This window comes from Cnephaeus nilssonii, assembly GCF_951640355.1.
Source record: "Cnephaeus nilssonii genome assembly, chromosome: 7".
NCBI classification, from domain to species: Eukaryota; Metazoa; Chordata; class Mammalia; order Chiroptera; family Vespertilionidae; genus Cnephaeus; species Cnephaeus nilssonii.
In genome coordinates, this window is record NC_137078.1 from 43,777,944 (window position 1) to 43,850,032 (window position 72,089).

The 72,089-nt window shown below is 37.7% G+C and overlaps 1 protein-coding gene across 1 annotated transcript; it reads right to left on the reverse strand.

The window, feature by feature from the left end:
- Positions 1 to 11,329: 11,329 nt before the first annotated feature.
- LOC307102871 (large ribosomal subunit protein eL31-like) lies at positions 11,330 to 11,710 on the reverse strand (the record flags this gene model as incomplete). Its single annotated transcript, XM_079776560.1, has 1 exon — positions 11,330 to 11,710. The coding sequence occupies exon 1, from the start codon at positions 11,705 to 11,707 to the stop codon at positions 11,330 to 11,332; it is 378 nt and encodes a 125-aa protein (XP_079632686.1). The 5' UTR covers positions 11,708 to 11,710.
- Between the last annotated feature and the right edge of the window lie 60,379 nt (positions 11,711 to 72,089).

A 72,089-nucleotide genomic window follows, 5' to 3' on the forward strand; every position in this document is an offset into this window, starting at 1 on the left:
CACAATAGGATTGCTAGATCAAATACAGGACACCTGGTTATGTTTGGAATTTCAGATAAACAGGAGCAATATTTTTGTGAAAGTGTATTCCCCAAAATGCATATAATATATTAATAGTAAAAAATATTACACATTGTTCAGCTGAAATTCAAATGTAACCTGGTGTCCTGTTTGTGTATTTTGGGGGGGAAAAGGGGGCGTGCTAAATCTGGTGATCCTACCGCCACACTTTTTATTTCCCTACTCCAAGCCATAGCACTGCTATGTGTACACGACACATTTACTTTTTTGTTATTGCCCATCTTTCCCACTAAACATCAGCTTCATGGTGGCAGAGATGCTTGTCTGTGTTGTTTACTGATGTGTGAAAGCACCTAGACTGATGCCTGGCACAAAGCAGGCACTCAGTGAATATTAATTTTAAGGGATTAATGAATACACTTACACAACTTTACCTCTTAGCATTTCTCAAATCCTCTCTTTTTCTATTCTAATAACTCCTGCTTGAATCAAGGCCCCAGACTATCACTACTATGTTCTAACTGGTCTCCTTGCCTCCAGCACTGCTGATCTGAAATCCATTCACTAAAAATAACCATCCCAATTGATCTAAAACACAAATCTAAGGAAACCACTGCCCTGCAGGAACTTCTTAACAGGAAACCATCAACTAGAGGGGAAAAATCCAAGCACTTTGGCATAGTACTTGCGGCCTTCTTCATGGTACCCCCACCTACCCTTCCATCTCACCTACCATGGCTTTCCAATACGTCTTCATCCATAGCCCACCCTTCATACTTGCATGCTAATGTTGACCAGATTACTTCTGCCTATAACACACTCCCACTTCTATTCTTAGGGACTCATTTCAAGTATCATTCTTCTCCATAATTCTCCTCCAGCCCTTACATCATGAGCTGAACTAAACCTGTTTTTATCTGTGTTTCCATAGTGCCCTGTGCATAATTCTGTCATAGTATACTGTATATTGTATTAAAACCACCTATATGTTTATCCAAGTAGAAATTAAATACTCAGATACAATGACAGTGTGGTATTTATCTTTGATTCATGGCATATAGTATAATGTATTACACAAATAGCCTTCCATAGGTGTTTGTTGAACTAAATAAATTCAACAATGATATTCAAACTTAAGACACTCAAATATGTCAGATGGAGCCTGCTAATCTGGGGTTATTGAAAGATCTGTATATAATGCCAGGGGACCCTAATAAAGAAGAAGACACATAAGTGTTTTTTTGCAAAATCAAGGGAAACAGTTTGTGAACAGGCTAGGTCTAGAGACAGTAGAAGGTTCCATGTTGGTGCAATGATGAAATCCAGAATCATGGGAACCAAAGAGAAGACAGCAGAGTCTCTGAAGGAGCCAATCATGAGGATAGTGTCCAGTCGAGCAGCAATGGTAAATTGCTGAGATCAACAGTAGAAGATGGTATGAGGAAGAAAGGGGTGAGGCAAGTGCTAAAATCATCAAGCTCAGTGCCAGTGGATCCATGAAAGCAGTAGACATTCACATTTAGGACTTGGAAGGTCCAGATGTGCTGGGCTTCAAGTGAAGAGAGGCAGTGACAAGAGCTGGCTAGTGATATATAATCTGTCAATTGGATAAAAGAGACAGGCTCACCCTACCCTACCCAGGTTCAAGAAGAAGGATATGGGCAGACTAGACTGTTGTGGGATAAATGCATTAAGGGAACATAGTAATCATCTCACAAGAATACATTTTGATTTTTAAAAATAAGTCCATATAATACATTTTCTGCCCAAATTTCACTGCAAATATAGCTAAGATTTAGTAAAGGAAGAAATGAATGGATGAGGAAGAGAGCCCAGCCAGTGTAGCTCAATGATTAAGCATCAACCCATGAACCAGGAGGTTATGGTTCAATTCCTGGTCAGGGCACATGCCCAGGTTGTCACTCGATGGCATGCGGGAGGCAGTAATCGATGATTCTCTCTCATCATTGATGTTTCTAGCTCTCTCTCCCTCTCCCTTTCTTTCTCTGAAATAAATAAAAACATATTTTTTTAAATAGGTAGAGAAATCAACAAAGAAATAGCAATAGGAAAGGGTAGTAACCTATCTTTGTCAGAGCCTGGAGGAGCGCTCATCTGCAAGGTGGCCTGTTTCTTTGCTTGCAGTGGTTTGCTGAGTGAGGAAAAGAGGATTCCCTAATGACTGATGACAGTTCAGTCCTCTACTTGGTAATTCTAAAACCCACTTTGCATCTGAATTTGCAGAAAAGCTTTTAAAAATTGCATGGATTTCTATGCCCCCCCGCCCCCCTGCACCTACCTTTCCTATTGAATCTGAATTCTTGCATGAAAATCTCAGGGCTTTGTAGAAATCTCTGAGATCACTGTGTTACTAGGTGTTGCCTTTGGGAACTACCACTCTACTTTATGTCAGAGTTAGACAACTAACTGTAAGTTCTGATGACATGCTCATTCTAAATCCTGAACCCTCTTCCCCTGATGGGACTCCCTAAGAGCGAAAGAGAGAAAGAAGTTATCTTGCAGGCATTCCAGGAAACTGTAGTTTCTTGAAGAACTTTTTCAGTTCACAACTCTGCAAGAACTTGTTTAAGAAAAGAAAAAATGGAAATGTACCACTATAACACACAGTTTTCCTCTCTCTACTTTCTTCTTTTATTCCATTAGAATCAACCCATTAATAAGAACTTATTAAATAAATCCACACACACAGAAAAAAAATTCACACAGTATTCTACCCATCAGAATCTTTGTGGTTGTTTTTTTTTTCCCTTTAAAATAAGGCTCAGTGCATAATCTTCTCTACACAACTTTTTTCATCCTGTTAGACAGCCTTGAAAGTGAAAAACCTATTTCCATTCAAGGGGGAAAAAAGCTCCTGACTTAAAATAACTTCATGGAAAAATATAACCCAAAAGAGGTGTATCAAATGAAGGATGTTGAGCAGAAAAAGAAAACTATAGTGTCTCTAAGGAGTCTGAGAATAAGGTCTGAGCACTACAAGATGGAACCTTCCATCAGGTTGCTGTTCAACTTAATTATGTCTTAAGATGTGCACATGTGAAATTAATATTCAGGAACCTGGTGATTCAAAAAGCAGCAATCCGCCACCATTTGAATTCATAGTCTTATAATCCATCTTTTCCCATGAAACAGCTAGTACAATATGATATCAGTGCTCAGATTTCTGAAGAGAGAAAGCAGTGGCCCTATTTTTTTTTTAAAAAAAAGAATAATGCATATGTAACTTGAATGCAAAAGGGGGAAATTATGCTATTACTAAGGAGGGAAACTGCAAAGTTTCCATCTTTTTACTCCCAAACCCAGTAGAAATACCCACTTAGCTGTTTAGGTCTACTAGGAATATGATTGCACACAGACCAATGTCATACTCTTAAAACATTCTCTGAGCCTTGGGTTATGCTCATGTCTATTATAGCTTTGCTGGGTAAGAAGTGGAAACTGTAAATTAAGGATGAGGCTTAGACTAGTCTGATGGGAACTGAACTGATAATAACCCTTTTCTACCTGCCACTCCTTCCCATGGTTGCTAATAAACACTGTCCAGAGACATATGCACTAGGGAAATAAGACAAATGATTGTCCTCTCCAAGCCTCCACTCTGATACAAAGAAGCTCTGACTCCTGTTTTCCATGTCTCAGTCTCTGCTTTCCACAAATGCCTAATACAGGCCATGCCTCCCCAGCTTCCAACAAATTTTTGTTAGGCAGTCACCACATCCTTCTAGAACTTCCTGGCTGCTCTGTATTGGACACTTTTATGTGGGATCACTCAATTTCATCCTCCACATGCTGACTTGTCACTGTCAGAAGGAACTAGCTGGACATAGTAAGAAACACTTCAAGCTTTGGAGTCAGGTCTAGGCTCCATTACCCACGCATGGCCATGTGACCTTGGGTCGGTTACTTAACTACTCTGAACCCTTTCTGTTTGTCTACTTACCTAGGGAAATAGAGATGCATTTTAATAACAGGACTGTAAATATCAAATGAGAAAACAAATATGTAAAATACCTATTACTGGGACTAACATATAATACCTGTTCAGTAAATATTAGTTCCTGTCACTGCCATGGAATGCACTCCACCAAGAACAAAGTTAACACCATTGAGTTTGTGTTGTGCCGACGGACTCCATCAGGGCAGTTGACAGAATGGCAAGTCAAACTGCCCCTGTGAACATGGCAAAATCTGGCTGCTTTGCCCTCTTGATGTACAGAGCCCAGGCTCACTACCGTGCTCAAGCCACACTGGCTTTCCCTAAATTGGAACATTCTGGGCTCTTGTTTTCACCAGATTCTTGCTGATACCTTCTTCCTGGCTCTTCCTAGGACTTCTCTTTCTCCTTAGATCTCACTTGAAGTTATTTCCTCAGAGAAGTTTTTCTGACTATCTCTATCTAAAAAACAAAACAAAAAAAACTTTCTATGTATTTTATATTCCAGCATCTACTCTGTTTCTGAAGATACACCACAATCTATAATGACTTTACTTATTTGGTTGTGTTATCCTATATAATAAAAGGCTAATATGCAAATAGACTGAACTGCAGAACAACCAAACAACTGAACAACCGGTTGCTATGATGTGCGCTGACCACCAGGGGGCGTGTGTGGAACATGGTGGGTGTGGGTAGCAGGCATCAGAGTACGGAATATGGCAGAGTGAGCAGGGGTACCAGACCAAGGCAGGGAGCCGGTCACTATCATCGGGGCGAGCCTCTGGTGGTTACTAAAAATTCTTTGCTCCCGCGTGCTGTAGTCCTGCCCGGTGCTTGCACCTGCTGCGGGCACTGGCCCCGTTTGCACCCACTGTTGGTGCCTGGTGCCAGCCCCAATAACATGGTGCCGTCAGTGGGTGCAAGTGGCAGCTGCCGGCCCAATTGCCCCTCAAGGCTTCTCCACCTCCTCCTGCTCCTGAGGGACGATAGGGGCTGGCACCTGTCTCTCGCACCCAATGCTGGCGACAGCCCCACTCACATCTGCAGCCAACACCAGAGTCACTGCTCACGCCCAGCACTGGTGCTGATCACTAGGTGCCATCAGGGGGTGCGAGGGGCAGCTGCTGCCCCAATTGCCCCCATTGATGGTGCCGGCCCTGCTCGCACCCACTGCTGGTGTTGGCCCCAATTGCTCTGTGCAGTCAGTGGGTGTGAGTGACGGCAGTGGGAGTGGGGCTGCCGGCAAACAGGGGACTAGGGGCCCACAGCGGGAGGGGCCAGGCGGGGCACAGAGGATGGGCCGAAACTCACCCTTGTGCCCACTGCAGCATTGCAGCCCACAGTTCCTTTCAAGGTGCACGAATTCATGCACTGGGCCCCTAGTATAATATAATCTCCCTTAGGGTCTTTGTATTCTTTGTATCCCTCATGTCCAGGAAAGTGCTTGGTGCATAGCAGATGCACAATACAGTATTGATAAATGAATGAACAAATTATTGTCACTTCACTATTGCCTAAGTTGTGTTGTTTTGTTTTTTTTTAAAAAGCTCTTTTGGCTGCATTTTGATTTACTAGTAGATAAAGCACTGAGGGGTATTGAATCTTTTCATAGCTTTGAAAAAAAGACATTGTGAACAAGTAAAGGAAATGTTGGAGCTATGATGGCCTCTTAATAAATGCTAAATATATAATAATTATTTGTGGTGATATTTTTGTTAATTAAAGAACAGTAGCCTCAATGTTATGAGAGAGCACAGTCTTTTAATTTCCCTTTGCCTTGGTTACCTCAACTATAAAATGAGGAAGCTAATAAAATGTACATCATGTGTGCTATGAAAATTAAGTTAGTTTATAAATGTGAAGTGCTTGAACTGGTACCTGGAACACAGTCAGTGACAAAAATGGCATTGCTAGAGTCTATGGCAAAGACAATTTTAACTTAACTGATTAATTCATCTCACTGAGGCCACAGATATGAAAAAGGCAGAATCCATGCAGTGTTGGTCAACAGAGCCCTGCTGTCATACACAGGGTTAAAGAAAAATACATAGTTCTGGCTGGTGCACTCAATGGATAGAGCATTGGCCTGGGCATGGAAGGAAGGGTCAAGGCTTTGATTCCTGGCGAAGGGGCATACACTAGATTGAGGGTTCTCTCCCCAGCTCCCTCATGTCAGGGAGCATGTAGGAGGCAACCAATCAATGTGTCTCTCTCATATCGATGTTTCTCTCTGTCACTCTCTTTTCCCCTCTGTACCTTCCTTCCACTCTTTCCCTGAAAAGCAATGAGGAAAAAAATATCCTTAGGTGAGGTTTAACAAACAAAAAAAGTATATAATACCTATTCATTGAGCATTAGTATACATTAATACTGATATCACTTGACAAAATGAAAATGTTCCACTAAAATCCCTGGAGATTATATCCTCAAAAAATTTTGGAGGAAACAGTATTTTCACTAGCAACATATAACTATGAAAAATTTATTTTAAATCCATGCCAACCAAACTGATCAGAGATGACAAAATATTTAAGAATCTTCTGGTCAAATGCACACAAAGCTTTTTGGATAGAATCCATGCTAGTCAGATGTATAGTAATACATAAGTCAGCCAGTCCCTGGATTTATCTGTTATACTTTCTGCTGTGTATTATCATGACCCTTGAATAAAGATTCATTTCAGTACAATAGCTAGTAAGATTTTTTTGTATGATCCCAACACAAATACAGAGTTTTGAACTTACAATAAACTCAATGTGTCTGTTTATAAAGATAAAAAGTGTTTTTTTTAAATCCACATTAGTAGAAAACTAAAAATAGCAAATGGTCCCATATTTATATCTCAGTAGTCAGAATACAAATAAACATCCTTGGTGAAAACACATCAGTGCTTCCAATTAAGGCAATATAATTGCATGCTTTGAAGTGGAACAATGGAAAAACCTGACAATCCATTGTATTAATATGAGACACAGACTTTGGAGACATATAAAAAATAACATTTAATCTTTGTAAAGCATCTGCTTCTATATACATTTTGCATAACATTTATGTATTGTGCATAAACATACACATTATATAGATAAAGAGATAGCTGGGTAGATAAACATATGTTAAAGAGCTAGATGAAATCTGGTACAGGCCACTAATTCACTTTAGTAAGCCATTACATTGCTACCGCTGCAAGTTCTATTGTCTTCTACAGTTTCATTGTTTTCAAGAGGAGGTAGAGCTTTACACATTTAAACTCAGTCAATTAATTTACTGACCTGGCACAGATCTTTAACAACCTATCTGAAGGTTAAGGACAAAATCTCAAATAAACTAGAAAGTGGTATAGAAGCTGAGAGCACTGCTTTCTATCCTACGTGTATCTTCAAGTGTTTTATTTTATTTATAAGGCAGATTGCAATGTATAACCATTGAAGAAAAAATAATAGGTCAAATAATAATCTCTTTTTTAAGTAATAATCTTTTGTAAATAACTATTTGTAGCACCCAGTTGTTTTCCTTTTTAGGAGATTGCACAAGACAATCATTTAGTGATCAGTTCTCAAGCATCACTGTTCCCTTTCTTTGCTCTCCAAAACAACCAAAACAAGCTAAGTTTTATTTGTTAAATTATCCTATATAATAAAAGCTTAATATGCTGTCAACTGTTCGACCGGTTGCTATGATGCCCACTGACCACCAGGGGGCAGACACTCCTACCTGTAGATTAGCTTGCTGCTGGGGTCTGGTCAATCTGGACTGGGTGAGACGGCTGGACACAGCCTGGAGACATCACGTAATCACTCCCCAGCCCTGATCATGCACCGGTGGGGTCCCTCAGCCTGGCCTGCACCCTCTCGCAATCCAGGACCCCTCGGTGATGTCAGAGAGTTGGTTTCGGCCAGATCCCCACAGGCCAGGCCGAGGGACCCCAACAGTGCACGAATCTGTGTACAAGGTCTCTAGTTTGTTAAGAGTCTTGGTTTTTGGGCCACTCCCTTTCCCTACAACAGTATTTAATTGTATAAGATTTAAGTAAAATTACCACTTAGATTTCCTTATCAAGACAGATCCAGGTAATACTTTCAATAAAGGGTTACTATTAAAAACACTTTTAAAACTCAATAACAACAACAACAAATTCAATGTAAAAAAATGGACAGAGTATCTGAATAGACCTTTTTCCAAGGAATATATAAATGGCCAACAGACATATAGAAAGGTGTGCAACATCATGTAAATCAAAACCACAATAAGATATTGTCTCACACATGTTAGTATGGCTTCCATCAAAAGGACAATAAACAAATGTTGGAAAGAATGAGGAGAAAAGAGAACCCTTGTACACTATTGGTGAGAATATATATTGGTGCTACCACTATGAAAAACAGTATAGAGTTTCCTTTAAAAATTGAGACTAAAATTGTCATATGATCCAAATGTTCCCTTTCTGGGTTTTTATCTGAAAACATTAAAAATTAATTCATAGAAATATATGCCCTATGCAGCATTATTTACAATAGCCAAGAAATGGAAACAACCTAAGTGTCCATCAACAGATGAATGAAAGATGTGAGACTGTATATATATGTATGTGTATATATATATATATATATATATATATATATATATATATATACACACACATACACATATATATATACACACACACACATATATATATATACACACATATATATATATACACACATATATATAATGAATATTACTCAGCCATAAAAAAGATAAAATATTGCCATTGTGTCAACATGGATGGATCTTGAGGGTATTATGTGAAGTGAAATTAGTCAGATGGAAAGAGACAAAAATTGTATGATTTCACTCAAATGTGGAATATAAAACAAAAAAGTAACAAATTCATAGATATAGACAACAGAATGGTGGTCACCAGAGGGGAAAAAGGGTAATGAGTGGATGAATTGGGTAAAGGGAGTCAAATATATGACAATGGAAGGAAATTTTACTTTGAGTGGTGAATACTCAATAGAATATACAGATATAAATTTATAATGCTGTGCACATGAAATTTAATAATGTTATTAAACAATACTACTTCAATAAAATTAATTTTTTAATTAATTAACTTTTTTAAAAAAGAAAGATCTAGACATGGAGTTAAATAAAACTAGGATTTAGGTGAAAAAAATAATATTTTAATATCAATGTTTGTAACTTATAGTCTTTTAGAAACTCCTTTACAGATAAGATAGTGGTTATCTTAATATATAAAAAGCCAGGGCTGTCATGACCAAAACAATCAGACAGATGACTGAATACAGGCTGCATGGGGCAACAAGGAAGGCAGGGGAGTTAGTGAGGGACGACCAAACGACTGAACAGCAGGCTGCGTGGGGCAACCAGGCTGGCAAGTGGGTTAGTGATGGATGACCAAACGACTGAACAGCAGGCTGCGTGGGGCAACCAGGCTGGCAAGTGGGTTAGTGATGGATGAACAAACGACTGAACAGCAGGCTGTGTGGGGTGACCAGGCCGGCAGGGGGGGCAGTTGGGGGAGACCAGGCCAGAATGGGGGTCAGTTAGGGGCGATCAGGCCGGCAGGCAGAGGCGGTTAGGGGTGATCAGGCTGGCAGGGGGGGCAGTTAGGAGCCAGTGGTCCCAGATTGTGAGAGGGATGTCCCAGATTGGAGAGGGTGTAAGTTGGGCTGAATGGACCCCCCTCCTGTACATGAATTTTGTGCACTGGACCTCTAGTATAATATAAAAAGAAGCTTCATTAGAACATTTTAGTCTAGAATTGGAAATCAAGTAGAAGGAAAGCAGCTAGTTCAAGAGGAGACCAAGGAATTTGTCACAGTTGCCTTTAACCTAAAAATAAAAAGTCAAAGTGAGAGGCAAGTGTTTATTTGAGATTTTAAAAAAATTGCAATTTAGAGGCATAGACTCAGGCAGAAACTCAAAGGGGTTTTTATGAGAAAAAGAAGGGAAATTATCACATGAATAAGAGAAAAATATATTTTTTGGTGTGAACAAGCTAACTTATTCTTTAGTGATGCATGGCTGGTTATTGATTTTTTTAAAATGTCATTAATTACCAGTCCTTGTGATCAGGACATCTGCTTGCCTGTTAGCTTTACAAATAGTTGCTTATAAGACAATGTTGGTTTGTCACAGCTCAAAGGTTGTTTTTTTTTTTGTTTTTTTGTTTTTGCCCAGGTTCAAGGCGTGTAATGCAATTCCTTTGGAATGGCTGCCTTGACTCCATTTTAAAATGGTTCCATTTCTGCCAACTTTTTATACTTTGCGCACATCACAAATAGATAAGTTACAGTTAGGACAGTTTTATTTTAATTCCAATCTCTCAACCTCTGCCACAATCACAACAAATACTCTTCTAACATTTTTCTCTTTGTTTGTTTTTAACATGAAAAAAATTCTTAAGCTATTTTGTAGTACATAAAATTAATTATTTATAATATTTGAACCATCTTCCATTAGAATTGAAAGCCCTACAATACAAGCCTGCCACAGTATTCCAGGTTGGAGTAAGTTTTTGTAATGTAAAATGTTATGACATAAAATTGATTTATTCATAATCTGCACTGCTTTTGTTGTGAAATATTTAATGCTGTGGATGTAGATTCTTTAGTAAAATGCACTGCATTGAACCCAGAGATGTACTTTATGTAACAGTTACTAAGGATTTTACAAAGTACCTCTGAAACTCTTCCTGGTACTCATGATTAAAGTTTCAGCCTGACAGTCCAAACAATAAAAATCAAAATAGCCATCTCACATGCAAAAGGTGTGCTTCAGGGTGTGGCCACGCACATAGTTCCTGCCTTGCCAAGACCATTGTGGCAACTGAGCATTCCGGGTTTCATTGTTCCTACTGTCAATCTATAACATCAATCTATAACATCCATCAACAGAATTTTGAGCACAAGTTTTAAAAATTGAGACTAAGATGTAATTGATCAGTAATAAGTATTCACCATCCAAGAAACTGAGTCAAGATGTAGCATGGTTAAAGGCATTAATTTAATTTTTAAATAATTTTTAATAAATGAATAATTTAGGGTTGAGCTATACTGTTTCTGCTCTGACTGCCTCTCTTTTTATCATGCTTTGCTTTATCACACTTCACAGATGGTGCATTGTTTACAAATTGAAGGGGGAGACCCTCCACCAGCAAAAAGATTACGACTTACCTTACTGCCATGGTCTGGAATCAAACCAATAATATCTCCAAGGTACGCCTGTACCTAGAGTCCTATCATACTGTACTGAGTTTAGATCTCTCTCTCTCTCTCTCTCTCTCTCTCTCTCTCTCTCTCTCTCTCTCTCTTGCAGTTGTATAACTTTATTCAACCATCACCATTAGTTCTCATCCACATCAATGGTCTGTAGATTTTTGAAAGTGGTGAAAGGCACATAGGTGACCAATGTATACAGCTTGTTTAGTGAATCTTCATCCTCTTTACGTTTTCTGGACAAACGTACCCGGATATGATATGGGACATTCCTTATGCCTTTGGCCCAGACAGCTTTGTTGAGCCTGGTGTCAATGCGCACGTCTGGAGTCCCCATCTCCTTCATGGCAAATTTCCGGGTCTCCTTGAGTGCCCGAGGGGCACGCCTCTTGAAACCCACGCTGTGGGTGCGCTTGTGGATGTTGATGGTGAGCTTCCTGGTCACCACCTCGTTGATGGCGGAGCGGCCCTTCTTCTTCTCGCCACCCTTCTTTGCGGGAGCCATCGTGCCCGGCAAGTTGGAAAAGTAGATGTCTCTTTAACACAGATGGTTTGGCTACTACATATATCCTGGAGGGAAAGTAATCATTGTTTTCTTTAAAAAAATTGTTTTTAATTGGTTATTCTTCAATGTCACACGTAGCTGGAGATAAATATTTTAAAAAGAACATTTATTCCTTTTTAAGAACGATAAAGAAGTTAAAGTTTACTAAGATAAAAAATATGAGGGGGTATGCAAGTAAAGTAGGAGCAGCCATCAGTAGTCAAATGGCATCATCATGCCGGGAAAGTTCAACAATTACCATCTGCCTATGAATCCCCTGGACAACTTTTCAGGGGTTAAAACTTCGTGTTTCAGACTCTGTAACAGTAGGAAAATCATTCTGCTGGCTTATTCAGGAGTCTTTGTACAGTCTGAGAGACATTTGAAGTGTTGTGGCAGGATCAGAGTCAGAAGTTTGAAAGCTTTGGCATTTCTGGGCTAAGCCATCTCATAAACTAAGATGGAATTACAGCAAGCCACAAATAATAATGCATTAACTTTTAATTTGCCATTGTCTTAAAAGTCTGAAGGACTCTGAGAAGTTGAACAAAAGGCCACTAAGAATAAGCTGCTAGAAATACACTCCAAAGAAGAAAGTAAACAATGAACCTCAAATAGTTCAAGGCAAGGCACACTAACAGTGTATGGGACCAAAAATAAAAGTGTGAAGAGAAACTAAAAAGCTTTGAGACTGGCCTTTAGGATGGTGCATATGAGAGGGGGAAGAATTTCTAGTTAAAGCCTTTCAAGATCCAACACATTACACTTTTTTTGATGGCCAATAGTATCATTCTGACCTTGACTGCTGCTGCAGAAAATAGAGGGGCATTCAAATGTGGCCATGCATTTGCTCCACGTCAGTCAGACACTGAAGATAATGATGGCCCAAGAATAGAGGTCCTTTTGTAAAATTCTTTGTTCTCTGTGGGAGAAAAATCTGAGAAATAGTCTCTATTATAACCCGAAGAGCACTCTTTCTTACAGTCCATAATAGTGGAGAAAGGGAAGAGTGTTATTAAATGAGGGGAAAAGTTTACTGAGGGAAATAAATACATAGAGAAACTTCAGTTTATTGCATGCCATTATAGCCTAGGATTCCATAAGATACTTTAACTATGTGAAGTTATTTAAATCTAAAAACACTCAGAGGTAGTAATTATTATTTCTATTCTGCAGACATGAAAACAGAGATGGAGAAGAGTAAACCATTTGCCAAAGGCCATTTAGTGACTGAGGGATAGAAGCAAGATTTTCACCACAATCTGTTGAGTCCAAACCCCCAGTTTTTAACCATTATCTTTTTCTACCCATTATTAAACCTCAAGAGTTGTGGGATCATCTCTAGTAAGTCCTATCTTTCCATCCAGTGACTGTAGGCAAATGTTATCTAGAACATCCTTAGTCTCACTGCAAGCTTTAGAGAAATAGCTGACTTCTAGATGGTTCTTAAGAATTACCTATGAAGGTCATTCACTCTCAAGCTTCACCCAGCCCTTCTACCAATTAAGTTCTAAAGGACCGCAAGATGAACTCATTCTACTCAAATGACAAAGGTCCTGGTGAAGAGAATCAGACCACAGCAGCTCATCTAGCATCTGAAAGGCTTCACCCTCATTAAACCAAGAGCCGTGACAGAAAAGCTCCACATTCCTCTGAGAGGAATAACCCCCAATGCAAATCCATCTCCCTGAAAGGTCAAAACCTTTGCAGAGGTTATTTTAATACCAAACAGTTAACCAAAACAATTAAGGAAGACCCTCACCTACGATGATCAAGTAAAGTGGAATATTCAATTTCTCTTATTTGGGCATTATTTCAAGGGTTTGTAATGGAATAATTCTGTTCTCAAAATGGATTCATTCATCTGGTGGAGAGCCCTCATGTAAAATCATGTTAACAGATTTTTTTTTAATTTTTCTGCAAAATGAACAAAGACTGTTTTATACAAATACCTCCTTCGATAATAGTATAAAAAGTATAACTTTGTGTTAAGTCTCCGTTTGACCTCAGTAAGATTAACTATTCACAACAGAAAGCCATTTTAAATGCAGCATTTGGGAGGGATCATCCATCACAGAGACTAACACATTCTCCATGCTAGACTGAAGCTTAGAACTTAATGGCAAGTTATTGACAGCTTTCGTCTTCACAGCTGCCCCTGGAATCTGTTAACAAGTCTGTTCTTCTGACAGGCAGATACTAGAAGAAACTCACAGTAATCCAATGAACACATTAAAAGAAATTCAACACTCTAAAAAACTATGCCTTCATTCTGTTGAACTAAGTAAATATATCTTTTAGTGGTCATCAACCAAGTATATTTAACAAATCTAGCTGTATAGTTTTTTATTACCTTTAATAAACTATTTCTGGCAAACAAATAGTGAAAAGAACTCAATGTGTCAGAATTTCCAAATTCTTTTTCTTTTTTAAATTGCAATTCTCATATTGCAGTTCTACCATCATTTATGTCAGCAGCTGCCTATTAAAATTTACATAGTTTAATAACATACTATCTTGATTAATTCTCAAAACAATCTTCTATGATAGGTACTATTAATCCTTTTTCTTTTTTGCAGATAAGTAAACTGAAGCTTTGAGAAGTTAAGGAACATGCCTGGCTTATACTGTTAGGTATTGGTAGAATAACCAATTCTTCCCCCACTTCAATAAGGGGGAAGAATTGGTTATTCTACCAATTCTTCTATACTTTTCCATGATATAGAGAACCAGCCTTACAATTGAAGTGAGAATAAATATTTTTCTATGTTAATGTGAATTAACAACAGTATCCTTTTAAAATTATATGTACTGAAGTAAAAGTAAGTTGAAATCAAATTTTCGTACAGACATTTTTAGCATAAGTCCTACATAATTTATATATATATGTAATTCTGATAAAGTTCAAATATAAATATGTACATATTAAATAAATCATTGCTAAATAGATAAAAGTAGGCAGTCTCCATTGTAAAAAAAAAAAAAATCTGAAAGACTGAAATAAACTCTCTGTCAAATTTCTGGCCACACTGTCATCATCACTACACTCATCATCAGCATTTCACCAGTCTTTAAATTTCCACTCTAAGTCATGTTCTTGAGTTGAGGCATCAAAGACTTTCATTAAAACTACATGTTATTGGGTGAGGTTGGGGGTGAATCACAGTAAATCATTATAAACCACTAATATTCTGCAATACTGTTTAACTAATTGTAATCACCTAGCAGGTCCTTGAAGAACTAGATCACCCAGAACAAAAACAGGTAAGTTCAATACTAGAAGATGGAAAAGGGAAAGGTTAAAAGAGTTCATAAGTTCGTTATTTCTAAAATATACATCTGAATTTATTCTGCCTGGTTTGTCTCAGGATGATGGGATTGGGTATTGAATGTATTAATGCACACAGCATTGTAATCATACACATATTTCCATATCCTACAGCATATAGAACAGCTCGTCCTCAGCAGAGCCCCGCCTCCCCATGATGACCCTAGACTTTGCAGATTGTCGGGGCTGTTTCTCATGATGCCATCTATACATGGCTCTTCAGAGAACATTTTCTGTCACCTTTTCTTCTTTCAAGTTCTATTCTCTGTTACTTTTTTTCTGTCATGGGGTAAATGTAGTGGAAGTGGCAGCTAAGGGTACATTTTTCATTTATAAACAATAATTGCATATTTGTGAGTAAGCAATCACCTAAATATCAAAGGCAGGTCCCAGGCTGGTGCCAGACATAATAGCAGAGCTTATACTGAAACAGCTCCTGGAATCACAAACCACCTATCACAGGATCTCCTCTGAATACTCCTCTTTGTCTACCCTATACTTAAATAGAGTATGAAAAACTAGAGGATAGTTATTTGGGCTATGCATTATTTTAAAATGTGTTTTAATAACAATTCCATGTTTTGGGGGGATTAACTTTTCCAATAGTTCCATAGTTTTCTCTATGTTTGTCCAGATAGTCACATATCTCTGCATTCTAGTGTTAAAAAATAACAGGTTTAGCAATGATCCTGGGCTATTCCCTCTAACAACATTGCTGAGGCCATGAAATCATCCACAGTGTTCACCCAGGTCTGTTCAACCAATAACAAGTCAAATGTCTACAAATTTAAAATGTCTTAACATTAGCTTTTCACTTTAAAAATGTGTAGAGTTTTGGCCCTTAAGAATTACTTCTCTCAAATAGTTAATATCCTTATTATCTAGAGATCACATATTAAAACCTTGAAAAATACTGAAAACTCAAAAAATAAAGGGTAAGGACAGGTCACAAAATGAGGAAGCACAACTAGAATAAAAACTGTTCAAAATTGTTTAGGGTATTTTTAATAAAAGAAAAATCATGTAACACCCCCAAAAAACATATTTAACCTGCAACTTTTAAATTACACAAAATAAAATTATGGTTGAAGGTATAAATTGATCAAGGATTTTGGAAATTAGTTTAGCTATAATACGTGTCAAATGTATGAAAACAGCCTTTGAACCCAAAGAAATAAACCTATATATGAGGGACAAAACACGTAAAAATTGGCTTATCACCGAATTTGTCCTAATATTTGAAAACTATAATCTAATATCCAACAATAAGGGGAGAGCTATGTAAATAGAGTTACAGCTACTTCATTGTAATACAAGGTTAGAAATGAGATGAGAAAAGACTTGTGAAATGAGGGATAACTGTTGAAGTGGAGTGGTAGTTACATGAGTTTATTATGCTTTCTTTTATAAAAAGGAAATTCCTTAAACTATAACTTTATAAGGAAAAGAAAATGCATGTGTGTTGGGAGAAAAAATATAGAAGGATAGGAAGAAATACAACAAAAGGCTAGTAGTAAATAAGTTTTCTTTTACAGATAATTTTTAGAGCAGTTTTAGGTTACAATAAAATGGAAAGTAGAGTGCAGAGATTCCTCTATGTCCCCTGCCTCTACACATGTAGTCTCCCCCCATGGTCAACATCATTCACCAGAATGGTATATTTTTTACCAAAGATGAACTGACATCATAATCACCCAAAGTCCACTGTTTACTTAAGGGTTCCCTCTTGTTGATGCACATTTAATGGGTTTGGACAAATATACATTGACATATATCCATCATTACAATATCAGACAGAGTATTTTTACTACCCTAAAAATCTTCTATGCTCTGGCTATTCATGTCTCCTCCTCCTCCTTTACCCCTGGCAACCACTGAGCTTTTCGTTGTCCCCATGGTGTTGCTTTTTCCAGAATGTCATACAGTTGGAATCATATAGCATGAACAAGCTTTTTAAAAATTTTTTAGAATCTGCATTATAATCATTTGCAAATCAGCATTATCCTCTTCACAAAACCCATGGAAACCATGAGAATTCCTCCATGAAAGTAAAGAAGGTATTGATAAAATAAAGCCTTCGGGAAGATAAAGAAAGCTGATACATTAATAATAATAGTTCAGCAACAGAACTCTAGAAGAAAAAAACTAATTTTAAAGAAATATTATAAGTGAAAGAATGGTTTCTTTTCATAAACAAAATTCTTGGGAACATATCTGCCCTTGGCAATGAAGCTCTTTGGCAGACTCAGAACCAAGGCTGGATTGTGGACAAGGAAGAGATAGAGAACAAAGAAGAGGAAGAGCCAGATAGCTACTCAATAACTGAATATTTCAGGGGGAAAATAAGAATGCTTTATGCACAAAGTTGTTTTTTTTTTTTAAAGAAAGAATAGACAAATATGGTCTATAAGACGTTGCTGAGCTGATTTTATAATATTTCCGATCTGGGGAATCTGAAAGGACTCCTATTGTTTTCCAGCCTTTCAGTATACTTTGGAAAGGAACCATGACCTGAGGTATTGTTGTCTTTGGAGACCAAGAGCAATGCAGTTCTCTGCTATCATTCCTCTGATCCTCTCCAATTATAACCCATTGCAGGCAGTTATGTGTGGCCTTTGCAGCCTGGTGACTACTAAATAATTGGAGTTGAGATGTCAAATATTTCCCTAATGAGCTCAAGGTCCAAAGTAAATCCTGTACTGTAACCACAATAGTGAGGCATTTCAATGTGTCTGCTCATGATGGGTTAGAGCTGTTATGCCTCCAAAAACATGTATGTGATTCCTTAGGGGCGGGGGTGGGGGGCCAAAGAAAGAAAATCAGAATAAAAAAGAAAGGAATCTCTTTCTGTGATAATTAAGAGGACTATCATTTTTAAATTGTTACTTCTATCACTTAGGTTTAGAGACTCAGCCCTAGAATGATTGATTCTGAATGTTTCTAATCTAATTCTTTTCTAATCTAACTAAATTTAGAAAGCTGGAGAAAAAAAAAAAAAGGACTCTTTGGAAAACAAAAGATACCATAAGCCCTCTTCAGAAATGGCTAATATATTGGTGGAAGCTTTGCTCTTTTTGACAAAGGGGTACCTGGCACCTGTAAGCACAGATAAACACAGGTGTTACTTCTAAACACAGCCCAGCCTCATCCACCAATGCATGCTCCAGGTTGCTGCCTGTTCTGTCACGCTGAGGTGAAGGTGAACCAGAGAGAGCTGTCACTCCCAGCCTGGACGACTCTGACGGCAGTAAACTTCTTTTCTAAATGAGCAGTTAGACCTGAACAAAGATATTGATGGTGCTTGCTACCCTAACATTTAAAGGAACAATATGGTGATTAAGGTCTATCATTATCATAAATAAAGAAGCCAGAGTCTCACAGCTTTGGTTAAAGGTCATTTCTGAGACTCCACTAGAGCTGGTTGATATGGTCTTCAAATCATGAGACCATTATAGCAAGAATGTGGAAGTTTTAAATTAACAGATTGCATTAGAAAGTAATTTTATGTAGTTCCTCCTCCTCATTGAAACAATCATTATAAGCAACCCCTGGTATTATGAACATAGCTATTTGAACTATGTTTTATTACACACAAGCTTTCCAATCCTTTGAATCAGCATGCTGGCTTGGGAGCAGGCTTTGCCTCACTATTTGGAACGTGGACACGTTTGTGCTTGTCTCTTTTTATTGCTTTGGGGATTTTCCCAATGTAAATCCTCCTGGAACTCCGCTCTCCAGCTTCGTACAGATGTGCTGTAACTGACTCTTTGTTTATAATCCTGTATCCAGTATTTTTTTAAATGGGAGTAGACAGATTAGACACACTTCTAAGGGACCTATTGTGCATTGTGAGTACTGTGTGCTTAATTGCAAAAAGAAAAAAAAAAAAACAGCTGCTTAATTTATGGATATCAGCAATAGGGCCAGCAATTTCGACATGGAAAGTAGAACTCTCATCATTCATAAAGTTGGCAAGAGTTTCTTCTGAATTTCAGACTGAACAAGAATCTCTTTGTTTTTCTCCAATTACTTTTTCAAACAACTAAATTGAGTGCTCATGGAAGGTGCTTGTTTTTCTAAGTGAAGTCCTCTATTTCACCAGTGAACAGGTGCAACAGAGGGAGTGGCATTTAAAGCATTACAAATGCCTCCAAATTCCACGTGCATGCCTTAAACTTAATCTAGATGTTTCTAGGGATCGATAAAGTTGAGCCTCTGGGACCTTTGTCTATTCTTTGACATTATCTATAAAACCACCAATTACAACGGTAATTTTTCAGAATCAGCTAGGCCTGGAAAAAAACACATTACTTCTCTAATGTATTACATCACACAATTTTGACTCATTTCCTTCTGTACTTGGTCCAGAGCTATCAATATTGTAGGGACCTCTCAAGGACCTCCAACTAAAACAGAGATGGTGTGTTGAAGATGGCAAGGGCAAGGCCAAGGCCAAAGACTCTTTTCTTGGCCTTGCCTTTTTTTTCTCCTGATTCTTTTTCTGACCTTTCCTTGGGCCAAATGCACCATTTATCTTCCAAACAGTAAATATTTGGGGGAATGGTCTGGTGGCATGAGGCAGCTCAAAATGATCCATATCTTGATGTGTCAGCTACAGTTTTTCCAGACATTATGAGAACTCAATTTTACTTTCTTGTGACACTGTCTTTGGAGTCTCAAGACTTGGAATCTTGTTGAAATAAGACTATGTGGAACAATAAGTAATTACTGTCTCAAAAAATAAAAATCTCTTGGGTGGGATTCAGAAAGGACTTGCTTTAATTATGAAAATATTTTCAGAGGCAAATAGTCCTAAAGTGGAGTTTCAATGTATCATGATGTATCTTTAGCATGAAACAATGTCAGAAGAGTAAGTCATGAGAAGTACCTGTTCAACAATAAGTAAAAGGAATCAGAAAAGCAAACACACGCACATGGAAAATGTTGTTTTTAAAAATAAAAATGTCAGTTCATTAAACAGAGACATTCCATCCTAAATTATTCCTCCAGAGCTTCTAAAATTCCCAAATGCAACAGATTTAGGGTTACTAATAATTGAGTCTGGATTCATGCCCACAAATTGAAGATAACATGTTCCCATATCCCATTACTAATTCCTTTAACAAGTCTTCCTCTGAATATTTTTTCACTTTTTAAAGTTCACTTTTGGCTACTGAACTTGCATTTACCAGAGCAGTTTCATAGGAGGCACCTCAACTTATTTCTGCCCAAGTATTTGGGAGGCTGCTGTTTAATAAGATGTCTCAGTCTGGCCTGAATGACTCAGTAGTTGAGGATGGACCTATGAACTAGGAGGTCACAGTTTGATTCCTCGTCAGGGCACATGCCCAGGTGCAGGCTCTATCCCCAGTGTGTAGCGTACAGGAGGCAGCCAATCAATTAATTTTTTTCACCATTGATGTTTCTATCTCTCTCTCCCTCTCCCTTCCTCTCTGAAATCAATAAAAATATATTTTAAAAAAAAGATTTCCCAATTGATATGGTCACATGCTTTAGCATAAAGCCAGTTTTACTGGTACATAGCCACATTTGGATTTGTAATGTGAGGATAATATACTTCTGGATACATAAAGATGCATATAAATGAAAATTCAGCTACATATCCAGAACCTTATGGAGAAGTAGGCATTTTTTTCACTTAGTTTGATAAGCCAGAACCTACAGTGAAAACATGAATCAATGATAGTAACTTCAGTTTGAATGTATTATGTGTTTGTTTTCCTGAACTGCTCATAGACTAGGCTCCAACTTAGGATACCCTTACATAGGTAATTTTTAAAACAATTACCACTGGGCTAGTTCTTGTTCCAATTCTGTCACTAATTAGCTTTAGAAGCTAAAGCAAGATACAGCTTCTCAGCCGATTTATTCATTTCCTCATGCACAAGATAATAATAACTGACTTACATTCCTCACAGGGTTAATGTGAAGCTCAAATGCTACCATACAAGGGAAAAGCACTTTAATAAAAACACCATCTAAATACATAGAGCCATTATTTATACCCCCCCAAAAATCTGATTGTTGGACTGTCAATCCAATGTTCATGAGATTTAAACTGAAAACATATACTAGCATATTAGAAATGCAACCTTTTTATTTGATTTTAAAGAGAAGCCAATGGGAAGCCTCATCTGGTTATGATGTTTACTCATTCCATAAATACTTATTTAACTCCCATCATTCCTCAACTCTTTTGTTAGTTGCCAGTTACAAAGTGATATATAAACTTGCCTGCATGGAGCTTAGAGTCTGATGGAGGGGAGGGGGCTGAATATTAAGCAGATAATCATACTAATTACATAACTGAAATCATGACAAAGAGTTCTAAAGGAGAAGTACATTTTGAGAGTACACACTATATTTCAGGTTTTGATGAAATTTTCTAAGACTGAGCTGAGACAGGTAGGAGTTACCCAAATAAACACAAATGGCAAGACTGCAGGCAGAGAAAGCATATGGATGAGATCTTGACACAGAAAAAATAAGGGACAGAATGGAGCTGGAAGACAATAGAAATGTAGGGAGAGGTAAGGTTACACCAAAACCTAGAAATCAGGGATTTGGAATAGATGGGAAATTTTTTAACATGGACAGAAAGAAATCTAGAATTGTAAATAAAAACTCGTAATTTCCTTTTTTTGAGTACACAATTTAAAATGCATTATTGCAGCCTTTTAAGTCTTTTGTCCTGGATCAGTGATGGTCTCATTGTGTTCTCTGAAATCCTAGAGTTCTCCAGCACTGCCTTAGCAAGGGCTTGAGGTAGGCTAGGTGCAGGAAGGAGGGCAGGGAGGGCCCAGGCCAGCAGCATCACATGGCTCCATCCACAAACCACCCTGCCCCCTGCTACCACCCAACACTGTTGGTTTATATATTGGACTTCTATATAAGAATCATTAAAAGGATTCCAAAGTCAAGGAAGGCAGGATAGTAGTTAGTAGTGGAGGGTGAGAGGAGAGAGAGAGAGAGAGAGAGAGAGAGAGAGATCTTTCATGAACAATAAGGTTATTTATAGATGACCACCATCCACATTTTCTTCTTTCTCGCCTAGAGGAGTTGGTGTTTTGTTTTCCAAGAGCTTATCATCACTTTCTCTGCTGACTGCTTGCCCATGGATCATCATATTATATCAGATCATTTGTCTTAAAATGGGGTCTAACGCGCTAGTCCACAGAGCCCCAGGAAATCTGGGATGCCTCAGGAGGCAGGCTTCTGCGTAGAGTCTTTTATGGAAGCGAGAGCCTTCTTTTTTCACTGGGTGATACTAATTTGCCTTGACTGTGGTGATACTTCCTCGGGCTTTCCTTTCTGAGGTTTTAAAACCTTTTTATTGCAACTTCCAGGGCTTTGTTCTGGATGGTTGATGGTGTTCTGAGACCTGGGGAGAGAGGAACAGCAACCGTGGTACATATTGTAAAGAAAAGAAATATGGATGCTGAGCTTCATCTCCAGACTGAAAAAAACAGTGCCAGTGACCGCTGGCTGACTCACAGGAAGTAGGAGGGACACAGCCATGCCCTCCCCTACCCGCTCTTGCTCTGTCCCTCAGGTTAGCTGAATGAAGGCTGACACTGATACAAAATGGACACAGGCTTGGCAAACCTGCAAAAGGTAATAAAGAAAGTATAAGGCTTCAATCCCAGAGGTTTTGATCCCAGAATCTCCTCAGGGAGCCAGTATTGCTGATCCATTTATTATTTTCTGTCTTTCTCATCCGTGATGGAATTCTATAGCCTCTCTCTGCCCAGGTCAGCACACTGGCAATCCCAGGCCAAATCATACATCTGTGAAGCTGCCAAATTTTACCATACGTTTTGTGGCTCAAAGTCTTCCAAAATGACCAAGTCTAGTCTTACTAGTAATTTGTCAAAGGGAGAAAGGTATTATTATAGCACGGAGGAAGATGGTGGTGTCAGCACCTAACTTGGAGAAACTTTCTCATTCCCGGATCACCAGTTCAAACTAAAACAGTCCAAGACAAGTTGTAAAGTCCAACCTGTATGCTTTAGTTTTAAGATCTCAGTAAACAATATGACCTACTTCACTGATGTGGCAGAGAAAAGCATACTTACCCAATATTGCACATGCTGACCAAAAATTTCTAGACTCCCTTGAAGGTAGGTTAGGGCCACTGACCCTTGCGTCCAATAGGCTGGGAGCTGAAGAGGTACTCTGGTCTGACTCCCTTAGGAGTGGCTGTGAGTCCACACAATCTTTCATCTGCTTCCTGAGCAATCAGAAGCCAGCTGGCAAGCCGAGAGGCTACATAAATGAAGGCTGCTCTGAGCTCAATACTCTGCAGGGTCGGCTTGAAAAAGTCACTTTTTTTAGTCCCACTGGGATTTCACTTTTCTGCATCAACTAATACAAACCACAAGACTAATTTAAGGCAAGTCTTCTCTTATACCGCCTGTGCTTCCAGTTCTCCATGCACTCACCACCATTTCTCCCTGTTGTGATTCTCTTGTGTCTTAGGACTGATTTCAGGCCTCTTCATTCTCTCGAGCCTACTTTCTCAAGGATTACCACTGAGAGAGCTGGAAATACCAAACATTTCTTCTTGGTCTTTATCTTCTTTTACTGCCCTAGGATATTTGGCACTCCACATTGAAAACCACTTTGTCGTTCTTTAAATTTTCTTTTCCCTGTGTGTATTTTTTAAGGCTAACATCCAGGCTACTCTCCAGCCTTGTGAATCACATCCTCTGAGTGTGGGGCCCAGGCATCAGCATCTTTTTAAAATATGTTTTTATTGATTTCAGAGAGGAAAGGAGAGGGAGAGAGAGAGAAACATCAATGATGAGAGAGAATCGCTGACCTGCCGCCTCCTGCACATCCCATAATGGGGATCGAGCTTACAATCTGGACATGTGACCTGACCTCCTGGTTCATAGGTTGGTGCTCAACCACTGAGCCACATCAGCTGGGCTTCCCTGTATTTTTATGACTCTATTAAATGAATCCACCAAAAAATATTTGTTGAGCAACTACATACATTAAAACTATGTCCTTTACTCTGTTCCATTTATACTTCCACACTGAGAAATCATATAGCTTTATCCAAATATCCCCTAAGTTTTAGTTTCCTAAAATATGACATAGTGTTTATAAAGGAACCTATGATCAAGCATGAAATTTAGAAGTTGCTGAGTCTTATGTCATTGCATCATCTTAGTAGACAATGACCTAAGAATGTGGCAGAGAAAAGCATATTTATCCAATATTGCACATGCTGCCTGAAAATTTGATTGAGGCTAGCGAGATAATGACAGATGCTCCAAGAACTGGATATTAATGGTATAGAAGAGAAATTTTTTGTGGTATAAGAAACAGAAGAAACCAAGGGGCTCATAGATTGCTGTGTTGTCAGGGGATGGGATTATAAGGTAGAAGAGTCCTGGGTACTGACAAAGACCAGTTATAACCATGGGAGAGGGATGCTAAAAGGAAAAAAGTTTAAAAAATAACATTGAAGTTACTTATCAGGTGCCTTATTCACAAAGTTGTCCCTGGTGATGGCAGGAGTAGTGATAGAGAAGAGGACTGTGCGATGATGCCAAGTTCCTCAACAAGGAGATGTGGTGACTGGAACATAGTGGATGGTAATATCGAAAGCTCATCCAGATGTCATGAGGTCCAGGGCATTTTGTGTAAAGGTGCATAGTTTGAAAGAGGCAATGGGAGAGCTAGGAGAATGGCCTCTGTGGAAGAGTTCTGGACCCTCTTCACCTTTTTGTAATGGCTACTACCCTGGAGCCTTGCCATCCACTGCACTAAAGTGGAATAGAATTAAAAATTGGATAAATCCTTTCAAGTGGGTTAGTTGCTAAAGTAATTGAAACGCCTCATTTTGAGAGTTTCTCATATGGAAAGAGGATTTTAAAGTCACATTAGAGAGATTTCTAGTAAATTTATGAGCTATTAAAATTACTTATCTTAAATAAGTCTCTAGAGTCTCCTTCATTGCTTCTAACTTACACAGGTCACTAACCAAGACTAACAGAGACCACCCACAAAGAAAACTAAAAAATTCATTGGCTCCTTCTCATTCATTGTGTGGATAGTATCCAAAGATTTTTCAGCCCCCCAGATTTCATAGGATTGAGAATTTATGTAAACCACCAGCATTCTGAGGTTAGTGGTGCAAGGAATAAACAGAGAAAGCTGAACATATCATTCAAGCTGTGTAGCAATTTTTTGGGGAAAAAGAGTAGTTCTATCTCAGATTAATAGAATGGAAATTGTGCTTCTACAACTATGTTGCTTCTTGTTCCTGCCAAATCTCTTTTGCATTTGTATGATCAAAAGCTCATAATCCTATTGAATGCACACAAAATTGGATAATAAAGTTCTCTGAGTGTTATTGTTAGTATCTGCTCACCAATACAGAGAAAAAGCTGTATGCATATATATTACAATGTTATAAACTTCTGAATATTTTCATATTTTCTTTTCACTGTTCAAAATATATGTCCAAATTAAGAATTGAAAGGTCATTCCTGTCAGACAGAATAGGCATATCTATCACATAAAACACTAATGTGATTAGCTATTGCCTGATGGGAAAATAGAATAGTTACAATTTGCATTCTTTGCATCAGGAACTGAAGAAAAGTTTGGCTGCAAATGAATAGTTGTTCTGAAATGGCATTTTTTCCTCTTTCTTCTGCAACATTATGCTTGAGCTATGAAGAAACATATTATCATATACTACTGCCATAGGAGGAGAAGGTTGTGTGTGAGGATGAGAATGTGTTAGGGGGAGGGACAGAAGGCTGATGGTGATCAACAGAAATTGATATTACAATATTGATTCTTATCCTCAAAATGCCATAAGACAGACCACAAAGAAAATTCCACAAGATAGCAAAAGTTATGAACAGAAACTCTTTCATTGAATCCAAAAGCAGCATATTAGAAGAATCTCAAGGGCAAAGGTTTCCTTTGGAACATTAAGTTGGTACAATAGCTGGTGTATTTTTTATGAACCCTTAAAATAATATAACTCATAGAAATTCTATTTATAGGATGTAAGTGAGACAGAAATCCATTCCAAATTCAGCTTTATCTAAATTTCAAAATCATGCAATTAGAAGTGGGGGCAAACTTGCCTTTTAAAGGGGGAATATAGTACTTCAAAAATGAGGTCGTGAGTTTTGTTTCATTTTGCTTTGTTTTGTATATCTGGAGTTAGAATAGACCTTGAGAAGTCCTATAGATTTCAAATTGAGTACAGCAAGTGGAAAGGGGGAAAAGCAAGGTGGGATTTGCGGAACGGTGTTCTGTAATGTATCCCCTGTTCAACATTACTGAATTATTTATGTGCCAGTTGCTAGCCACATGTTTATCATATAGATTATGCATATAGCTTTTAGACAATGAAGAAAAACAGATATAATTTCTTTTTCATCTGACTCTGGAGATGAAAGAAGATTTGCAAACATTAAAGACATGTAACTGTGTCCTAAAAGAGCTTAGGTAATGTTAAACCAAAGAAACCTGCATGTCTGATGCTGGTACCAACATTATTCTGTGCTACTCTTTGGTGTCTCTATTCATTTAATTCTAACCAAAAGTCACTGTCATTTTACTTTATTATGAACACAGTATTCAGCACCCAGGTTAATGGTTTCCTCTAATTCCAACATAAAGAAAGGAAAGCTTTATATTTAACAAAATTTAGCCTATCAAAATATTTCATTTACAAAGAAAAAGGATAAAATTTTTCATTAAAATGATTTTAAAGCGCAAGATTTTTCACCGAAGACAGAGTAGAAAAGATAAACTAAGTAGACAATATGAGAAAGTGGAAAGGAATAGAGAGAGGCCTAGAATAATATAATACCCTAACGTATTAAATGTTTAATCTCTTACCAGGGCAGCCAATTCTTCTCTGTCGGACAGTGACATCCTAATGCAACTTCCCAATATCCTGATGACTTACAGTGACCCACAGAGATTCTTTGTTATGCACCGTTTTCGAGAAATCTGAGTCCATGGTGAAAAATCACTATATTAAGTTTTTCTTGTTGACAAGCTAGGGCTAGGTCATCAATTTCTTGTTTCCTTCCCTAGAGGATTATGATCTGTCCCTTTTCCCTTTCTTCAAAAATATAGCTTCTAACACATGTGCTAGCTTCTAGTACATATTAATTCATCAATAAAATGTGTCTTATGAAGGTAGACTGATAATATCTGTCATTTTTATTTTAGATAAGGTAAAAGAAAAGCCTCAACTATGAAATTAGTTTAACATTTATTCTAAAAGTTTCCAAATTTTCCACATAGGAAATTGTGGGGAGAAGGATGCTAAAGATTAACAAGATATAGACTTCAAACAATATTTAAAGAACTAGAGTTATAAAAACTCTCCATTACTATTCGGAAACCCCACTGATTTTAAGTGAGTTTCCAATAGAACTGGGGCTCTAGAGCGAATACACAAGGGCCCAGGAGAAAGTGATTATATAATTCTGCATTTGCTCTAATGCACATACGAACATTTGGCGAAGGATATGTATGCTTTTCTGACATCAGAGTGTGATATTCCATAGACCTACCATACGGCTCCATTATGTAGAAGGATCCACTAGAGAACTCCTGTTATGCAGCAAAGCTGAAATATCTGCCTCTTTTATGCAGGCAATATCCCATTTTAAAATGTTTTCCAATCTGGCTCAAAATAACCCCCTCTGTGAACCAAATGTGTTCGTTACCAAATATTCTTCATGGTTTTTCTCCAAGGACTGAGACAGCCTCCAGGTGTTAGTAATGACCTAGTCAGACAAAAGCCAGCATATTTATCGACTCTTACCCATTCCCCCCAAGTATGGGATAGGCTGCCTTCTTAGTCTACTTTGCTGCAACAGCCTTCATACATCTGCTGATTACATATTTGTAAATCTCTCCTTTTATCTCCCCAACAGATGCGTGCAGTGATGAGAAATGCCAAAGCACACATTAGAAGCAATGATGGTTATCTGCCTGGCAGAGGCTGATGGGCTTCCTCGGATCCCACCACGGAACCAACAGAATGCCAGGAAGTGATTGGCTAGGGAGCTCTTCCACATTGTCAGGAGCATTGGGAAAAGGCTGCAAGAGAATGATGAGACAAGACCTGGAGAATGGCAAATGTTTCACTCAAGCAATCTGTTACATTCCTCCTTGCAGAGGGGGACGCCTGGCCGGAGATGAGAGGAGAAGTAATAGGACTGGGAGGAAGCGAAGGAAATAGAAGCCGAGGAGAGCAGGACAGAAAGCAAAGATTTATAGCATGTATTGTAACCACTCTAATATTCTGGGCTTCTCTTGAACTTAATCCAACTTTCAGGTTACTGAAAATTTATTATTTGCCTCATATATTTGTGGAAAACAGACAGAAAATGTGTAAGAAAAATGGAAAGAGAAAAAAAACACAAGAGAGAGAGAGAGAGAAACACACACACAGAGAGAAGATGGGGAGTCTAAATTCTGTTTCTCCTCCTTGGTCTGACCAAGCAAAACATTTAAAATCAACATCAGGTATTGGCTGATCCTCATCACTTTGAAAGTGGCTATTCGAACCTTTTAGAGAAGGGCCTGGTCCTTGCACCAATTATTGGCTAAGGTATGGCATGTAAGAATAGCACTTCAGGGACAATGCCTTTTGATGACCATCCGGCTTCTAAATTGGCCAATTTTGTGTGTCAGGAGGCCAGAGGACATACAATCACATGAGAAAAACACTTTAATCCAGTCATTAGAAGGAAGGAGCAGAACAGAGAGGCTGAGGTGTTTATGGGTATAGCTGTAATTTCAGCCTAGGTTCATTCAGTCAAGAAGATTGTTTCCAGTCTTGTAGAAAACACTTCCAATAAGCTTGAATTACAACCTCAATATCTTTCTTTCTTTCTTTCTTTTCAGGTTAACATGTGAAATAAATAAATTTCCTCAATGTCATACGTAATTTTACTGCCTAAAAACCAATGAATATCTTCCCTTTCATAAACAAATAGTTTGTTTCATTTTAAACTATTTGAAAACTGGTAGTAATACAACTGGTTTTACATTTTCCCTTTTCATTTACTTTTCGGCAATGAATCACTGATCTTAAAAAGATGAGAAGTTCAGCTGCTATCTTCTACAGTGGTTTTCATTCATTAGAGTTCTTTCTATCATCCTCTAATGTCTTCCTGTTTTGTTACATCAGCTACATCTCTGGCCACAACCTCACATACTAAGTGTACCGGTTAATATTGTGGATTTTTTTCAATAGGTGAAGTTACACATATGTTGATACATACGCGATTTGATATGTATGCTATTTTGTTGTATTGACAACAAGCTTCAAAACTTCATATGTCAAATTTTCTGAAGGTGTTAACATCATAGATATTTTTACACTTAAAAAATGTTGAATTCTGTGCCAAAAAAAGAATATTTGTGGAAAGTTTTAATTCATTATTTTGAAGAAAAGTGCTGCTAATAACTTTGGGAAGCTTATGGTGAACATGCTCCATCTCAAGATACTTGTGAACACTAGGTTAAACACTTTAAAAGTGATTATTTTGATGTGAAAGACAAAGAACATCCAGGTCAACCGAAAAAGTTTGAAGACCAACAATTACAAGCATTATTGGATGAAGATGCGTGTCAAACTCAAAAACAACTTGCAGAAAGATTAAACGTTGCTCAGCAAACAATTTCCGATCGTTTACAAGCAATGGGAAAGATTTTAAAGGAAGGAAAATGGGTACCACATCAAGTGAACCAAAGACAAATAGAAAACCAAAAAGTCATCAGTAAAATGTTGCTTCAACGGCATGGAAGAAAGTCTTTTTTTTGCATCGAATTGTGACTGGCGATGAAAAGTGAATTTATTTTGAGAATCCCAAATGCACAAAATCATGGGTTGACCCAGGTCAACCATCAACATCGACTGCAAGGCCAAATCGCTTCGGAAAGAAGACAAGGCTCTGCGTTTGGTGGGATCAGGAAGGTGTGGTGTATTATGAGCTTCTAAAACCAGGTGAAACTGTTAATACTGATTGCTACCGACAACAAATAATCAATTTGAACCACGATGTGATTGTAAAAAGACCAGAATGAGCCAGAAGACACAGCAAAGTAATTTTGCTTCATGATGATGCACCATCACACACTTCAAAACCAGTTAAAGACACATTAAAAGATCTTGCCTGGGAAGTATTAACCCACCGGCCATATTCACCAGACCTTGCTCCTTCAGATTACCACTTGTTCCGATCGATGGCACACACACTTTCTGAGCAGCACTTCAAAACGTACAAAGAAGTGGAAAATTTGGTCTCTGAATGGTTTGCCTCAAAACAAGAAGAGTTCTATTGGGATGGTATCCACAAATTACCTGAAAGATGGGGAAAATGTGTTGCTAGTGATGGACATTACTTTGAATAAAGCACTTTTGATGTTTCTCTTGAAATTATCGTGTTTTCTCTGATTACAAAATCCGCATTATTAACTGATACACCTAGTAATTTCTATCTTGTAACTTTACATCATCTAAGTTATTATGATGTATTATTCATGCAAATGTAATTGCAGAGGAGGAGTTAAGCAGAATAACATGTTAAAGAGGCATGGTTGTTTTTTACTCTGTCCTCCCAGAAAACAGCATAAAGAGATCTGGGACAACTAGATGTCGTGATGAAAACATTAGAATGTCCAGATATCAAATTAAACAGAACTGTCCTACTGAACCTGCATCATATGTCATAGGCAATAAAAGCCCCAAACAGAAGGATACTATATGAAGTTGAGGTAATCACTTGTACTAAAATCTGCCTTTAATTTTTACTTTGTGAAAAATGAAATGAAAGCAGTACTTTTAGCACAATACTTTTGCATGGGAAATGTGTAAACCTCCTTTGTCACACTATATAATTAGTTATTTTCAGACCACTTAGTTTGTGAAAAGTCACATTAACAAAAATAATAACCTGGGAGCTCACTGAATAAATCTTAATGGCACTAACCACAATCTTAAAAATTAAGAAGTTTTACTTTGATCCTATGACTAAAAAAGCAAACAATGACACAGAAAATAACTTACCCTATAAAAATCAAGTATTGTAGAACACGACATTAAAAGATCGCTAAGAGGATTTATTTCTTAAACTACAGTGTTAGAATAATCACCTCAGAATTATTAGTTTAAATCCCTAGTGGGAACTTTAATATGTGATCCCAAATAAAATCATTTTGTACAGAATAAGTTTTTGACATTGAATTTTAACTTAAAATAATTTCATTGACCTGGTGTTTACATGGTAAAAAGTGAAATGGAGCCTTACCTAATTGGCTCTTGACCTAGAGCACCTTCTCTTCCAAACCAGAACTTTCTTTCCCCTTTTCAGACATCACATTGTGCTCGTTGTTTCTGGAGACCTAAAGAGGTTTGGAACTTATTCACAGGAAGGGGTTGTACATATGGAGGAAGTCTATAGTTGTGTATTAACTTCTCTACTTAAGCAAGAACTAGAAAATTTGCTGAATCGACAACAAATATTTAGCCACACAGGATTAGTCCATTGTCCTGAAAGTTCACTCCTATCTAGTCATGATTTAGACATTTATGGACAGTGGAAGGTGAAGAAAAATGCTCTCTCAACATGTAGGAGAACAGCAACTTAGAAAGCAGAAACCCAGACTTAGAACTGAGGCTGGGCAGAATTCAGAGGAGCTGGGATTCAGGCTGGAAATTTGGTTTCTTCCTTTATTTATTTATTTCATTTAAAATTTTTATTTATATTTATTTATATTTTAGGGCAGGAAGTCAATATTGTTGTTATTATCAACCTTGAAGCCAGACTGGCACAACATCTTTTTGTTTGGGAAAATGCAAATCTTGGGGAAGATCCGGATGGCCTGGACATTGTACTACTGCTTCTTACTCCTCATGTCCCTGTTTAGCCAGAGAGAGAACCTCCTTCTTACACTCTCCTGAGAGGCACATGAGTCCAAGAGGAAAGCCAACTAACACTGTGCCCTGTGCTTTCAACATTTCTGCTCCCCCTCCTTTGTTACATAAGCTCTCAGAAATGCATGTTCAACATTCTTATTCTTTTTTATAAAAATTTAAATCTTTATTGTTTAAAGTATTACATATATCTCCTTTTTCCCCCATTGACCTACTCCCAGCCGCTCCCACCCACCAGCACATGCCCTCACCCCCCTAGTTTTGGCATTCTGTTTGATGCTTCTCTGTCTCTGGATCTATTTTAATTCGTCATTTTATGTTGTTCATTATATTCCACAAATGAGTGAAATCATGTGATACTTATCTTTCTCAGACTGGCTTATTTCACTTAGCATAATGCTCTCCAGGTCCATCCATGATGTTGTGAATGGTAAGAGTTCTTTCTTTTTTTACAGCAGTGTAGTATTCCATTGTGTAGATGTACCACAGGTTTTTGTAATCCACTCATATGCTGATGGGCACTTAGGCTGCAATGTTCTTATTCTTAGCAATGGAATAAATGCTATCCTAATACACCATATCATTAAGGGAGCTTGACTTTGCAACTCAAGACAATTTCCAATAATGTTGAAACTTGCTGTGTAGCTCAGATTAGCTTCAAAGAAAGGCAGTTCAGAGAGATCACTGCTATTGTGATCCTTGTCAGTATATTAAAGCAGCAATGCAATATGCCCAGTTGAGCATCAACTTATGAACCAGGAGGTCACGGTTCAATTCCAGGTCAGGGCACATGCCCTGGTTGTGGCCCAATCCCCAGTGTGGGGCATACAAGAGGCAGCCACCTGGATTGAGAGAGGTTCGAAGGAGATATCCTTTCTTGAATGGCTTGAGATTTAAAGCATTGGTCATTGCCTTGCATGACAATAGAACTCTGCCAGCAAGTCTTCTGGTTGTCTAACAACTTTGCCTCCTAAATTCAAATCAATCTTCGAGCTGAATTAAAGTGGGTATTTATATCAAAATCTAAACTAGAGACCTGTCTGTTTAAACTTTAGAGATGATGACTGTTCCGGGCAACAAGATGATTCATCAGAATCTATCACAAGAAGAAAAAAATCGCTGGGCTGGGTTATCACAGTGTCTTTCCCTCCTGGGTTCCTGTCTCAGTAGGTCTACCCCTCTGCTTTCAGCTCTGTGCATAGCTGCTCCTGTAGCCCTTCTGAGCCTCCTGCTAGTGAATTTCTGCATTACTCTCATGGAAAGAATGAACATCCAAGAAGATTAAGATTCACTAACATGCTGATGGTAATATACAAAAGCTTCTCCTTTGTGATAGAAGTCCCTCCAAGTCCTGACCTATGCCAAAACCTCCAGGCTTATTTCCAGTTGTTTGTTCTTCCTCCTCTCAACTTAATGATGACAAACCGATTGCTAACCACTGAGTGGACTATGCTATTTAACTGCTTCACAACTTTGCTTATGCTGTTTCCTCTGGGGAACACTATCACTCCTTCATGCCCATCTCCTTCCTTTTGGTCAAGTCATTTCCACACTACTCACCCTGACTCTCCAATAATAATTAATGAGCTCATAAATGATGTGCTGCACATAATCCCATCACAGCCCCTGCCACATTACCTTGAGACTGCTTACTTGTTCCTCCTGTACTCAGACAACTCTCAGGAGCCCAGGGTTCACTCTGTTATCCCACTTTTTTTTTTTTTTTTTTTTTAACTCCAAATCATGAGCCCAGGATTAAGGTAGGGGGATAAGAATGAAAAGTAGGAAAAAGTTTTAAAACAAGTCCAGCTACATCTGCTTGTGGACATGGAGAAAAGTAAAGGTAAAAAGTAGCTTTAAAATATCTGTCCTGTCAGTGCACAGATAAGTGATTTAAAAGTCACTATTTCAAATCACACTGTCTAATGTGAAGTATAAAGACATCTATGAGAGCATTGATGGTGCCTGATATTTAACACCTATTTTAGTTAGAATGATTCTGCCATGGATATCAGTAGGGGAAAGAGCTCTTTCTTTCATAAAAGGTAGTTGGACATCCATTTGAACAGTGTGGACCACCAGTAACCTTTAAGAATATTCATTATGTGCCTTGTTAGACTTAGATACCATTCTATGCTGGGAGGCAAATTCTGTGCCTTCTCTATATCCTTTTTAGCCCCAGATTTTAGTTCTTTGATTTTCTATTTATGATCTAGGCCAGGGGAGTAGAGTTGATTTATTCATATTAAATCCATTGATATATTTCAAATAACGTAGAGAAGAGGGTTTTGAGTGACTCCTCACTCATCTAAAGGTCTGTGGTCTGGGAACTGCCTCAAGGCTCTCTCTTCAACCTCTCTTTGGGGTATTCCCAACCTATTCAATATTTTTCTTAAGCTCTCCACTTTTTGGATGATTTTCTTTTTAGCATTTATGGAATGAGTCTATCTGTTACCAAACATGTGTCCACTTCTCTAATCAATAGTGATCTCCAATAAATAAGCAAACAAAGCAGTGAGGGCAGAGCTTCATCAAGAATATCTTAATGCGCATTGAACTTCTGTGATCTCAGTATGTAAAGTACATAGACCCCAGGTGACACTACCCTCTGAACTGAATTAGCTGGCATTTTTCTGAGCCCATCTGTACTTACCAGGGGCTCCATTCAGCAACGTGATACACAGGAAAACCTATTCTTTATCTTGCAGTCGCCATTTCACATCTGCCATTCTAAACTCTATACACTCCCAACTACCAGCATGTATTTCTTTTTTATTCCTTAAGAAATAACAATTCTGCTAGGATTGTAGTAATTTCTCTGGAAAGGTTATTTCCTGCAATTTGAGACGAGAGTCCTCTTTTCCTTCTCTAGGGTCCATGTTGATTTTAGAGCCTGTGGTTATGCAAGGTGGAGTGAGTCTCTAGTGGAGGTGGTATTGTAGATACCAAATCGATCCAGAAAGGAATGCTATGGGGTCACCTTTTTAACAATTACCCATTAGCTGGACTGTAGAACCAAATGGCTATATTCCTTCTGCACTTATGTAGTGACATTTGTTTTAGTAAACCCTATAGAGAAATAGGGCTACTTAATAGGTTCTTTAGAAATAACACCCACAAATTGAAATGAAATAGCACTATTCATGAAAAAAATTATTTCACAAGATGATTATCCACTAAAGAAAAGTATTTTGTTTTGTAATTTGTTTTTGGAAACATAATTTGGAATTGCATAATGGAATTTTGGTCAAAAGTGTGAATAAGTTTTCTGCAAGAAACTAAAAATTCTTATATGCATTCTATTTCAATAGTAATTATTTCTCTCAATCAAAAATGTTATATGATTTTTATTCTTAGAGAGAATAGAGAAAGTAACTGTATAGACAAAACTAAAACTTATTAATTTTGTCATAAAGAAATGCTAATTAAAACAAATAAATGTATATTCTCTTTTTGTTGTTGCTGTATACAAAAAATAAAAGGAAAAAAACACAAGTCAAGAAAGTTAAAAAGTATTTATTAAATATCTATTGTGAATCTGGCACCAGAGTAACATGTATAAAAACAGATTTTAAAAAAGTAATTATCTATGGGAAGACATTGTTATCTTAAGAGTCACCTTTCTTACTTCCATTATTGCAGGTAAAAATTAGCAATGAATGTTAGTTATCATAATACTAGTGGTCCGGTGCATGAAATTCGTGCATGGGGGAGGTGTCCCTCAGCCCAGCCTTCACCCTCTTGCAATCTGGGATCGCTGGCTCCTAACTGCTCGCCTGCCTGCCTGCCTGATCGCCCCCAACTGCCCCCCCCACCAGCCTTCTTGCTCCCAACTGCCTTCCCCTTGCCAGCCTGATCACCCCCAACTGATCCCCTGCCGGCCTTCTTACCCCCAACTGCTCCCCACTGCCGGCCTGATTGCCCCCAACTGCCCTCCCCTCCTGGCCTGATTGCCCCTAACTGCCTCTGCCTCAGCCCCACCACCATGGCTTTGTCCAGAAGGATGTCCGGAAGGTCTTCTAGAAGGTCTCTTGGTCTAATTAGCATATTACCCTTTTATTAGTATAGATAGAAGCCTAGTGCACGGGTGGGGGTAGAGGCCTGGTGCACGGGAGGGGGCTGGCTGGTCTGCCCTGAAGGGGGTCCTGGATCAGGGTGGGAGTTCCCTTGGGGGGCAGGGCTGGCCTGGGTGAGGGGCCTGGGGTGGTTTTCAGGCCAGCCAAGCCCCCATTGGGGTGGGGGGGTCCCCACTGGGTGGTGTGGCCAGCTTGCACCAGGGGCTGAGGGCTATTTTCAGGCTGGTCACACACCCTTCGCAGTGGGGGTCCCCACTGGGGGGCGTGGTGATGTGGGTGAGGGGCTGAGGGCCTTTTGGGGGCAGTTTGCAGGCCAGCCAAGCCCCTGGCTTTGTCCAGAAGGATGTCTGGAAGGTCTATGGAAGGTCTCCTGGTCTAATTAGCATATTACTCTTTTATTAATATAGATCAGTGTTGTAGCAAACAACCATCGAATTTCATGGCTTAACCCAACAAAATTTAATTTATGACTCACAGTATAATTCCACTGTTCCTGGTTAAGCATTCAGTTTTCCACATTTTAATTTTTAAAGACTATCTTATATTGTGGGCTCTGCCTTCTTCTAAGGTCTTGGAAGGGTCTTCTTTTAGCCACACAATGGAGAAAGAGAAGTAAGTCATGTACAAGACATATTTAAGGGTGAGGTTGAAAGTCACGCCTATCACTTCTGTTTACATGCCTTTGGCTAGAACTTGACCATGTGGCCACATCTAATTGAAAAGAAAGATAGGAAATGTAGTCCAACTGTGTGCCCAGAAAGGAGAGGAAAAGGATTTGGGGAGTAGCTAGCCACATAATGACTTAATGGTAAGAACATTAGATGTAAATTAAAAGTCAGAATTTCAGATTTTGTGGCACCGCTAAGTAGTATATGCTACAGGGTTAATTTTTAATAGTTTTGGGCCATAATTTTTGCATAAGTGAAGTTAGGCATGACATTCTGACTCTTCCCATCATCCCAATTAGTGCCTTGTGGGGTTAAGGATTTCTTGCAAGAGTGTGAGAATGTTATAATATCTGAAGTCCCCAGGGGCTTTCTACTCTAATGGCAGCCCACATCCTACCGTTAGTAATTTGTTAATATTTAGCTGTATAGTCTTACCAGCTTTTATAACATCCCATAGTATCTGCCCCAGATAAGCAAATGCTTGGATTCTACTTCTCTCTGCAGCTATCTATCACAAGATTTCCCGTTGCAACTTTCTGATAAATTCAAGAAAAGTCATTAATCTGAAGTTTGTCCCACATTTTCCTGATGTAATGTTCTTTCCAGATCTCTCCATCTCCAAGCTGAAACAGAACCTGACCTGGTTATAAAATTCCTCCTAGACATCTTTTTCTTCTTTAGAAATGTTGCTCCACTATCTTCTCACTTCCATTGTTTCTGAAGAAAACCTGCTGCTATCCTTATTTTTTGTTCCTCTGTAGATAACATCTTTTTATCTGGCTGGTTTTAAGATTTTCATTTTATTACTCATTTTGAGTATAATTATTTTGTGCCTTAGTATAGTTTCGTACTTGGGGTTCATTGAACATCTTTCAACTGTGAGTTTATAGTTTTCATCAAATTTGTAAAATTTTTGCCATTATTTTTAAAATGTTTATTTTCTTCTCTCTTTTGGGACTCTATTTACACATTCATTGAGTTTTGTGAAGTTGTTCCCTGATGATCTGGTTTTGTTGTTTTCTATGAGTCTTTTTCTTTCCGTTTTTCATTTTGAATAGCTTTATTGCTAGATCTTAAAGTTCACTAACCATTTCTTCGGCAATATGTAATCTACCATTAGTCCTATCCAGTGTATTTTTATCTTAGACATTGTAGTTTTCATCTCCAGAAGTTGGATTTTGGTCTTTTTTAATATTGTCCATGTCTTTATGTAATATTTTCAATTCTTTTCTCTAACTTTTTGAGTATATGGAGTATAGTTATAAAATGTCCTTGTCTGCTAATTCTAACATTTGTTTCAGAGCTCGATTGATATCAATTAATTTTTCTCCTCATAATGGATTTTATTTTCCTGCTTTTTTTCATGCCTGGTGATTTGTTGATTGCATACCAGAAATTGTGAAGCATACCTTGTTAGGTGCTAAATATTTTTATATTCCTCTAAAATTCTTGAGCTTTTTTCCATAATTTAGTTGAGTAACTTAGAAACAGTTTGATCTTCAGGGACTTGCTTTTAAGATTTGTTAGGCTGAAGCAAAAGTAATCTAACTCTAATTTTTCCCCTCTACTGACCCTTCTGAGTATTTACCCAAGTCTCTGTGAATTACATGATTTTCCAGTCCCACTGGGAAATAAGCAATATTCTTGGCCCAGTGTGAGCTCTGAGTACAGTTGTTTCTAATGCTGTCAGGTAGTTTTTTCTCTTGGCCTCCAGTATTTCCTCATGCATATTTGCTGAGCAGTACTTTGCTAATTCACTCAAGGAGGACTCCCTGCAGATTCCTGGAGGCATTTTGTTTGTTGGTTTGTTGGTTGATTTCTGTGCACATCAGTCTTCCAAGACTCTCAGCTCCTTTCCCTCCAATTCAGGAAGCCTGTCAGGCAGTGCATAGGTTCTCCCTCCTTGCCCCACAGCTTAAATCCGTAAGAGTAACATGATGTGCTATATTTAAATGTTCTGTTTAAATTTTTTTTTCTGTTTTAGGTAAGCATTACCGAAAAGAGGCACAACAAATTTAGGTACCCAGCATTATCACTTGCACTTCTGAAACTACCATCTTGAATGATGAATTTCTTTATTGAATGTTTGATACTTACCAAGCAATATTCTGAAAGTTTTATGAGTGTTATCTCGTGGAATCTGTGACAACACATTATGACCTATTTTCAATGAGTTAACTAAGAGTTAACTATGTTAAATAACTTAATCCAAGGTCAACACAGAGCTGGTAAGTGGCAGGCACAAGGTCTGAACCCAAATGTGTATGGCTCAAGAATCCATGCATTCTGCCAATAAAACCAATTCTGCACTTTAATAAAAATAAGTACATGCCACTCAAAACAAAAGCCTAGTGAGAATGACCAGATACCTTAGACTCGCCTTTGAACCTAAACAATGTCTAAGAAATAGACAATCAAATGACTTCTGAACCACAGGCAGATATCACAGGGCAAATTAAAAAAACAAATGCTCCAATGAAGCAAATTTCAGGGTGGAATTGAAAATACTCTTTGGATCCACTACAATAATTTACCAAGGATATAGTATATTTCCCCTTCAATTGTGAAGTGGACAAAATGTCAGCTGTGCTTTCATATACATTTAAGTTCAGCATGGCCAAATATTAAACTTGACATCCTCTCAATTGATCAGTCTTCACTACCCCTTGAATTCCTTTTATAATATTAACAACATGAATTTCTATTGTATGTTGTGTCTTCTAAACTCCTGTCTGTATTTTTGTAACTCTGTTTTTAAATTAGTAATTTTCACTACCTCATGCAATCTTCTAAATTACTTTTTAGAGTGCTGGCTATTAATATTTTAGGTAGCTTTGATGTTTTACTTTATAGTCTTCAATTTTATTTTACATTTCACAGGTTCCTAGTTGCAAATAATCCTACAGGCAATTTTCTCACACTGCAACTATTCCTTGAAAGATATGCTAATGTAGCACGACACTTGAGATACTGGGGGTTAAGTTAATCACCCAAAATGAGTTGTATTACTGTCAGTGGTGTATAAAGACATCCCATAGTGAATTACAAGGAAGGCTAGCTTTAAAGCTGCATTTCAAAAAATTCCCAAAGCTGGAGATGAACAAAAATAAGCATTTATTTCAAAGTCCATCGAGCTAAAGAATCAAACATTTGTTATTTCTGAGGTCAAAGTTACCCAGTATAAATAAAGGGACTCATGTCCTTTTCAAAATTTAATTACCAGGAAAACCCTTAAGATAGCACATTCTGTCTATGGGCAAGACAAACACTACATAGCAGTTTCTATCTTCATATTCGTCTGCAGAAAAAGGAAGAAATCACTACTTTGCTTTCTGTTTCACTGAACCACAGGCTAGTCCTAAAAGCCTGGGGAGCAAATTGCCATCCTCTGTTCCTCCAGTGAAAGTGACACCCGAGGCAACGTCACAACCTACCCATGACTTTGGCAGAAATCAGAGAGCCGTACCGTGTACATGTGTCCATCTACTTCTTTCCACTATTCAGCTTTTACTTGTGCGTACGTATGGATTAGATAGGAGATTTAAGGACCTGCCAATTATGTGACCCTTCAAATCTTTGAAATCCAAGTATCAACCTTACAACTGTGAAGGCACACTCAACACCTTAACGTCCAGCCTCAGGTGTTACTTTGTTCTTGGGAGAGATTAACGATGCCTGGATCTCACACCCTGAAGTAGAGTCACGTTGCAGTTGCATTTTCTACCTTCTCTCATACATGCAAAGCTAAGAGCAGCCATCACGGCCAGCCCTGCTTCTGATTGGCGGCATCATGTGCATTGCTACAGTGCTTTTCCATATAGGCGGCAGATTAAGGACTTTCAAGAAGCCTTAATCCTTTCTGTCAGAAGACTGGCTGCTTGGAGGCAAACTGAGGTACAGTTCTGAGCTGCATTTTAAAACAGCAGCAAGTCTGCACTTACAATGATCTAGATTTCTCATTTCTGTCTGGCAAAAAATATTGAAATGAGATTTAGTTACAATGTTGTGATACGCATTTTTATGAGAGAAGAAATACATTGTGAAAAGAGCTTTGCTTCACTTGAAAAGATCAAGAGAGTGGGGAAGGAATAAGGGTTTAGCAGGAACACAGTATTCATTTGCCATGCATATTTGATATGAGTTCATTAAATACGCAATAGAAGTGTCAACATAAAGTGCTGTTTAGATCAAGCTATGAAAACAAACTGCTCTGGCTTAACATTGGAATATACTAAGCTGTGGTTAAATGTAAGCCTTATTTACTATACAATAAAGACATATTTTATTGACTATTGTTAAATAACCATCTACTTAGCCTAATTGAATGTGTCCTTTATTTATAAAAATTGATGGGTTAAATGTTTAGGACAGTGTGCTTGGCACTTTCACATACCATCTCTTTGCCATTACATGGATTTTTCTCTTCTCCCCCATTGACATTCAATAATTAGCAATTATCACCCGTCCGTGCCTAATTTGATAGTATTTTCTCAGTCTCACTGGGCCATTGCCAACACGACATCCAGTGAGACAACAAAGCACAGAGGCATCTCTTTGAGGAACACTTGCTGTAGAACTGGAGTGCGTCTGACTTCACACAGCACGAAAACCCACTCACTGGCACAAGGAAGTGCTTCATGAGATAGAGTAGACTCATTTGAGTGCCTTCTGGGATTTGAGTTTAAACATAGATATTTTGGATTAAAAAGCAGCTACCTCAGGCAGAAATAGAAGCCTGGGTAGTTTTCCTGGCACACTGCCTTCCTGATGACCATTAACATAATGCAAAAGTACAAAGATAGGAGACCACTATCAGCCTCGTGTCTCATGCAATATGCAGGAAAGCTAAAGCTGCTGTAATTAATACTGACCCTTTCTTTACCGGGAGCTCACATAGCAAGTTTTAGGGAAGGCTATCAGAAGAACAAATGCATAATTAACATTTTTTAAACCCAGCTTTTTCCCCCCCTAACAAATGATTTCTGCCACTGCTCTGAACTTAATCCTTGGTGCAGTAGAAAGAAAGGTCAGAAGTACAGATGTTGCCATCAGGATTTATAAACACTTTACACACAGTGAAAATATCGGGACTTATTCAAACTCATTTCTAAGATGTTTAAACCATATGCTCAAATGCCATTTCCCTGATTAAAGTTGATGCAAAAAATACATATATCAAACATTCTTAATTTTAGTGCTGTATTTTTTAGTTGTTTGTTGATTTGGGATTTCTGAAGCACCTATTAGTGAAGCTGTTAACATGAAGCCAGAGTTATTAATTTTTAAATTAATAACTTTTGTCTCCCTCTAGTCAATCTTTTAGATAAAAGAGCTTAAATGGATAACTATACTATCTGCTGTCTATTTTTATTTTCACTGACAGAGGTAAGACCCTCTTGTTTTCTGATCTGAAGCAACAGCCCTCTAATTTCCCTCCCTTCAGTCTTTCGTATTTTGTACCGCAGCCTCCCCACAACAAATAAAGTGGTGGATTCCTCTACTTAAAAATGTTCAATGGTTCCCATTGCCCATGGCTTCTTAATATAATATGCAAGGCTCCCTGTGGCCTTTTCCAGATCTACCCATGCAACTTCATGTCCATCCTTACTGCCATAAAATTGTATTTATTGTTATAAAATATTGTTATGCAAATGACTCATACCACACTTTAATCGTTAAGCTTTGTAATTCACCTGTAGTCTTTTCTTTGATTGCTATCTTTGCTTCATGTATTTTTCCTACTTTGCAACTTCAAGATTCATTCTCTAATACTCAGCAAAGGAAATTTTTCAATAAATTTTGAATCCAATAAAAAAGATTTTTTTCTATGTCATTCTTATGATTGACCACAATAAAATGAAATTATAATTTTGTGTTGATTTCCCCTACTAGATTAAACCTACTGGAGAATAGGATCTGTATCTTAATCAACATTGCACTCTCAGTGTTAAAGTATCTAGCATAGTACCATACACATAGAGATGACTCTGAAGACACACAATTTCTGTCTTGGACAACTGAGTAGATGAAGATGCCATTCACTAAAACAAGAAATAAAGGGAGTTACAGGCAAATAGAGCTAGATTATATGTTTGTGATACTAAGGGACAATCAGATAGAAATATCTAGTAGGTAATAGAGGAGGATATGAGTCTGAATCAGGTGTTTAGGCAAGATCTTGGCCAGAGATAAATGCTGAGAGGTCTTAATTATATAAATGATAACAGTGCATTAAAAAAAATTATGAGTTGTTTCCTCTTTAAAGTTTCATTCTGAAAGCTAATTATTTAGACCTTCTGTTTTAATCAGAGTTACTACTACACAAAATTATTTTAATTAACTCAAATACCCAAGAATCTGAATGCCTACAATATCTCTTGGACTAGATTAAGAAGCACAGTTTTGTTATTATTTTGGAAATGAGAATTACCCACATGAAGCTATTAAGTAATCATGACAAAACATATAAATTGAAAGGTTGAATTAAAGATTACTGAGTTCTAAAAGGCATGACACTAATGAATAAGTGCTGCTTTGTGATATGAAAGGTGGACAATATGTCTGTAATTCTAGCATACTTATGACTTTCAAACCCATGTTAGTAGGGTTTATAATAAAATATAAATTTACTTACATATGCAAAGGCAATGTAACATTATCCAGGTAGGTAATAAAAAGACTAAGGGCATAATCTAGATATGCACTTCTTTTCTAGTCACTAGAACTATGAACAAGATGCTAGAAACCTATGATGGACATAGAAATAATGTATTATTTAACATTTATCAAATATTATTGAAGACCTACTATATGCCATGACTATCCTGTGCACTGGTAATAGAGCAGTAAATAAAGCAGGTGAAATTTCCTATCCTCATTGAGTTGATAGTCCAATGAGGAAGAAAAGTAATAAAATAAATATAGAGGGTGCTAGATGGTGATGAGTCCTATGAAATAAAATGAAACAGGCAAGGGTAATATTGTATGCCAGAGAGGAGGCAATTAATGTGAAAGAAAGAGGACACCAAGGTTACACATTTTAACAATAATCTGAAGGGAGTTCAAGAGTGAGCACTGTGAATATCTGAAGAAGAAAATTCCAGGCAGATACAGACTATGAAGTGAAATCTTCTGGGGGTGTGAGAGAAAGAAAGCAAGACAAAGCAGTCAGACAGGTAACAGGTGTCCCTATCATGTCAAACCCTTAGACCCTCTTAAGGATGTTGGCTTTTGTGAGCTTTTATGCTGAGTGGGAGCCATTAAACGGAGTTGAGCAGAAATGTCATGTTCTAACATATCTTAGATCACTATCGCTTCTGTGGTAAGAGAAGACTGTAAAGGCACAAGGGCTGAAGCCAGGAGACCAGTTAGGAGACACTTGCAACAATCCAGGAAAGAGGCTCAGGCGAGGGTGGTAGCAGGAGAAATGATGAGAAGTGGTCAGATTCAGAATATATTTTAAAGCTAAAATCATAATGCTTGCTAATAGTTTGAGTGTAAATTGCAGGAAATGGTGAAATATTGAAAATTGCTATGACGTTTAGGCATAATAAATTGGAATAATGAGGTTGCAGCAGGAGAAACGGGTTTGAAGCAGTTAGTGGGAGAAAGCAATTGTATTTGGAGCCTATTTGAGGTGCTTGTTAAATATTCTAATAGAGATGTAAGTGGAGTGTTAAAGGAGTTAAAGGAGTCTGGAGTTTAGGAATGTGGACTGAGCTAGAGAAAGAAATATGAGAGTTATCAATATGTAGGTGATGAGAGAAAAAATAGAGAATCTTATATAATAAAAGCCTAATATGCAAATCGACCAAACAGTGGAATGACCAGTGGAATGACCAGTCGCTATGATATGCATTGACCACCAGGAGGCAGACGCTCTATGCAGGAGCTGCCCCCAGCCTGCAGGCCCCAAGGAGGCAACCAGGGGTGGGGCAGAGGGTGGGGCCGGTGAGTGGGTGGCACTGGGCCAGCCAAGGCGGGTGCCAGCGGGGGCTCCCAATTGCCCTGCTGGTCACCCTACATATCGGCTCTGATTGCTAGCCAGGCCTAGGGACCCTACCTGTGTATGAATTTCATGCACTGGGCCTCTAGTATGAAATAATGATCTAGGACAGTGGTCAGCAAACTCATTAGTCAACAGAGCCAAATATCAACAGTACAATGATTGAAATTTCTTTTGAGAGCCAAATTTTTTAAACTTAAACTTCTTCTAATGCCACTTCTTCAAAATAGACTAGCCCAGGCCGTGATATTTTGTGGAGGAGCCACACTCAAGGGGCCAAAGAGCCACATGTGGCTCGCGAGCCACAGTTTGCCGACCACAGATCTAGAAGAATCAAATTGTAAATGGACTAAGGAAATTTAGTATGATTGCCTGGTAGCACAAAGGGCCTACTTATCTACTTGATCATAAATTAGAAGTGAAACCAACATCCATGTCCAGATGTAGGTACAAAATCAGCAGAGAGGTCAACTCAACTAGGGTTATAATTTTGCCAGTTGTGCCAGATATTGAGATAGAATGAGTACAAAAGATTTTATTGGAAAATAATGCCCCTAAAATTAAAAGGGAGGAAACAAGATTAGAAAGAGGAAGCCCGTAGACCCTAGTACAGATTGACAAACTTCATCAGTGGATCAGGAAGCCCATTAGAGAAGTTCTGCACTAAGTGAATATAGCTAGAGCTTGGTACCACTGCCTTGCTCAGTCATTGGTTGGAGTCTCTGAACAACTGCAAGGAGTTCACAGCAGACCCAAAGGTGTTAAAAGCTGGAGGCTAACAGCCAACTATACTCCTAGCTATTGGACAATTTCTTTCTCAAAGGAGAATCTGAGCGGCACATCTCCCCAAGTCTACCAGACCACCCCTATCATAGCTAAGTGAAAATGAAAAAAGATTCCTTTATTAATTAAACATGAACTATAAACTGTCTAGGAAGGAAAGTGAAAACATGAGATGTGTAAAGAACAGTAAAAACATAATAAATGGATGTAGATTCCAGCAGGATTTAAAGATTGTTGGAGTCAAGACACCAGAAAAATTGCGCTGAAACCAATAGGAGGTGGTGGCCATTATGTGGAGTGTATGAATTTGGGATTATGGAAAGGCTTTCGGCAATGAGAAGGTTTAAAATGTGACCCTAGAAATAGGTGGGAGACAAAATCATTGGAAGAAGACCAGCTGTCATATGGGAAGGATCACCTTTATCAATATTAAAATTACCAAGAGTTATGATGGAATTGATTGAGAAGCAAAGAGCCAGGAGGAAGTCTTTAAGTGATGAAGGGAAGTGACCTAGGGATTGGTAAGTGAATGCAAGAAAGTGGTGATAAAAAGATGATATGAGAGTTAAAGCTGGGAGGAAAGAAAGGTGAGAAAATGGAACAGAAACAGTAATGTGGAACAGGGTGGACACCTACCATTCAGATATAGTATAGTGGAGTGGGAGAAAAATTAACACCCATTGGAGATAATTGCCAAAGTAGCCATGTCTACAGCCAGCTTTCCAGTGAGAACAAGAAGGTGAGACAATCGTTTAGAGATGGTGATGAATGTTCAGAAAATTTTGTGAGTAATTACCCATGATTTCCTGTGGCATGATTTCCTGAACTAATCTAGAGCATTAGAGAGCAAGAGAAGAAGGTTGGCTGGGATTCTGGGGTGTTTTTATGGGAGAAACAATACACAAACATGGTTTGATCTGTGAGTCTCAGAGCAGGTAATGGTGGTGGAGTGATGGAGAATGGGTAAGGGTCTGGCGTTCCGTCTTAACTCCTGTCAGTAGAGACATGGAGAGGGGAAGTGAAAGCTGTATTATCTGATAGAATTACTGTTTGATGTTCTTGATTCCAGAACAATATTAAATATACTAGGAGCCCAGCGCACAATTAGAAATTGCACAGCACCACCCACCCACAAATCGCCTGGGGAGATTTTCCCATTGATTTTTAGAGAGCATGGAAGAGAGAGGGAAAGACAAAGAGAAACATCAATGTGAGAGGGACACATCGATTGGTTGCCTCCTGCATGATCCCTGACCTGGGCCCACAGCGCAGCAGCCCCTGCAGCCTGCTGGTCCCACCCTGCCTCCCTCTCCTGCCCTCAAAGCAGCCACGGCCACTGCTGATCAAGGCCCTCTCCCAGCGCAAGCACTGGGAGGCCCCTGCCGCCCCGCCCCCGAGGCTGCATGGGCAACCTCCTCCTGTCCGGTCAACCCATTACAGTGTCCTGGCCTAACTTGCATATTACCTCTTTATATATATATATATATATATATATATATATATATATATATATATATATATATAGGTTTACATATTTGTATGTAGATGCTTTCACATGGCAATCAATGCACAATACTGATTTTGAGAGAATTAAGCAAAAACAAGTTTTTGAGTAGTCTATTAAAGACATCGAGTTAACTGTTTTCACATACTTTACCTCAACCACCTTCTCAACACATCTGTAAGGAGGGTGTTTACTATTTTTTTATGTGAGAGAAACCAGATATTCAGAAAGATCAAGTGACTTGTCTAAGATCATAGCTAATTCACCAAAGACTAGGACTTTCGATTAGGTCTCTATGACTTGAAGCCTGGACAAGGTCCATTATGCTAACCTTAATACCCATATTACAGGAAGCCTCCCTATCAAGGTGGTTTTAATATTTCATATTTCTGAAAAGTTGTTCAATTTTGAGGTATGATATTACATACGTTTCTGCTATATGTATACACACATGCATATATATAATATTATATATATATAACATATGGTTATATATTATCCCTTATAATCATTTTCAATAAATTAGCTTATAATTCTACAAAAAAATTTCCAATTCCCTATGCATTTGTTTTCCAGACTGAAACCAATTTGTCAGGTTCACTAGTCACCTTAAATTTACAGATGTAAGCATCAGATTAGATGGGATTAAATAGAGAAGTTTGAGGTGCAAAGCATTTAAAGCTCAGATTTCTTTCAAGAATTGAAAAAAAATCTCCACATAACAAGAGCTGCAGGTCTGGAACCAATAAGCAGTGGTCAAACCAAAGGCCCAAATTCCATTTTTCACCCATATCAAACTAAGCTGTTAGAAATATATGCACTTTCCTACATTTATGAGATTGGCTAAGAGACCCCAACTATATTTCTTTATTTCTATATTTAAAATTATAATAAATAATAAATTTTAATCATAATATAACACTTCAAATAATTATACAAACAGCTCACTATAATTATAAAGATTTTGTATATAAACAATTTATCTATGTTTATCACATGTAGTTTTATTAAATGTATTATCAATTATCATAAGCCATAGTCTATCTTTTAACTCAATAAAATAACTGCATTCGGTTATATTTAATAGAAAAAATATAGTACTATAATTTTTAAAAAAATAAAATTATCTTAATGTATTATTGAAATACTTGCTTTACAGATTATGTGAATTGGGAGGACTCTGCCAACACAGGCATCTAAGATATTTGTCAAAACTTGTTTCCTAGTCTCTCTCATCCTTGTATGTGCCAATCAGCCCATTAGGCTGGTGGTGATGAGGAAAGAAAGAACTTGAATCACAAAGCATATTTAGTTCCCAAAGAGAATAAATCCTTGAAAATTGATATTTACCATATTTCATGAAGTCTACAATGTATGTTTTCTGAAATCTGGATGTCTTTTTATAATCAAAGGCATCATAGGTTTGATGAAATTTTAAACTTACAGTAAATGTATTTTAATCTATCCAGCATGGCAGAATAATTCAGACTGAATAAAATTCTTTCTCCACACTTCCAGACAGATCTGCAGACTCTGACAATGGCAGAGTGAGCAACAGAAACTTGTAACACAAGAACTCTCTGCGCAGCTACCCAAATATGAATATCCTTGATCCAAAGCAGGTCCATGTCCACAGATATGACACAAGTCAAGTCTGAGTGCCAAAAAGATGAGTTACAAAGTATTTGCACATAACTAAGCACCACAGGGTTCACTTATCACTAGTAAAATATTAGATAAGACAAATCACCAACAGACCCAGTGGAGTGAACATTTTTAAAAATATTTAACTAAGCCCTAACCGGTTTGGCTCAGTCGATAGAGCGTCAGCCTATGGACTCAAGGGTCCCAGGTTTGATTCAAGTCAAGGGCATATACCTTGGTTGCAGGCACATACCCAGTAGGGAGTGTGCAAGATGTTTCTTTCTCAACGATGTTTCTAACTCTCTATCCCTCTCCCTTCCTCTCTGTAAAAAATCAATAAAATATATTTAATAAAATATTTAACTAATATTGAGTTTTCATTGATGCCAAATATGGTTCTAATTTTATGCATATTACCTCATTTACTTCTAAAAGCAGCATCATGAGGTAACTATTATTATCTGATCTATAGATGTAGAAACTGGACCTCTGAGACATTAAATAACTTGTCCAGAATTCCCCATAGATAAAGTGACTAATTAGAATTAGAATCTAAGCTGTACACCTTCCATTGTCCCAGAACTCTATCTTATTGTCTATCAGATGGTCTATTGGAAGCTCATGAGCAAAGAGTCTCAGAAGTCCCTGCTCACCTTGTTTAAGGCATGAAAAGCTAACTATTCTAAATTTGAATTTAGAATCTGCAAATTTTCAAAATGCACAAACATGTCCATCTTCCCTCAGAGTCCTCTCATGTCCCTTTTAATCCAATTACTTTTAGGTACATGCTGTAATAAATTGCAATTTTCACACTACAATTGGAAACACCAATGCCAGAAATAAGAACTAACTGTAGAATAATTTAGAATTGTAGTTATAAAATAATAAATTTTTCTACGAAAGTAAGATAATGTGCCCAACAAAATAAATTTTAGTTTTGGACAAAATTTCTAGCACCTTTTTAATGATTAACCAATATCTTATTAATATCTTACATTTAGTAAGTGCTGATTATGGGTAATACATTTAATTATATCTCACTTAATCCTTATGGCAATGAGATTGATACTATCATTATCTTCATTTTTACAGATGACAAAATGAAGGAAGAGCAACATGAAATAATTTGCCTAAGATGAACTGGCCAGCATGTCTAAATTGGTCTTTCAAACCTCGCAATCCATTTTATTAACTATTACACTATCGTCTCCCTCTTGGCCCTCCTGAATTGCCACAATGTAATATGAAGATGAAAAGGCAGTGACATTGTGAAGCCATGAATAGAGGGTGAAAGATGTAGGATTCCCTATAATCAGCCAGCTATTTCTGATTGCTCAGAATTTTTCAAATGGCATATGACATACACTAAGGGCAAATTGTGTGTTGGCAGAAATTAGTCCATAAAAGGCAAGAGAATTAGAGTATTGTGTAAAAGAAAAGGTAGTCATATTGGGAAATGAGTTTTAAAAAATAATTTAGACAACTTCATTTTTCAATTTCATGAGTTTCATAGTGATTTAAATAAGAGTTATAACATTCAATGCTCGGAGATTTTGAAGAACAGAATTAATTTTTAAATTCCTTTAAAAGACATTAAAGATTGCAGTGGATTAATATTTTTAACCAGACTAAACAGATCTCACTAGGAAATTTAAAGGCTACAAAAGAAAGTTCTCAATACCAAATTTTTGGGAAAATCTCAAACTCTCCATTCTTTATGTGAATGATGAACCTCAGCATCAAAGCATTTTGCAGCCAGGTGAACAAGGAGGAAAACATGTTCAAATGTATACACCAAAATTAGCAGAACATCACAATCACTTGTAGGTAACATGTTCTTATATATGGGTCTGAGTGAAAGGATTAAGATGGAGGAAGAAGAATGGCTTCTCTATAAAATCAGTTGGGGACACACAATGGTTGCTAAGGTATTTGTGAATCTCCAACATCTACACATAAACTTCACAATAAAAATAACAGCTTCAAAATAAATGAATTTGTAATTTTTAAAACATAGTTTTAGTAGTTATTTCAAAATAGCCTGAAAAGTTGAAGATAAAATTTTGGTGATCTATTTATTTTGCATTTAGACTAACAACTTATGCTAGTAATTTTGGCAGCCAAAAAAGTAAAATACCATTAGTGAAATCAGATATCTAACCAATATCAAGTCCTCATCTAGAACTTGCCATGAGCCAACTGTTAGTTACTCTTTTTTTTTTTTTGCCTCCAGTCTCCCTTTATAAAATAAAAGTGAACACTTACCTCAAAATCTACGTATTTGATTTTTCATTAATTGAAAATTTTCACAAGCAGCCACAAGGTACTGACAAAAGTGTGGTCCCAGAAAAATCCATGCTCACCTGAATAGAAAGTATCTGTTAAACAAAAGTTACACTTTTTTCATCACTCTGCCATCACTTCTTGCTCCAGAGATCACTCCCTCTAGAGCAGGCCTTCTCTATTTTCCATGCAGTCCTCCTGGAATGATTTTGAATAACTTGAAAAGATATGGTAGTAGCACTCATGTCACACTGTTACTGTATGTGTGAAAGAATTATTTTGACTCCAACTTTTGCCAAATAGAGTCTGACCTATACATGGGATATGAGAGAGTTTATTATAATTCCAAATACTATCTCAAATTATTGAAAAACAATAAAGTTGAAAATAGTCATATTTCATTCTGAACATATTATCCCAATTTCAATTAAAAACAACAGCTGAATATTTAAAAAGCCTTTCCCAACTGTGGGGAATCTATTACTATCTGTAACAACCCACTTACCTGTCTCTACAAAATTGCACCTTGTAAGTGAGGAGATGGTGAAAACAAGAGGCAGGCTCTGAACTGCTTTATTTATCTCAACTTGCTTTGCACTGACACAGAACAGAGGTAGGCACAAGGCTGAGAAGGAAGCAGTTGAATCCCTCAGACAAGCTGAAGGGGGAATCCGGCTGACTGGCAAGAACCTACATTAGTCCTCCCAGCTCATGCCACTGGGCTTGTTAACCACAATGTGTTCTTAATTTTTCTTTTCCCAGAGCAAAATTGAAAGAGAGGAGGGAAAAAGAGAGAGTAAAGATGGACATTTCATCGCCAGTAATTTTTCTGTCCAGAAATTTAGGAACAGCTTGAAAAGGAAATCCAATTCAGAACATCTTCCCTTACTGCGAAAAAAAAAGAAAAAAAAATCTCATTTCTGCTGCCTCCCTCACATCAGACAACATCAGTGTCATTATTTTATGAAGACATCACTCTACCAACCATTAAGAGTGCTGGAGGTGACTGATAATAATTAATATATCTCTTCAATTACAGCCTCTGACACTGTTACTGATAGGCATGTCATGGGTAACGTTACATAACAAAAGATATGTTGAAAGTATTTTGTTATATGACTATTCCATCACTTACTAGTACATTTCCTCCATCTGCTACTGTCTCCTACTAGGACTGATGTAACTGCTTCCAATGGCATTTGTAAAAGTCCAGTTGTACCTCTAGGACCGAATTTTCATGAACTAGTGCTAGATTCACCTGCAGAGATTCATATTCAGTTTCAAGAGAAAATCAGTTTGACTCAAGCAAAAGTATCAGCCAATATGGCATGTAGATGTTACACTTTCTTTAGTGAGGCCTGGGATTAAGGGAGTCTGTATTATGAATCCATATTTTTTATGAGAGAAAGTCAGCTCTGTACTTTTTGAAAATTTATCTTTTAATGTACACTCGGTTCTCAAGGGGAAACTCAGGCATCATTGTGTATTTCCTAAATTAATCCAATTATAATGATTTCTATATTTAACGATGAGCTACAAATGTTTTTAATCATGTCTTATTCCCTACAGAATAGCTTACACAATGCCTTTGTGTACATGCTAAAGAATTGCACAAAAATAGCCTTGTACACTAATGGAAAACCTGGCAATGCAAGGAATTCATCCTCAAAGCTCAAATCACTTTCTGAGAGGGCAGAAGCCACAGATTTGGAACCAAACTAGTCTGTCACAATCTTGTTTTCTTTGGCATTCTCTACCCAGCCAAACTGGATAATTCCAACAGAAAGTATTCACCTTGCGGCCGAAATTATACCCTTAAATTAACAGGATAATTACCCACTTTGTATTTCTGTTTTACTCTGAAGACACAACCTTTGTCTTGCAGCTTCCAGGGAAAAATGCTAAGAATTTGACAGAGAGGGAAAAACACACAAAAAACATCAGGGTTGGGAGCTCCTTGCATTACCTTGGGCCCAGCATCAGAGCCAGATTGAGGACCAGGGGTCCTGCCCTGAAAAAAGCAAGAGGCATTTGATGACTCTTTTCATTTGTGATTTATAAACACTTGCATAAGAATGTCATTAGAAAAGACTTTTTATCCAGAGGTGGGTGGAAATTTGTAAAATTGTTTCAGTGTGTTCAATAAGATGTTTGGCAAGGGCTAGCAGGGAATTACAGGGTGAGTTGGGGTGAAATCCCAGTTATGAGTGCTCATTTGGAAGTTTTGGTTCTTAAACTTTTGAATATTCTTCAAAGAGAAACATTAAAGGAAATTGTATTAGTTTCCTGGGGCTGCCATAACAAAGTACCACAAATTGAGTGGCTTAAAAAAGCAGAAATGTATTGTCTCACAGTTGTGGAGTCTAGAAGTCCACAATCACGTTGTCAGCAGGGTTGGCTCCTTCTGAGGGTTCCGAGGGAGGGTCTGTTCCATGCCTCTCTCCTAGCTTCTGATGATCTCCTGAGGTCCTTGGCTTGTACATGATGCATTCCCTGTCCCTCTCTGCCTCTGTATTGCAATATTCCCCTTTTATATAAATACCAGTCATATTGGATTCGTGCTGACCCTAATGATCCCATCTTCACTTTATCATCTGCAAAGACCGTATTTCCAAATAAAGTCACATTCAGCAATGCTAGGGTACAGCACTTAAACATCTTTTGAGGGAACATAATTCAACCCATACCAGAGATTAAATTATTTTCAAACATTAATGATTTATTCAATATAAAATTGTGTTTTTAGAAAAATTCTTTTTCCACTATGCAATAACACCTGGCCTTGATTGAGTAATGTAGAGATAGATTAGTGATTCTAAACAGGTTGCGGTTTGGGGAGAGTGGGTCAGCACATTAGGAAAGAGTTGGTGGAGGAGGAACAACTTAATATCATGGAGGAATGACTGATACCTACCTAGAAGCAAGTATCAGAATCAAAATCAAGTATATTTAAAATCAAGTGTTTTAAAAATTTGTGTTCAGCAATAGAATTTTATATTTGAAATATGAAAAAATCACTATCTCTAATGTTAAAGATGGTCAGTATCATCAAAGTATTGTTGGCTGGTAGGAATGATTGAAAGACATTTCTAGTCCTCCTGCCTGACCCATGCCCTTCCTCCAGGCTTATCAAAGTATAGTTTGGGAGTGGGAGTAGGGTGAGAATCAGGATAACCATGACTACCACAGGGAGCAGGGCTTTTCAACACTAAAACACTGTAAGTAAGATAACAAATGACTAATACTAAATCAGACATGCAAAGAGAATAGATTCTTTAGTTCTCTATTACTCAGATCAACTTTCTCATAAATCACTAAATTCACATCATTATCCCCTCCCTGCTGGGTAGCAAAGAGTACAGAACAAAATATTATGCAGTCCAGTAAATGCAGTCTGATCCCATTTGGATGACTTAGCCTGCTCAGTAACTGTTAATTTTGGGGGGATTGCCTCCTCTCTGCCTGCGTCTTGCCTGGATGATGTTTAGATATATTTGGTGGCCAAAAAGATGACCAAGTTTAGATGACCTCTCATACCCTAGTGTCTTCTGGACCCTTTTGTTGTGATTAGGTGCCTGCTCTGGTCTTCTGACTACTGACAAATGAAACACACTCTAGTATTTTGAGGCTTGTGTGCCCTTGATTTCCAGTCACCATTTCCTAAAAACTGTGGCCTCTCTGTCTTGGTCTCAGTTCTCTAGTGGCCCACCAGTTCTCATAGCACTCCTATACATTTTCACAGAAGTCTTGTCACATGTTGAAAATATCCACATCTGAAGTGTCCCCTAGAGTGAGAGTTGGTGACCTAAGGCCTGAGAGCCAAATCCAGACTATCATTTGATTTTGTATATGTTTTATTGAAACATGTCCACACCCATCCATTTATGTATTGTCTGTTATGGTTGCTTTTGTGTTACCAAAGTAGCAGAGCTGAGTAGTTGTAACAGAGACCACATGAGCCAAGAAACCTAAATGTTTACTGAGTTTTAACAAGAAAAATTTTATAATCCCTGACTTAAAATTTTTCAATGTTTATTTGTATGCCTAAGAAAGTTATACTAGTGCACACACATACACACACACACACACTCACAGCCATGTTACTGGATTCCCTAATATATGTAGATATTTTTTGACAGTCCTTCCTTGAATTTTCATTCCAAAAAAAAATTACAGCACAAGAAAACATAAAGTACAAATCTTTGCTTTATCTTAGTCTCACTTTTCCCATCATTTAGGAGCACCAGAAGGGGTAGGCCATGTCTTTATTATATCTTTTCCTTTTATTTACTCCTGACACACACAGAGAGAGAGAGAGAGAGAGAGAGAGAGAGAGAGAGAGAGAGAGAGAGAGAGAAGACTCTCATGGACACGTACAACAGAGGGGATAAATGGTGGTTGAAAAATTAAAATAAAAAATAAAATTTTAAAAAATTCTCTACTCTTGAGTAATCCATGTCTGATCTTATAAATATGGACCAAATGAATTTGGAAAATGCTTTTTCCTTTAGTTATTATCTAGATGTCACTATTACTGCCTTGTATTCAAAACAACCAACATTGACATTCAAAACACATCAATGACCTGTGGGTTCCAGGAGTGAACCATTCTCTCTTACTCCCTAAGGCAATGAACTTCACCTCTTTGCCTTAGAAATGGAATGCTAAAAAAAAACATTATTTGATTTAATATCACAAAAGTATTATCACTATTACACTGATGTGCATGATGATGCTTTACTGCTCCATTGGAATGATCCCAGATTTACAGTGTGCACAACACTCTTAAATTCTGGCATCAAAGTATAAACATGTACATAAATCTGACTGTATAGGAAAATATAAACTATAGCACTCTCCTATATCAATACAGCCTTTACTTTGTTATTATCACACTTTGGCCCAACTTGGAGAAACTACAATCAATCTTTGCCGTGACCTGCACAGTGGGGTTCAGGATCTGAAGGAGGGGCCAATGCATAAATGAAAATGCTATACAAGAAATATGAATTTAGAAGGCATTGGGGACTGAAGGGTGTCTCTTTCATGACCTCTGGGTGGTCCGTTTTTTATTTACTTGAATACACATTTGCATTTTACCAATGCATACAGGCATATCAAAGGTAAAGTTTTGTAAAAAGTAAAAGGATTATCAGGTTAGGGAATTGCCTTTAGCCACCACTATCTCAACACTCAGTGCTTAGCATCAGCCCTGCTAATGCCCAAGGTCAGTCAGCCTTCCGTGTTCCTTGGTGCACTGACGGTATTGGCAAGTGGTGGCTTCCCGCAAATCTTGGAGAAACTACAGTCAAACTTCATTTCTCCAAAATCTTCTGTCTCAAAAAATTTGGTTCTTGACCAATGTGTTGCAGGAAATCTTCGGTTGTCAAACCAACAACCCTTTCATGCTGATGTCTATATGATCAGTGACTAGTCCCTCAGGTGACAAAGAAGAGAATGTACTACTATGAATCATTTTACTATTAAACCTCAAGTTGTTAACATCTCAGGAAATTGTACTGTGAATATTTTCATGGATTTTGCTTTTGTTGCTGCTATTATCAAAAAGACAAGAAATAATAAATGTTGGTGAGAATGTGAAATAAAGGTAACCCTTATCACCACTGTACATTGGTGTGGCTACTATAAAAAACAGTATGGAGGTTACTCAAAAAATTTAAAAATAGAGCTACCATATGATCCAGCAATTCTACTTCAGGATATTTATTTGAAGAAAACATAAACACTAACTCAAAAGATATATGCATCCCTATGTTCATTGCAGCATCATTTACAATAACCAAGAAGTAAAAGCAACCAAAGTGCCCATCGATAAATTAAAGGATAAAGCAAATGTGCTGTGTGTGTGTGTGTGTGTGTGTGTGTGTGTGTGTGTGTGTAAAATGGAATAATATATATATATATATATATATATATATATATATATATATATATATATATATAGAGGCCCGGTGCATGAAATTCATGCACAAGGGGGGGGTGCCCCTCAGACCAGCCTGCACCCTCTTCAATCTGGGACTCCTCAAGAAATGTCTGACTGCCCATTTAGGCCCTATCCAGATAGGATAGGGCCTAAACAGGCAGTTGGACATCCCTCTCACAATCCAGGACTGCTGGCTCCCAACTGCTTGCCTTCCTGATTGCCCCTAACCACTTCTACCTGCCAGCCTGATCACCCCCTAACCACTCCCCTGCCAGCCTGATTGATGCCTAACTGCTCCCCTGCCAGCCTGATTGCCCCTAACTGCCCTCCCCTGCAGGCCTGGTCCCCCTCAACTGCTCTCCCCTGCAGGCCTGGATCCCCCCCAACTGCCCTTCCCTGCAGGTCCGGTCGTCCCCAACTTTCCTCCTCTGCTGGCCTGCTCACCCCTAACTGCCCTCCCCTGCAGGCTTGATCATCCCCAACTGCCCTCCCTTGCAGGCCTGCTCCCTCCCAACTGCCCTGATCGCCCACAACTGCCCTCCCTTGCAGACCTGGTTCCTCCCAACTGCCCTCCCCTGCTGGCCATCTTGTGGCGGCCATCTTGTGTCCACATGGGAGCAGCCATCTTAGACCATATGGGGGCAGTCATCTTGTGTGTTGGAGTGATGGTCAATTTGCATACTACTCTTTTATTAGATAGGATATATATATGTGTGTGTGTATATATATATATATATATATATATATATATATATATACACATACAGCATATATATATATATATATATATATATATATATATATATATATATATATATGGCTAATATACAAAGTGTCCCCTCAGGAGTTTGACCAGGAGACCGGGAGTTCGATCACTCACTATGACATGCACTAACCACCATGGGGTGGCATGGAACTAAGGAAGGCCCCAGTTGGCAGCTGGCAGCCAGAGAAAGGAGGCCCCGGCCAGCAGCCTGAAGACCCCAATCAGCCCTGATCACCAGCCATGCCTAGAGACCCTACCCATGCATGAATTTCATGCACCGGTCCTCTAGTTCAACCATAAAAAAGAAGGGAATCTTGTCATTTGTGACAACATGGATGGACATTAAGGGCATTATGATAAGTGAAAGAGGTCAAATTGAGAAAGACAACTACTATATGATCTCACTTATATGTGGAATCAAAAACAAACAAACAGTGGAACTCATAGACACATAGAACAGACTGGTGGTTTTCAGAGGCAGGAGTAGGGGTCAACAAAATGGGTGAAAGGAGTCAAAAGATAAAAACTTCCAGTTATAGGAGAATTAAGTCCTGAGGATATAGTGTACAGCATGGGGACTATAGCTAACTATTTCAATACCTTTTTATATATTGAAAACAGTATATTTCAATTCTGTTTTATATATTGAAAAGTTGCTAAAGGATAAATCTTGCATGTTCTTAGCACAGGAAAAATGTGTAAGTATTATGGCAATGAATGTTAACTAGACTTATTTGGGTAATTAATTCACAATATATACAAATATTTAATCATTATATTGTACACCTGAAATGAATATGTTATATGTCAATTACACTTCAATTAAAAAACAGAAAAGAAAAAAGCTAGGGAAACATAATAGTTAGAAATATATGTTTATGTGTGTATATTTATATATAATACTACATGAAATAATGACAGCCCCTACCTGTTCATTGTCAGGAATGCCATTAGATTCCATATATTATTTCATTTATGCATTTTTCTCTTTTGAAGTAGCTATTAACTCCATTCAAGAAATAATGAATCTGAGGCAAATCACCTTAACAAGTTGCCCGTAGTCATACAATAAATGAGAAACAGAGCCAGCTTGAGTTCAACTCTATTTGACATTAAAGTATAATCTAAGGGAATGCTTATCACATTGAGTTCTTACAAACTACTTTGATAAGACGTGATAAAACTTGTTTTAAGGAAAGGGACTTTGGAAGGTTCAACTGATGGAGGGGAGGAGAGCAGGGACATCTCTGGGTGGAGCATGGATGAGGGCATTTTTAGGGAGTGCTCTATGTATCTAAGCACAGGGGCACATCTCCATGGGAAATGGAATGCCTCAGTGGGCCTCAAGATTTTCTTTTCCTATTACCTTTCCAAGTTAGCATTTATTTAATGCACAACGATGTGCTAAGCTTGTTAGGCAATAGTGACTACCATAGATCCATGATCATGTTCAGCAGATAGAAATCTCCACTTCCCAACCACTACCTATCCACCTACTATGCATCCCAATAACCCAGTGGTATACCAGTAAATGTTTATCAGGCAACTCTCCCCAAAAAAGAAAAACAAACAAACCAAAAGCTCAGATTCATAGTGTTTTCCATTTTCCATATTATAAATGCATTTCACCATGAACAGGATTCAGCTACCAACATGTTAACACTCAACCCAAAATTGGGAACAAATGTGCATTGTTGGTTCTTGGGAGATTGCATGAGCCAGTTCCAACGTACCACTGACCCACTTGATATCCTCCCTCCACAGTTTCCTTCCAACCACTTTAGCCTATATTGTTTTCTTCTTTTTCTAAATACTTATGGCATTTAAAGTCAATGGCACACTGCTTGAAAGTCTTTAGTTTATGTCTGTATCATATTCTATGGTGTATCACAATAATCTCTGACTTCATCCATCATCAGGAGAGGAAACATCTGATTAATCTTCAGATTCTAAATGGAACTTTACAGATAGTTTGTGTCCGTTAATGTCTAGTGTGATGATTGGCTAGTTTTGTTTTATAGTTAATTATCTAACTTCTCAAGAATAAAGAAAATATTTATTTCTTATTTATTTCTCATAGACTACCTAGGAATGTGCTTGGCGGTTAATAATATTTGTTGATTGATCTTTCTAGGTCATGTTCAGAACTTTTAAGCTACTGAAGACTATAAACTGCAACTACTACAAACATCCTGGGGCGATACCAGCTCTTTGGAAGCTGGCAAGGAATATAAGCATGCCTCAGAAATATTACAGGGTTGGCTCCAGACCACAGCAATAAAGTGAATATCACAATAAAGCGAGTTGTAATCGTTTTGCTGGTGGAAGGTCTTACCTTCGATTTGTAAAAACAGAACATCCATGAAGCTCTATAAAACATAGTGCAACAAAACAATGCATGCCTATATAGAGTATTTGTTTTGTTTATTTTTTCTTCTGGCCCCGTATAGAAAACCTCAGGCTTGTAAGCTTAGGTTCTCAGCATCTCACTATGAACCAAATATATCCAGTGCTCCCTCAGCCTTTATTCTGAAGCCTGTCAACTGCTTAGTTCCAAGCTTCTCCAGAAAGTCTGTTCCATTGCCAAGCTTCTCTAGAAAAGAAGGATTTGCAGATTCCACTCATATGGGATGGAACTTGTTGTAGAAATGGTACTATAGGGAGGGTCATCGTTTTCAAAATTTAATAGAGGTTTTTCTCCTAAAGAAATGTAGGCTTCCTACAATCAGAAATCTTTTCTGGTTTGTTCATCTTTAAATTCCCAGGACCTGGATAATTGACTGCCACATAATAGATGTTCAATGAATATAAATGAAAGATGGTATAGTTATAAGAGAGAGAAGAACGATAAATAACAAAATTAAAATTAAACAAAATGAAAGTTTGGGTAGACACTCCAATATACAAAAATTTACAAATGGGTTCTAGTATGGATTTATTTTGTAAGTTTGGATTCGCAATATTAATTCAGAAAGTCAATAGATAAGAAAATAAGATTATTGAACAGTACATGAAACTATGAAACCAGGCTCTGTAATTGATTAATGTAATCTGATTTCAGCAAAACAAATTTATTTCTGCATTTGTTTTGGTTGTATAGGCTAGAGAACATCCTGATTTATACAGATGACTAGTGAATTTTTTTAACATCTGACTTTGGAATCTCAGAAGTCTTCAATGAAACACATGCACTCGAAAGAGGAGTAGAACTAAATTTTTGTTTGCAATTGGGATAACTAACAATATCTCAGAATTACAGTTGATAAATAATTTTCTCAATAAGTTTAAATTTTTATTGATATATAAAATATGAATGCATATATCATACATATCTTTACATATTATGAGAAAGTCACTAATATCCTTAAATTTTTCACAAATCTCAAAACCCATCTCTATCAAATATTCATACAAAGTATATTAAGAATCAAATTTATTTTAGTTTTCATGTTGAATCCAAATTTGAAGTTCCAATCTCATTGCTTACTTCAAAGTTATAAATGAGATTAACATGACAGGCTAGTAACGTCCTATTGAGTTCCTTCAGCTTATTAAAAATGTCAGCTTATTAAAAACACAAGTAAAGCACAACCACGTTTAGGAGAGGATTTGTTGATGGTGCTATTACTTGGAAGAGAGAAAAAATTTTTGTCTCATCTTGAAAGATTTGTGTCATCACTGGGCCTTGGCAGAACCAGCTAACTTCAATTGAAAAGGGAATTTTGGAACTCATCCTCTACATAACCACCAATAATGCTAAAAATTCTGCATTATAAAGAGGATAACTGGAAAAAATAGTCAATTTTCATTATAAAACCAAACACTGTTTTTGAAAGGTGCTCATTAATCGGCTTAATAGCAAGTGCTTGTCTCAACAACATATTATAATTATTTGAACTCATTTTGGCAACTGCTCTTATATGAATTACAAATCCTACAGTTTTTCCAGCCATTGTGTTCTCAATGCTAATTGCAACACCAATACATTTTTGACAACAGATTTGATGGCATATTTGAAAAATTAACATAAGCCTTAAACACTTTTTCCTGTTGTATGTGCTCCAAAGGTTTTACCCAGTAATATATATCCTTTGTACTTGTTGTATGGTACCATCTTACCAACAAATTGGTGTAATGCACAGTATTCATACCTTAAAACAGTTGAATTCTAACGATTTTACATAATTCACTTTTTGAAATAAACAATTCTTCATAAACAGTTTCTTAGTGTTCTTTTCACATAGTATTTTAAGATAATGGCAATAAGTGTGCTCATTGCTTGTTCACCTACATAACTGTTGCAAAATCAATAGCATAGGGTTGAATGTGTGCTTTCCTGATATCTTGTGCTTTTGCTTTGCTTACAATGTGATAACTTCAAGTGATACTATGAATACTTTTTTATTGGTGGATTGACATTTTTAAGTACATGTTTTTCAAGAACATTACGTGGTGGTTCAAATTGCATGAAAAGATATTGGGAGAACTACTTAATAGTCAATCTTTGACTCCAGAACTTTTCAGAATTTACAGAACAAAGAACTTCGCAAATTTAAATTTCACAAACACAATGAGGACTTTGTGTAGAGGGCACTACACTTGGAGCTGCTATAACCTGACTTCTGTCATCTGATCCTGGTAATTTTCATGGTATTAGCCATGAAATTTTATTTTCTTTTGAAACTTCCTGTCTTAATTAGTGACTGATTTCTAGTTGGAGCAGCCATTATTTTGCCTCAATTTTAAACAAGTACACTTCTATGCATATTTAATTTAGGCAAAATAACATCTGACATTAGCGTTAGTACGATATGGTCATGATGCAGTGAGTAGAGTTCACCTGTTATTGCACAATTGTCTCATAAGCCATGATAAGAGCATGAGCTGAGCAGATGTGCCTGAGCGCTGCCTGGCATTTAATGGAGCACAGTGCACATGTGCTGAACTCATGAACTCACTTGTATAATTTTATATGAGCAGACGTAAGTTGCTAAGCTTAAATTCAAAGAAAGGCCAGAGAAAAACCCCTTTCCTAATCAATTACATGTTTGTAGAAAGGTTAAATATATGCATAAATAAGCAAAAGAAACCGCAGCCTAAAATCTGCATGGAAACGAGTTCAACCCAGTGCTCAGGGTATGGTTGACAGTCTCTAAAGTGCTAAAAATTGGCAAATAACATATTTCAGTGTTTGTTGTTTTTGATTTTGGTTTTTGCTTTGGTTACAGATTTTTAAGTAATGAAATATAATTTCTAGTTGCAACAAAATGTGAAACTATGGAAGCATCTTTTAGAAACCTGAGGTGTCACAAAAAGCAATTTGGGTGCCAGTAGATACAAAAATATTGCCTAACCCTATAGAAGACATATTCAAACTGTTTGGCTTGTCACTTCCCACCTGAAATCTTTCACTAAGACCAGAAGTAAAGGGAATGGAAAGGGGGTAGGAGAGAAGGGAAAGGTGGGTAGGGGAGAAGACCAGACAGAAAGGAAGGAGGGAGAGAGGGAGAGAGGAAAGGAAGGAAGAAAGGGATGAAGGAAGAGAACGAATGGGTATTGGGCTGTGCTTTGTTATTGCTCATGTGGACATACTCCTAATCTCTCCCCCTCCCTCTTAAGTTTCCCTCTCTTACCATCCACCTCCCACCCAGGCCTGCTCTGAGTCGAAATCTCCACACTCTCACCTCTCCTTGTTGTTCCCATCCCATGGCTCAGTCGTTTTAGGAGGTGCAGTGTGCTTTTACTCAAAGATGGAAAATGTCTTCTTTGACAAGCTAGTAAGGGACTAATTTTTATGAAGTTGCAGATAATCATGCCAGTAATAAGCATGGCACCTTGGTTTCCTGAATCTATGACCACAAGAAACATTAATGAAACAAATGTTTCTTGAGTACCTACTATGTGAGAGTAAGTGTTAAAAAATATTGTAATGACCATTTATTGGGCACTTTCTATGTGCCAGGCACTATGTCAAGTGCATTCCAAACATATTCTCTTTTATTTTTTAAAACATTAGGAGCTAGGAAATGTTTTTTTCTAATATGGGAAATTTTGGCTTAAAACATTAATAGCCTAAGGTAAAACAGTTGGTAAGGGGATTCAGAGAGATTTCAAACTGTAACTCTATGATCCCAAGTCTATGCTAATTTTTCTTAAACTCTATATCTCTTCCTTGAACGTTACATTAGCTCAAGTTCAGTGCATCTCTGAGCAATTAATTGCCCAGGAGTTAAATTTTCCACTTGATTTAGTCTTTTACTATAGCTATGATTTTTGAGATATTTTTCTGAGTAAGTATTTTAATGTCATACTTTACCTGCCCAATGTGGTTGGAAGGACATAGAGACATAACTTTATTTAAAGGTTGACAGATTTCAAGCTTTATTTTTAAAGCCCAGGATTTTAAAATCCTGCAATTCTTACAATAATCTGAAATCAGTAGAAAACTTTTATCATGACTGTGCTACACCAGAAAAAAAATCCTAAACATTTTTTAATTTTGAGTATTCAAATGATACTTCTGCCAAGCAATATTGGGAAAGCAAAGAAAGCATATGTTCGTTAAATCTCTTTATCTTTCCATGGGAACTTGGAAATACACACGTATCCACAGGAACATGGCTGGCTGCATGTACACATACACATGCACACACAAGTGCATACACTTTGCATTCTGCCTTTTATTCCATCACGCAGCTTTCTTCACTACAAGATCCTCTCTCTCCTGCTGCTTTAATCCAGGAAGAGTTTTCTAATTGACCTCCTCACAGTAGAACACTGCCAAGGTGAGCCAATTGATTCAGCTACCTGCCATTATCTCCACATAGCCAGCAGTCAGGGACACTGTGAGTCTCTTTTTCCTTCTCAAACATTCTTTATGCAATCATTTGTAAGCATTTCCCATTGCATGTCCTCTTAGGTAGAGATTGACCTCTTGAAATTGATCAACAGATAGTCAATTTTTAGAGCTGTGGTTATTAACTGTGCCTCTCCTTTACTAAAAAGCATCGTATGATAATATTTTGAAAGTAGGAGAAAATTTTGTTCACAGATGAAGAAACTGTGGCTCATTATAGCCTAGACAGGTAAAATACTAGGAAGGATCAAGATAACACAATGAAAACGGATTTAGAATCCGGTACTGCAGGCAGAGCTAGTATATTAAAAAGTCCACTCTTTCAAACACATCGTAGCACCTGTGACATAAAACTCACCATGCTGAAATGCTGTCTTTACCATGAATACACGTCCGTAACTGTACTCTTACGTATTAGCTCTTTTATCACCCAACCAACTGGCAGCTATTTGAGCAAATGAATTCTGTGTCTCATTTTGTAAAATGATTTTATCCTTCCTTTATTAGTCTATGATGGATATTCTTTCATATTCATATTACTTTGGTGTGACACACTCATGCTGTCTTATAAAAAAAATCCATACTTTTGAATAGACCATTATGCAATCTTGATATAACCAATGTCACCTCATATAATGAATGAGTTAATAAAACACACAGAATTATAGCCTCTCTTCCTCACTTTCTATACATCATAGTTGTCGGCTGCTACAAGTACATACAATACAATAATTATTATTACATTCTATTGACAAAATATATTGAAGGCTTAACAACTACTGATGAGCAAATCTAAATGGGGTTTGAGTTGGAAGCACTTTAGACAAAAAAAAATGCTCACTAAAGTAGACTTCTTATAAAATCCTTAGGGTTCCTTAGTCTCCACTGAGAGAAAAATTCTATAATAACATTTTTCTTTATATTTCTGGCATATATAATTAGAATCATAGCTTAGGCTATGAGTTATGAGCTTAAATTCTATTCTCTTCAAACCCTTATTGCTAGAATATGTGCTTCAATCAAAAGTCCTAACACGGCCTTGTGGTCTTTAATCCTTCAGAAAAATACTGTTTTTCTGATACTCGGGCCAATTATTTTATGGCTTATATCCCAGTATTTTATGGCCTATGTTTCAGACCTGGAGCAAAAATTTTCCTTCCATCTCTTAATATTGTCTTCCTTAAATCCAATAAAGAATAATTTGTGTTATATTTCACAAACCACTAATCCACATTCAAGTAGAAACATTTTCTCAACTAATAAGCATATATACAACAGGAATGGGGAATCACATTCTAAAAAGTTTAACCCAGGCAGGCCTGGGTTTAATTTTACCCAGTTCCCAGGTCAAACACCAAGCAGCAATAGTACTATTTATGCCTAATATTGTGAAAAATGCCACATCATAACATGTCCTTTATACTCAAATCATTAAATATCATAAACTGAACATGTTGCCCAACCAAAGTTTGTCTATTTCATCTATTTTCTTTTATCCTTAGTGTGTATTTCTAGGTCTTTCTCTTTAGTATCTCTGTCTTTATTTCTCTCTATCACATCTACCCCTCCCCCCCACCCCCCCACCTCCCCCACACACACAATTTCCTCAGACTCAATTTGGGATTTGTTCTTCCCACAAAGGTAAGTATCCTGATTGCTCCCAGGGAACTGCTCCCAGGGATCTCAGCCACATGCTCTAAAATCTCAGCACATGCCCCTGCTGACTAAATCTCAAGGTATCTTTTGTGGTCAGGCTATAATTCCTGTTTAAACCTTGCCCAAGAAGTCTCCCTGAAGCACACAGGACTTCACTTCTAACCTTGCCACACCATCTAGAAAAATTCACCCTCCAGCACTACCTTCATATTCTTCAAAAAGATTGCATAGAAGATTATGTCCTGCTCCACTCTACCCTCCACCGGAGGGTACTTATGAAGTAATCAAGTTGTATCTTTGCCTAAACAAACAAATTTCTGACTCTTCTACTGTTCTCACATGTCTGTATCTCTTCAGGAATTCCAAACAAGTTCTTCCTCCTTTCGATTTTTCACTAGGCCTTGTTGAGGTTCTATCTTCTTGCTCTCTTCCATCCCCTCTCCTATGAAGTATGAATCCTGAAGGGCCTAGGCATGTCCTAACTCCAGTCTCCTTCCCCCAAACCTCTCCCTTGTTCAGGGCTCTAATTCTCTCCCTTCAGAACTCTTCATTCTCATTAGCAATAGAAACTCCTTTTACATCATAGCTTGAATTCTACCCTCCTAAAGCTTAAAATAAAACCGTATGTTCAGACCTGCTCCAATCTGGACTATTACTCTCTAGTCCTTCTTTTCAGCTGACATTTCACTTTGTAATCCCCCTGTGTTGGAAATCCCTGCTTTCTAAATCCTGTGACTTTTTTTTTAAATTTTATCCTATCACTGTGCTGAAACAGCATTTAGTATATTTCCAAGAAAGAATATACAGAAAGACATTTGTTTCTGAGAATTTACAAGTTTGAACATGTCTTTATTTCAACCTTCACAGTTGACTATTAATTTACTTCCCTTTATATAGGATGAAAATTCTTTCTATACATCAACATAATCACTCCACTATATTTCAGGTTGAAGTGTTGCTAATAAGGACCATTTTCCCTAATTCTTCATATGCAACTGTTGTCGTTGGCTTATTCTTTTCTATTTCTTTGTGTGAGTTTCCAGGTTTTTATCTTTATCTCTGGGTGTGGCAGAGACTGCTAGTTGCTCCCCAATGTCCATCCAGTCTTCCTTTCTTCCTTTAGCATTTAACAAGGCACATAGCAACCCAAACTAAAGACTACAATTCCCAGCTTCCCCTGTAGTGGGGAGACCATGTGACTAACTTTGGGCCAAGTGGATGTGAGCAGAAATGATATAGCTTCTGGAATGGGTTCTGAAAAGAAAGGGAGATGATCTCACTTTCCGTTTCTCTTCTTCCCGCTGATTGTAGCACAGATGCAATGGCAAGAGCTAAAGAGCCATCTTAAACCAAAGGAGAAAACCATATATTAGGAATGGCAGCACAACAAGATAAAAGGAGCTTGAATTCTAAATACCATGGAGTAGTTATGCTGCTTGTGTTTGGACTGATAAAGAAGAGAAAAATACATTTCTATCATGTCCCCACCACTATTATTTTGGCCTTTGTAAGAGCAGGCAACAGTGTATCCTAAGTAATATTCTTCTCCTCATAAAATTTATATACGGTCATTGTTGTGGGAAGTTGGTAGTGCCTTTCAACATGGAGACATATCTTTAAAAATAGTGAAAACTGTCTTTGTACAATTTCTTTGATAATTTCATTCCCTCTATTTTCTGTTTTCTTTCTTTCTGGAACTAGTTGAATCTCCATAATTGGTCTTTTAATTTTCTTAGTTCTCTATCCTATTTTCTATCTCCATCTTTTTGTTCTAATCCCAGAGAGATGTCTTTAACTTCATCTTTACAGACAATACAATTTTCATTTTAATTGTTATATATCTAAAGCTTCTTTTCTTTTCTTTTATTGCCTATTTTTATTTTTAGATTCCTATTTTGTTTCATAGATACACTATCTTTGGTTATTTCTCTGAGAATAGAGTTTTTTTAAGGTGTTCTCTACCTTTATTGTTGTTTCCTAAGAGTTCTGTTTTACAGATTATTTTGATTTTGTCTCTTTTGGCCAGAAACCTTTCCCCAATATATGTTGACCTTACCTGTCCTTTTTCATGTGTTTAAGAGTAAGATATAGCCCAGCTGGTGTAGCTCAGTGGTCAAGCACCTACCTATGAACCAGAAATCATGGTTCAATTCCTGGTCAGAGCACAAGCCCAGGTTGCAGGCTCGATCCCCAGTGTGGGGCATGCAGGAGGCAGCCGATCAATGATTCTCTCTTATCATTGATGTTTCTATCTCTCTGTCCCTCTCCCTTCCTCTCAGAAATCAATAAAAATATTTTTTAAATCTTTAAGATATTTAAAACACTCATGGGAAGTTCTCTGTGTTAGGGTGGGATTTGCAAACTATTAAATCTTATTATAAGGTGATTGAGTGACAAGCTAAATTTTTTGTGGGAGAAATAATCACAAGCAATGTCAACATCGAAAGATTACTTTTTCCATTAAGGCCATTCTGCTTTTTGTGCAGGAAAGCCCTCTGGTCTCCTACCTGGGTTAGGAGGTGGAAGGGGATGTCCTACTGCCTCTCTGCATCTACCAGAGGTGAGTGAGGGGTGGCTCTCCCACCTTTCAGTATGCAGATGCCAATCAGTCATCCTTAGGCTGACCTTACCCATAGCGGGGTCTGAAGTACCTAAACTCAGAGATTTTCTAGTTCAATTTCTAAAGAAGTTGAACTTCTTGCCATGAGTAGTGGGTGTGGATTGGCTTGGTGGTGGGAAGGGGCTGGAGAGCAACTATCAGAGTCACCGAGCTGGGCCACATCAGGAAGGTGACCCGGGGCGTTGAACTGTTCCACATGCAGATCCTCTGTGTTCATCGCCATGACTCTTTCATGACTCCAAGAGGGCTGGTGCCTCCTTTCTGAGTTCTGCAGAGCAGATGTAACCCCCTCTCTTCAGAACTCTCTTCTGCTGGTGTTCAGGTTATACCTTTTTCACCTGGCCTAAATTAGAATCAGTCCTCCATACTCCATCTCCCTAAAATTCATTGTCTATTATTGCCTTCTCTCCTTTATTTTTTTCTTATGTGTTTATGGGTGTTTTATTTAACTCCTCTACTTTTGCAGGGCTTTTGAGAGGGAACTTTGAGAAATGTGTGTTCAATCATCAAGACGACTTTGTCATCCAGACGACTTTGTGCACATTTAACTTATCTTTGTTCAAAATATGTTCCAACTATGTTATCCTGGTTTGTTTCAAATGGCACATTCCCCAACTAATTGTATTAATTTCTTCCCAACATCAAATATAGTAGAGCCCTTATACCTAGCGTCAATACAGAAGTAAAGCAACTATAAATAAGTGATTCTGTGTTTTTTCATTTAGCAAACGTTTCTACAGAGGTCAAATTCTATTTATAGTGTAAGCTACAAATGTTTATTTAAAAAGAAAACAGACTCTTTTTTTTCTCCATGAATAACCAATTTTATATGCATGACTTTGTTTGCAAATTCATTTACAAGGGAGAATAATGTTGGCCAAAGAATCACACTAAGATTGATCCAGAACAATAAATTTCCCTAGAAAACTTCCCATTACATCAACCCTATTTCTCTAGGTCAAGTCTCTTGGGTAGTGGGAGAAAGTCATTGCTAGCTACTGTTTTAAAGTTTATTCCTAAGATATAATAAGCCCATTGGAGCCCCCAGAAGGTGGCATGCGTGTCTTTCAGTAAACTGTGGTCCTGAACTTCAGTTACTACCCAATCAAAGAAGTTAGTAGAAACATGTCTGCCTGTCTGGAATGCCTGCTGCAACCTCGCATGCTCTTCTAAAGGATAGGCTCAGTCCTCGCTGAGGGTCAGTATAAGGAATTCACATTCTCTGATGAACAGAAATTAGCCCTAGAAAATGACATCGTGGGTTTAACATGATATTGGAAACCCACCACCAATTAATTTCTGTTAGTGTTCAAATCCTACAATACTTTGTATCAATAAGCCACTAAAAGCTTCTACCACCTTTTACTCATGTAAATCAGAAAACTCTGCCTTCAAGTCTTTCCTTGAAGTTTTTGTTTTGTGTTGGTTTTTTAGTTCTCTTTCAAACAATATGCTTTGTGTTTCCATTTGCTCAGTCGTTGGATAATACTGCACCTATAATTCTTCTCTCATTCAAATATATTAATTTTAATTATACATATCTTAAACCACATTTCAGTTTACACACTCAAATGGTTTTTATCAGAGCACGGAGCTATGCTAAGTTTGTTGTTGTTGTTAATCCTCACCTGAAAATATTTCTTCCATTGATTTTCAGAGAGAGTGGAAGGGGCTTGGGAGGGAGAGGGAGACATCGATGTGAGAGAGGCACATCAACTGGTTGCCTCCCTCATATGCCCTGACTGGGGCCTGGGGATTGAACCTATAACCTAGATATGTGTTCTGGAACAGCAAGTTAACCCACAACCTTTAGGTGCGAGGACCGACACTCTAACCACTGAGCACCACCAGTCAGGGCTAAGTTTGTCTATCTTGACGCTTTTCATTTCAGAAATCATGACTGTGTTTGCTCCTCTCCTCTATCTTTTCTTTCTCAAATTGGCTTCTGACTCCTTTGAGTTCAGTCAGTTTTTCATGCCAGTTGGAAAAAATGACAGGATTATTACTCAGATACTTGGTTTAAAACTTCATTCCTGAAAAAGAGATCTTTTTCTCCCTCTCAGCTTTCTGACAGGAAATAGAACACTACTGAGCCTGTCCAAGGCAGGAATGGCAGAGGGAGTAGGCCCAGGGTCACAGTCATGATGTCATTTCTGATGAAGCTCAGCCTTAACCATTCAGGAACATTTTTAGCATATTCAGACTCAAGAATCTACCCCAGACCTAAAAATAATTTAGGGTCTACTCCACTTACCCTGATGAATGTCAATGCCCTAGTTTTTTATTCTTCTTTCAAATAGCTCTAGGTGACAAAAATGCAAACCCTAAGCATGTTACACATCAAATATGCAAGTCAAACATGACAAGTTGTTTGCTGTGGCTATTGAATCTAATGAGGTGAAAATAGCGGACAAAAGGATGAAACATGAGAGATAGTTTTTTGGGTTTTTAAAAATAATATTTTTAATATATTGTTATTGATTTTAAAGAGGAAGGGAGAGGGAGAAAGATAGAAACATCAATGATGAGAGAGAATCATTGCTTGGCTGTCGCCTTCTGCACACCCCCTACTGGGGATCAATCGGCAACCTGGGCATGTGCTCTGACAGGGAATCTAACCGTGACCTTCTGGTTCATAGGTTGATGCTCAACCATTGAGCCACTGTGGTCGGGCTTGCTTTTTGTTTTTTGTTTTTTGTTTTAATTTTAGCTAATTAAAGTCTCATGCTCCTTCTCATTATCAAAATATGAATAGATTATCAAACATGGCAAATTGCTCCTTTAAGCTCCCACACTCTAGACTCAGATGTACCTGAATTCACTGTCCAATCCTACTTCTAACTGTGTGGCATTTAAACCAACTTATTAAACTTCTCTATATAGCCATCTTTTCATCTGCAAATCCTAGTAATAATACCCATTCAGAAGTTAATTTTGAGGCGGCACTGAAAAATATGCATAAATGACATAATATGCAAGCAGAAAGCCTGGTGCAAAATAAGGACCCAATATCTATGCATTATCAAATTATAAACACAGTGTTATCATTGTTCCTTTTTATTTTTAAATGTGGACAAAAAGTATTCTATTTGTCAATGGGGAAAAAATGAATTTATGAAGTTTTATAAGAAAGAACACTGCATTCTGATGCTAACCCACGGTCTTATTTATAGCACTACAATCATTTTTATTTTTTTACTATTTTATAATTATTATAAAGTTATTGAGCAGAAGCCAAATATGTGTGATT